The sequence below is a fragment of the Vicia villosa genome, linkage group LG1 (genome assembly GCF_029867415.1).
Source record: "Vicia villosa cultivar HV-30 ecotype Madison, WI linkage group LG1, Vvil1.0, whole genome shotgun sequence".
Taxonomy (NCBI): Eukaryota; Viridiplantae; Streptophyta; class Magnoliopsida; order Fabales; family Fabaceae; genus Vicia; species Vicia villosa.
The window spans coordinates 53173590-53245678 of NC_081180.1; the positions used below are offsets into that span (position 1 = coordinate 53173590).

The window sequence follows — 72089 nt, forward strand, 5'->3', positions numbered from 1 at the left end:
GAAATATAAATTTTGGACTTCCGTTGGAAGACCCTTGTAGCCCTCATAGGCAATATAAATATTGGACTTTCATTGGAAGATCCTTGTCGTCCTCAGAGGCAATATAAATGTTGGACTTCAATTGGAAGATCCTTTCCGCCCTTAAAGGCAATATAAATGCTAGACTTCCATGGGAAGATCCTTGCCGACTAAGGAGAAATACATCAATCTAAAAGTCTCGCCTGATGGACTAAACGTAAAGTCTTTCCTGAGGGACTCAACTTAAAATCTCACTTGAGGAACTCAACCTAAAGTCTCTACTTAGTAACTCAACTTAAAGTCTCGACTGAGAGACTCAATTTAAAGTATTGCCTAAGGAACTCAACTTAAAGTCTATTTATAGGGACTCAACGTAAAGTCTCGCCTGAGTAACTCCACTTAAAGTCTCACCATAGGGACTCAACTTTAAGTCTCGCCTTAGGGACTCAACTTATAGTCACTCCTTAGGGACTCAACTTAAAGTCTCGCTTGATGGACTCAACATAAAATATCACTTGAGGAACTCAACCTAAAGTCTCGCCTAGGGGATTCATGTAGATTTTTGCAGGGGTATGAATTTAAATCAATTTATCCTTTATAAAAAATTGTGCTTCAAATATTATGTACTGATATACTTACAAGGAATACACAGGAGGTGACACAAGATTCACCAAAGACAAGTAAATAACACCCATCCTTACATTACATGTCCACTAGTCACTAATTTGTTGCAATGTGCACCTTTTTATCATAAGATGTGCCTGTTTATCATAAGGTGCGCCCATCATATGAAAATGTCACCTTTTGAGTGAGTTACTCGCCCAATTACAAAAACATGGGAAATTACATATCCATACTCTAGAACAATATGAGAGGAAGTCAAGGAAGAGGGCCACGTTCTATAGAATAATAAAGGAAATAATTACATATTTCCGCCCTCTTGAGAGATGTAAATGTTGTTACTGCTTTCTTGGAGTCTAAGATTTAGGCCAAAGAGATTCCTATAAATACCTCAACCCTGAGATTGAGATGACATTCAATCCACTCATAAAACATAGTAAACAAAGATTCTCACTTCCCCTACATGAGCTTGCTCTAACACCCCAATCCTAAAAGCCTCTAACAGTTCTACAAAACTAGGGGTTGTCGCTCATTGTACTTTTAACAAATGCATAAATTTTCAACACCTCAATAGGATTGATGCTGAACAAAATAAAATATTTTGGTCATATAATCAAATGGTTTAAGATGAAATAATGCACCTCTACATCAACACCTATTGACGAAATTCTAAAACTAGAGAAAGGAGACAAAGAATAAAAGGTGGACTCCACAAGTAGATTGTTGGTTCTTTGAGATATCTATGCAACAATAGGTCAAACATTTATTTTTTTTGTTGGTTTCGTGAGCAGGTTTATGTATGATCCTAGGAGAACACATACCATTGCAACAAGAAAAGTATTGAGATTTTTAAGAGGCATAGTGGACTATGGAAATATGTTTTTGAAATATGCAAAGAACTATGAAGCTTTAATACTCAGATGAAGACTGGTGTGTTGATAAAGTTGATAAGAGAAGCACCACATGATACTAATTTAAGTTCCTTTATTCACCATTTTTTTATGCTCAAGGAAACAACCAGTTGTGGCTCTTTCATCATGCGAGTCAAAGTACATAACCTGATCCTATGTTGCATATCATACCATATGGATGTAACTAGTTCTAAAGGATTTGAAAATTGAAGTCAATAAGTCAATCAAGAAACAAATTGATAACAAGTCAGCCATCAATTTAGTAAAGAATCCAATTTTGCTTTGTAGGAGCAAACATATTAAGATAAGGATCTACTTGTTGATAGAGAAATTTATTCAAGGAAAGCTAGAGGTTCCAAACTACTCTACCTCTGCACCTGTTGCATATGTGTAACCAAAGGGTTGAAGACATACAAATTTTTGGTTTTAAGGAATGCATTAGATACATTCTTTATAGAACGAGTGATTATAGAATTGAATTCAGGGAACATGTTATTAGTAAATTCAACCCTAGGTTGATTAGAAGTTAGTTAAGATGGTGGTTAGGTAGTTATACCTAAGTTTCTCATTAGTTAACTAACAAGAAGTAAATCATTATTATTAATTATTTTTCCTAGTTCTGCTAGGGTTTGGTCTTTCTTCTCCTACTGAGAAGTCTTGTTCTTGTCCTGGTCTTTTTGGTCCGATCTATCGGTTTTTCTACTAGAATGGAAGATCCTAATGTTATTAATTTGTCTCTACACGAAGATGATGAGGAGGGAGGTTTTTGCTTTGATGTGTAGGATGAGGGTGGAGGAGCGTGTGATTTAAGGTTATGTCTGGTAGGGAGATTCCTGTGCGACAAACCGATCTATGTTATGTCTATGAAAAAAAGAGTGGCTGATATGTGGCGCCCAGTCAAAGGGGTGACAATCAAGAAAGCTTCTGAAGGTTTATTTTTATTCCAGTTCTCACACAGATTAGATATGGAAGCAGCGATAAAAGGAGGGTCGTGGACGTTCGGAAGTCACTTGCTTATCATCGAGAAAGTCCAAATTGGTGTACGACAAGAGAATATTCCCCTGTTTCATGTCGAATTTTGGGTTCAGGTTCATAATCTCCCAGCGGGATTGATGCTGGAAAGAGTGGGTAAAACTATCGCAAATTTCATCGGTACATTTGTGGAGTACGATAAGAACAACAATTCAAGTTTCTGGAGACAATACACGCGTCTGAGAGTTAAGGTGGATGTACGACAACCTCTAAAGAAGAATACTAGAGTGAAGAATAAAGGCGGTGAGTGGTGCACAATTGGCTTCAAGTATGAAAATTTGGGACTTTTCTGTTTCGTCTGTGGTATTTTGGGTCGTTCAAGCAGAGATGTGAAGTCCGATTCGCTATGGAGGAAGATACCGGAGTTAGGGGTTGGTCGAATGAACTTAGGGTGGAAAATAGGAGGTTTGTCAATGGTTCAAATTCTAAATGGCTGAAGGAAGAAAGTGATGGCAGGGAGTTTGTGAAGCAGAACGTGGGTGCACATGGGGCGCGTGAATCACACGCGCAGGAGGAAGCAAGTGCTTTTCGTTCTCCACCTGAAGGGGCCACTCATGATTTGGCCATTATTGCTGATACAGATCCTGGTTTCCATAACAGCCGCCAAAATTTAAACCACAATCAAATCATTCCTTCATCACCCATTATTAGCCATAAAGTGCCTTCAAATAGTCATTATGCCATTAGTGAAGGAATCTTCGGTGACATTAAAACACCCCAATCATCAGCCTTCAATGTTTTATCCCCCACTTTCTCCAATCCTGCCTTAAACATGCCCACGTGGCCGACAAATCCTGGCCCACCTCTCTCCCCTAATCCAACCGGCCCACATGTGATAATTCCTCCAATTAAAACCCAACATACCCCACATCCCATGCACGGATCACATATCACGTTTCTCACCCAGACCCAACCCACCATGCAGCCAAACCGTGAAACTAATGCACAAACTCATAAATCAAACTCTTTAACCCCAAAACCACATAAATTCAAACCGAAAAATATCAGTTCCAAGCCTAATGCCAACAACCAGAATAAGCCCTCCAACCTCAGTAACTCAACCCGTGCGGCTATTCCCAATATTCTCCTTTCTCAACCTTCTCAACCTGTTACTGTGGCTGAACCGATTGGTGATGAACATCTCGAACGGAAAAGACGCCGAGAACAAGTTAATGATGGCAGTGTTGTGTCTGTTGAAGCAGTCCCACATTTTTTATCGGCAGATCCTAGTAGCCAGGACTGCCGGGACAAATGAAGATCCTTAGTTGGAATTGTCGGGGCCTGAGCAACCCGCGAGCAATTCCGAACTTGCGACAGCTTGCTCAAAAACACCACCCAAATATCCTTTTTCTGTCCGAAACTTTGGCGACAAATCATAAGCTTGAAAGTGTTCGGGTTTCGCTTAAATTCGATTCTTGTTTAACCGTTGATGTTGTCGGGAGAAGCGGAGGCTTGGCGGCGTTGTAGAAAGATTTTGTTAATTGTAATGTTGTGAATTTCTCTAGAAATTTTGTTAATTTGGTGGTTAAGGATGAAGTACATGAAGAGTGGAGACTTACTTGCTACTATGGTTATCCGGAAAGACATAGAAGACGAGAAGCGTGGGATATGCTTCGAGAACTGCGGGATATGTCGACGGCTCCTTGGTGTGTCATTGGTGATTTTAATGATCTCCTATCGCAACAAGATAAGGTCGGGATCCATCTTCATCCAAACTGGCTTTGTGCCGGTTTTCGTGACGTCGTCTCCGAATGTAATCTCCTGGATGTTCCGATGGAAGGGCATCCTTTCACATGGATTAAAAGCAGAGGTACACCACATGTTATCAAAGAACGGTTAGACCGAGCGCTTGTCACACAGAATTGGCTGGATATTTATCCTGCGGCAAAACTGAGTAATCTTTTGGCCTCGCACTCTGATCATAGCCCAATCCTTCTTCAGTGTGAACCTTATCGACGGCAACGATCCAAGCCTTACTACTTTAGATTTGAGAATTCTTAGCTTAAAGAGGAAGAGCTGCAAGGGGTGGTGATTAAAGGGTGGAATGCTGTGACAGAAGTGAATGTCCTCCATCGTATCAATAACTGTGCACTGGAACTCTCTAGGTGGAATAAAGGGAAGTATAAGCAGCAACACAGTAATTTATCTCTCTATTTGGCAGCCATGGAAGCCGCTAGATTGTAGCATGATGAGAACGCGGCGGTGAGATTTTTTGATGCTCAAAGGGAGTATAATAATATCCTTACCAAAGAGGAAAATTTCTGGAAGCAACGAGCCAAGATGCATTGGTTACGACACGGTGATTCGAACTCGAAGTTCTTCCACAGGTCTACTACTGTTCGGAATAAGTTCAAGAAAATCACAACGCTTCTGGATGAGACAGGGGCGGAGGTGAAAGGGCAGGAGGAGTTATGCCATGTTGCTAAGTCTTACTTTGAACAACTTTTTGAAATGAAACAGGGAGTGCATGATCCGGTCCTAAACTGTATTTCACCGGTTATATCGCAAGAGGACAATAGGAAGTTGCTGACTCAAATTACTAAAGCGGAACTCTTTGAAGCTCTGACCCAAATGCATCCGGATAAATCTCCTGGCCCCGATGGTTTTAATCCAGCTTTTTATCAACATTTTTGGGAGCTTTGTGGGGATGATATTTTTATGGCAGCTTCGACATGGTTGGAAAGGGGATTCTTTCCCTCTGAACTTAATGAAACCAACATATGTCTTATTCCTAAGTGTGCAAATCCGAGAGACATGAAGGAACTCTGACCCATATCTCTTTGTAATGTTGTTTATAAGTTGATTGCCAAATTGCTTGTAAATCGTCTGAAGATTGTTCTTAATAAGTGTGTCTCGGAGGAGCAGTCGGCGTTTGTTGAGGGGAGGTCGATCCTTGATAATGCTTTGGTGGCCCCGGAAATTATTCATTCTTTAAAAAGGAAGACGGCTGGTATTGCATTAAAGATCGATATTAGTAAAGCTTATGATAGAGTTGATTGGGGTTTTCTGCGTGGTGTTCTCCTTCGTATGGGTTTTGATGAGAATTGGATTCATTGGCTTATGATGTGTGTGTCATCGGTGCACTATTCTGTTCTTGTAAACTCCGATAGAATTGGACCCATTATTCCAGGACGAGGACTTAGACAAGGCGACCCTTTATCGCCGTACCTCTTTATTCTTGTATCTGAAGGTCTTTCGGCACTGATCAAAAGTGCAGTTGCACGAGGAGATATCCATGGCGCTCAAATATGCAGGGGGCACCTAGTGTGTCCCACTTGCTTTTTGCTGACGACTGTTTTTTGTTTTGCAGGGCAAATATTGTGGAAGCATCTAATCTTATGGAGATTCTTAACATTTACACCGAGGCAAATGGGCAGGAGATCAACCTAGCAAAATCTGAAGTGTTTTTCAGTCGTAATCTGAGTGGTCCCGCACAAGAAGACTTAGCCCAACTGATGGGGGTTAGGAGGGTTTTGGGAACAGGGAAGTATTTGGGGTTACCATCCATGATCGGCAGGAGTAAGAAGGCGGTGTTCTCTTTTATTAAGGATAGGATCTGGAAAAGAATCAATTCGTGGAGTGGTAGATCTTTATCTAAAGCTGGTAAAGAGGTTATGATTAAGTCTGTCCTACAGTCGATACCGGCTTACATTATGAGTGTTTATTTGATTCCGGATGGAGTGGTGAATGATATTGAAAAAATGCTGAATTCTTTTTGGTGGGGAGGTGGTGGTAATAACAAAGGCATAAGGTGGTTAGCTTGGGATCGTATGACTACTAAGAAAAGTGAAGGAGGATGGGGTTTAGAGATTTTAAATCCTTTAATATGGCTATGGTAGCGAAACAAGGATGGAGCATTTTGTCGAAACCAAATTCTCTTGTAGCAAGAATTTTCAAAGCAAGGTACTTCCCTCACTCTTCCTATCTTAATTCTCTTATTGGTAATAATCCAAGTTTTGTGTGACGAAGTTTGTGGAAGGCAAAGGCCGTTATTAAGCAGGGTTGTAGGTGGTCTATTGGTGATGGTAGTAACATTAAGGTTATGTATGATCCGTGGCTCCGAGAGAGAGGAAGATGTTATCTCCATGGTCCACAATTGCAAAGTACTTGTGAACTATCAGTTAAAGATCTCTTGTTACCCAATCTGAAGAAATGGAATGTGGATTTGATTAGCCATATTTTTTACTCTGAAGGAGCGACGAGTATTCTATGAGTGCCCCTTATAAAGGATGTGAAGGAGGATAGGCTGATTTGGAACGAGGAGCAAAATGGGGAATATAGTGTGAAATCGGGGTATAAAATTTGGAATGGTCTTCATAGTAACACTCAGTTTCATAATACCGAAGGGAGATGGAAGAGTATTTGGAGTATCTCTGCACCACCAAGAGCTAAACATTTGCTTTGGCGGATTTGTAAAGAATGTCTACCGACGCGTACAAAGCTTCAACAACGTCATGTTCAATGTCCGTCTGTTTGTCCTTGGTGTGAGGGTGAGGATGAAGATGATTGGCATATTTTTTTCGCATGCGTCTCAATTACTCAGAGTTGGCGGGCAGCAGGTTTGTCATCTATTATAGATCCTCGGTTGCCTAATTTCAATGATGCTAAGTCCCTCATCTTTGATGTTTGTAGTCGGGAGGATCGAAGGGATGCGGGCCGATTTGCTGTTTTGCTTGAGACCCTTTGGCGGAGTAGGAATAATAAGGTTTGGCAAGATATCAGGGATGATGCGTTGAGGATTGGTATCCAAGCTTATCATAATTGGTATGATTGGTTCTTAGCTAGAGAAGAGCATAATTTGGCGGCGGGTAATAATTTACCTATAAGTTGGATTCCGCCTTCAGTTAATCACTTGAAATGTAATGTTGATGCAGGTTTCAATAATGTGTGTGGTACAACAAATAGAGGGTGGTGTTTTAGAGACCACTTTGGAAGGTTTATATCTGCAGGGGTGTCCTGGGATGTGTGTCTTCTCTAAGGCTATTTATGCTTCTCATGTTGGTTCCTCAGAATTTAGCGTTATTATTAAATCTATTCAGCATTTGTTAGTTTTATTTCCGAACATTGAGGTAAAGTTCATCAAACGCCAAGCGAATTCGGTTGCCCATACGTTAGCTAAGGCGGCCAATTCTTAGTCTCGGCGTAGCTTTTTCAGATATGTACCTCCTTGTATTGAACGTTATTTGATTAATGATATCAGTTAAGTTTGTCCTTGTAAAAAAAAAAATAACAAGAAGTAAGTTAATTAATAGTGTGATATTGTATAAATGATGCAACTCATTTTGTATGATTATTAAGTATAATTGAATGCAATTCATTACTTTTATTCCTCTGGATTCATCTCCTATTTCTTTTTTTCTTTTATTTCTTACTAAATAAAAAAGTTCTTACTCTAACAATTTTAAATTGTGGAAGCAATAGAGATTTAAACATCAATGAAAAAGTCCAAGCACACAAGGAATTGAACATAGGTGGAAACACTTTAACTCCTCTTAAAAGGATGAATGTGAAGGTCATGTAGTTGTTAAGGTGTGTGTTGTATTTGGAAAGAGGGGGTGAAATGAAAGAACTTATGATAATGGTTTCTTTTAGTTTAGGTGAAAAAATTGATGATTTTATTTTAAAGAAAAATGTTAACTTATCTCCTTAGGGATGATAAGTTAATGAACCGAATATGAATTTTTAATTTCTAAAATTGTGCATTGATTTTTTTTAAAGTTTTTTTTTTTTTAAACATACACTTTCTCAATTAACCGAGACATTTACTAAAAAAGATATTGAGTTTATTTATTTTGATGGATCATCGTGAATTAAAGTATTTTACATTTTTTTATATTAGGTCAAAAATTTATTTAAAAATCAAAGATTCATCCAAACAAGAGACATCATATATTTATTTAAATTTTAAAGTAATGGGTGTATGAGTCATCTCACTTGTAAAGTATTTAATCTTCACTTTTTTAAATAATATGACATTTTCACAATTCACATTTTTTCCAACAATCTCCTCCTCAAATGTGACTCCATCTGCTATGTTCTTCCTCAAACGAAAATTCTTTCATCCACATACTTGTATCGTAGTTGATAGACACCCTTGCCATGTTACAGGTACTTCAATCGGACACACCACCACCATGTCAAAAAGACTTTCAATATAAAAAGTTAATCTATTACTCAAACTATCGGCTCTAATACCACTGATTGATCATAATGAAAAAAAACATCTATATTGAATCAAAGACTTACTTAAAAGTAAAAGATTCGCCCTAATAAATGAGATAAAAATCATATATTTACTCAAAACCTTAAAACAACTCACTTATAAAGTATTCAATTTCCATTTTCACTTTTAACAATGTAAGACTTACAATATTCACATTTGTTTCTAAATAGATTTGAGGTCAAAGAAATGACTATTGAATTATGATAATCATACAAGACTTTTAAAGGAAAGAGTAGAAAGTTCTACTCAATAGGTCCATGACACCAGGTCAGTAGAGTTTTGAGGAACATATGCAAAAATGGTCCATATACATGCATCTAGTAATAGTTGCAAAACTCATATGGATAATAGAGAATGAACTAAAAGGGACAAGTTGGGAATAAAAAATAATGTAAGGTACAAGTAGTTAGCGTTGGATTTAGTCATATGATTCTACTTTTGGACTGTATATGATGTGCTTCATCCCATTTACATGACAAAAAGAAAAAGAAAAATTCCAACATGTGTTAGGGAATGTTTTTCTTACCTTTAAATTTTTCTAATGCTTCAAATCTTGATTTTGGCTAGCTTCTGTAATCAGATTCTCTTAAATGTTACGCAGTGAGTGAACAAATGTGGATGCTAAAGATTGTTTCTAAACACCATTGTTTAATTTGGAAAAGGTGATGGAATGGAATAATCTCATAATCGATCTCACTAGTGATTTGTCTAATCATGCACACATTGAATATTTGATGAGTCATTGCATGTTTGGATTTATTTTGGTTTTTTCTTTACCCACCTCCCTATGGGGTCACCCCAGCGAAAACTCCACTTTACCCCTGCTTCGGAAATGCATTTCCGAAATATTTTTTTCTAAATTTTTCCAGACTTCGGAAGTGCATTTCCTAAAAAATCCCAAAAATTGGGATTTTGATTAATTCGGAGATGCATCTCTGAAAAAAAAATCTAAAAATTCCAAAAATTAATTTTAGGATATTAATTAATTCATATATCATAAATTTGATATAATTTATGAGTAATGAATAATAATAATTATATATTTTGATATAATTTATGAGTTATGAATAATAATTATTATATATTTCTATTCTGATTCATATATTAAAATTTAAAATAATTTTAATTAAAAAAACTAAAATAATTTCACTTACAAAATGAGTTATAATTTTTTATTTATATATTTATATATTTATATAATTATTATGTATTTACAAAAAAAAATTAAAAAAATGAGTGTTTTAATTAATAATAATTATTATATATTTATATATTTCACTTACAAAATTAATAATTATTATTATATATTTATATATTTCTATTCTGATTCATAAATAAAAATGAGTTATAATTTTTTATTTAGTTTAAAAAAATTAAAAAAAGATTTTTTGTCTTAATTTTATTTAACGAATAAATTTTATATTTAATTCTATATAATTCAAAATTTACTTATTATAAAATGTTTTTGATTTATACAAGTTAAAAATAATTTTGAGCTTTAAAATTGTTTAGGAAATTTTGAATCACCTTGATTTTATTGATTCACCTTCATTTTATTGATTCACCTTGATTTTATACCTATTAATTATATTGGTTCACCTTGATTTTAATTTTTTAATAATTATTGAATTCTTTCGGAGGTGTATATCCGAAACATTCCAAGATCAATTTTGTCTTGGAATATTTCGGATAGGCATCTCCGAAGACACCCCCTCCCAAAAAAAGTGTTTTCGGAAATGCATCTCCGAAAACCCAAAAAAGGGGTGTTTTCGGAAATGCATCTCCGAAAACATCTTTTTTTCGTGTTTTCGGAAGTGCATTTCCCAAATAAGACAAATTTTGAAGAAAAAAGAAACGTTTCAGAAATGCATTTCCGAAGTGAGGGTATTTTGGGTTTTTTACCAGAGGTGAAAAAAAAAGAGGGAGGTAGGGAAAGAAATTTCCTTTATTTTTGAGAAGAGTGAAAAGTGATTATGAAGATTTTTGAGCCTAAAATGCCAACTTTGTTAGTTCATTCACCTAGAATTGTCTAAACATTTTTTCAGTGCTACTATAACTTGTCATTTCCTTTTAATTATTTTGAGAAATTTTTCTCTTTGTGAACTAGGATAACTAAGGGTATGACAGGTCAATAGAATATTGCAGATTATATTTTTTATTATTTATAATATTTTTATTGGGATGCTACTATTAATAGACATTGGGTTAAATATGCTCCAACCTTTACAGCTAAAGACCAAGAACTTATTTTGTGCTAACTTTTTTGTCTCTAGAGAATGAAAGAACAAAGACACAACACTAGTTGGAGAAAAAGTAGCAGCAAAAATGGATGATGTTGCTTAATTATAAAGGATGCATAGTTGATAGATAGTAGGTTTGAAGTTTGAACCTACAAGTTTTCACTTGTATGTATTAGCGGTGGCAAAACGGGTCGTGGCCCGTCGGGCCGGTCAGCGCACTTGTCATAAAATGGAGGATTGAGTTGAGATTTTAGATTCGCCGTTCGCCAAAGTCCGTCCCGCCAAAATCCGCTGCCCGCCAAACCCGCCCCGCCAAAGCTCGTCCCTCCTCCAAAACTCACTCTTTTTTTAATTAATTATAGTAATAGCAATTCTTGATATTTTATACATTTATTTATAAATATATGTAATTTTTTTTGAGTAAATTTGTTAAAATGTTGCTTTTACAAAAAATTATTTTAAAAAATAAGTGAAAAATTTAATTAAAAGGTAAAAAAAAAGTCTATTAATCTATTAAAAAATATATAAATAAAAATAGGCGGGTAAGTCCCCACCCGCCATCTTGGCGGAGCGGACATGACTTTTATGCCCATTTTACTTGGCGGGCATGCCCGCCCATTGTTTTAAAAAATAAGTGAAAAGTTTAATTAGAAGGTAAAAAAAGCCTATTAATCTATTAAAAAATATATAAATAAAAATAGGCGGATAAGTCCCACCCGCCAACCTGTCATCTTGGCGGAGCGGAGATGACTTTTATGTCCATTTTACTTGGCGGGCATGCCCGCCCCGCTTGTTTTTTTACGGGCATATGGCGGAGCGGGCGGGCGGTCCGTTTTGTCACCCCTAATCTGATTGTAATGTGTGTAAATTTTGTTATTCTTTTTTTAAAAAAACTGTTCAAGTATAAAATTAATATTCTTTTCGGGTCCGGTCCTGCACAAGTGCCGAACTTCAAATTTTGAGGGTCCAATTTTTCTTAATAATTAAATAAAAAATATTATAAATAAATAAAAATATTAAAAACATAAAATTTATATAAAAAAATGTATGATTTAAATAATACTTAAAAATTTAATGTTTAATTTAGTTAATATACAATTGTATTTTTGGTGTGTTATTTTTAATTATTAAAATTATTTTATTTTTAAAAAAATTGACCTATTTTTTAAATTAAAACAGGATCCCTAAATTGATTGGACCGATTCTGATTCTTATAATGTGAAGATGGAACAATTTTAATTATTTTAAAATTGCATATTATAATGTCGGTTTATTTCAGTAAGTTAATAGAAATTTGACTGTAAATACACGAGTTCAAATCTGCAATATCTTTAAAATTAGACAATATTTTATTTATTGATGTATATGATGAGTAGCTGAAGCTGTGGGTAGAAGAGTACATTAGGAAGACTCGTGGGCAATGAATCTGATTCCTATCTTCCTTTGAATATTTTGTGAGAATATGAGTTTGAGTGATGCCCTTTACTGCAGCATTAAGAAAACTCAAAATACAGAATATTTATATGAAAATGTGAAATGTTATACTAGCTATGTCGCATTAATTTTGATGGTCTGAAATGATATAGCAGCTATCTCACAAATTTGGACTCAATCCCTATTTATCTCAATTTTTCAACTTTAAATCATAAACATTTTATTAATTTATTGACAAAATAATCAAGGTCGATCCTGACTTTTTAGGGCAAGCAAATAAATAGACTCCTAAAAAAACAGACGTTTTATTCGCTTTTAAAATGAAAAAGATTTTTGGAGACAAAATAAAAAATATGAAGTCTTGGTTGTTTCGACCAATAAAAAGAATTTCAAAGCAGATAAATAGTCATCTATAAATCATTAAAAAATTTAAAATTGAAATATGATTAACTGAATTAAGAATGAGAATCTTTTAATTTGTTACGTGCTCCAATTTCTAGCCAACATCCACCATCTCAAAAAAATAACAGTGACATTTTCTCTTGCTTTAATTATGGAAAACCAAATTATATGACTAGAAAATATAGAAGCAGACATAAACTATGTCCTGACCTTAATACACATGTTTACCTTATCAAATTTATTTCTATAATAAAAATTATTTATTTGTAATATATAAATAGTCTCTAAAATTTATAGGAAAAATAAATTAAAATAAAATTATAAAGTTACTAAATTTGTTTTTTTAAAATGATAACTCCATTGCCATGTTTATTTACTGGATGTAGTTAGACTTTTTGAAAAATTAAAAATTTGTAAGCCAAGCCAACAGTTCTCGAATCCAGAACGCTCCAACCTAAAATAAAAAGCTAATCCGCTAGGGTACATGTAACACGTTGTTATATGATTTCTAAAGGTTATATATTTTATTGAATCAATATTATTATTTCACAAAATTGAGGTCCTCATTTCTTTTTGTTCTGATTCAGGCCGATCTCCCTGAAAAATAATAAAAGTGTACATATTAAAATAATATTTTTAAAAAAAGTAAAATATTTCTATATAAAAAATTAACAGGTGATTGACGGATCATTTAATTGTAAATTATTAAAAATTAATTATTATCTTTTGAAATATAATCTATTAATTAAATTAATTGAATTAAATTTTTTTTATTTTTAAAAGTATAAAATATGCGAAAATTGCTTGATTATTGTCTTAAAAAATTAGTCAAAAAAAAAACTAATAGTATGTCTAAAACTCTTTGTCTTCAATAGTACGTACTTCTCACCTTAATTAAACTTAATTTTCCATTTGGCAATTTAACTAGGTGCAGTTTTAGTATGTTTTACATATTGGAAAAAAATTGTATTTTAATTGATTATTTCAAAAAAAAATTTGATATTTGAGGATTTATACTTCAATAATATACCATTCTATTTTATTTTATGTCTAGAGATATTTAAAAAAATATATTGTTTCAATATGTTTTTCTTAACACCTGCACTTTTATTATTTTATCAAGTTTTTCGGATTGGTCCCTTTTTTGTAAAAAAAAGAAGGTGAAAGGTGGAAAAATAGGAGTGATTTGGTTAGCGACCGTTTGGTTTCTTTAGCTAACTAGGAACGGTATTTGCTTTAGAAACGAAATTTGGAATGTGAATAATATGGTATGGGGTATAAAATCTTTGTCTTGGAAATGGAGTTTTATAGGGGAAATTACTCATTCCATTTGTAGTTTTTACGAGTTTAACAAAGATCCTTTGTTATACCTTTCGTAATCTAATTGATTTGTAATTTCTCTCTTCGCAGGTTTTTTCCCGTTCTTGTGTAAAAAGGTTTCGAGAACCCTTAGTTCTCTTCTTTAATATATCCTTGCTTAAAAAAAAAAGATTAGAGGTCACACGCTAAAATTTGAACTTTCATAGAGTTGTATATGTGAATTTCTTGTAGTTATATATCAAAATAAAATAAAATGATTATGATTTAAAGTAGAGAGATAGTTGTAAATAAGAATTAAGAGATCTAAATCCACTATGTCATTGTAATTCTGATTTTGATTGATAAATAATTTAACAAGTATAGTAAATTTATCGTCAAATAATAATATTTATAATAAATTCGTCTACACAGTAATTGATTAATTGTAACACGACAATACTATCATATTGAAATTATTAAGTTGAATGTTTTCATAAAAGTTTGATTTTCAACGAAAAATAAAATAAAAAGATAAATGTTATTAGAGATCAAAAGGATCAGGCCTTTCTCGAATCCTTTATTTGTTACTGTTTGACAATTGTGTTTATTTCTTTGAATAGTTTTTCTAGTACGATAAATTAACAAAATAATTATACTCAAGTTCTTAATGTATAACTCTCTCTTTTGATAACAACTCCCTAATTTCTTAGGTGGATTCGAAATTAAAAGAGACTTTATCGCACGTTAATTTTTCTATCACCAATATAATTATTTAATTCTAAAGTAATTATTAATTTTGAACAGTAAATTAAGTCAGATTTCAAAATTATGATCATTAATCATTCAAAACTTAGATCAATTCATATTCGTAAATATACAAAAAGCATTATATAACTAAAGAATACTGGAATTGCAAATAATAAAATAGTATTCAACCAATTACATGGTTCAAACAAATCAAAATAAATTCATCTCAGAAGGTCTAATATAAAAAAACTTAGTCACTCATGATAAAATTATTCATAGCAACAAGTTTAGAAGAACGATACATAAATTTGGAGATGAAAAACCTTTAATCTCAACTCCTAAAATTCTTGCAGTCGTTAAATTGCTCTAGAAAATCTCTAACTCTCAAAAATTCTGCATTTTTTTTATAATGAGCAAAAAACGCGTTCAACTCGGACCATGATACAAAGCAATCGCGCTGGAATTTTTATATTAGCTAACTCTTTTTGTTAGCATTCATTTGTCGTTGGTCCAATCTAAATCAAAGTTACAAAATTTTAGATATGATGAAATTCTTGAACACACGTCTGTGATATAAAATATGTTGAAAACTTACAACTTTCTTCTATCTCAAGTATTATCAAATTTCATCTTCAAACCATATAATTTTATTTAAAATACTATTAAAAATATAAAAACAACTGATAAAATTATATGATGAGTGACTGTAATCATTAAAACATCTATAATAAAATTTGTATTCTATTCGGTGATTACATAAGCTAAAATTACAATTTTTATTACCTTTGATGTTTTTTTAAAAAACAAAAGTTGTATTAAAAAGTTTCCTTAGTGCACAAAATACACAAAGAAATAAGAAATTAAAAAAATATATGAAATTACAAGAAGAAAGCACTATACACACAACGTGAGAAGAAAATAATACAAAAAATATAAATTTGAAACGCGCGAAAATATTCTAAAGATAAAAATTATAGGAGAAATCAAAAACAAAATCAATATAGAATTTTTACAGTGTTTGGATGAAATAATTGAGAATTTTTAAAAAATTTAATATTCTAAGCAATTTAATGATTCAATTTAAATCTATTCGTTTTTAATTTTTTTTGTTTTGTTTGAATAGAGTATTAAAATGATTTATTGTTAATTTTTGGGTCATTTTCATAAATATTACAATTATGGGCTAAATTTAAAATATGAAAAATAGAGACTAATTTTCAATTTTTGAAAATTTGAAAAGATCAATTTTAAATTTGAAAACTATTAGGAATTTATTTGTAATTTTTAAAAAATTTAGGGGTGAATTTGAAATTTATAAAATATGAAGCCCATCTTGCAAAAATTGAAAAATTAGTAATGACCAATTTAACATTCAAATTGTATAGAGTGAAGAAGCAATTTTAAATTTATTTTTTTGGTATCATTTGAAATTCCTTAAATTTAACTTTGACTAAAATATTTTATAAACTTACATTATTTTAACAATTCCTCATATTTTTCATCTTAACAATAAATTTTGGTCATATCATTTTAAATTCTTTTAAAAAAATTAATTTTCAAATATTTCATCCAAATACTCTCTTAAAACTCTTAAACTTTTGTTTTAGTCCACGTCTATGACTTTTACCTCCTTCGGATGAAAAATTAGATTATTTCAATACTTTTAAATAGACCAAATACAAACCAATTACATGTGTAAAGACTTTCACGCATGACTTTTACTTGATGAACCAAGCCAATAAACTGACTGACATGTAAATATTAGTCATTATACTACACAGTTACACCAACCATCTTGTTATATCATACTACCATAGAAAGGACAATAAAAAATAGATATTTGTAGGATTAAGTAGTATGTTAAGTGTTATTTGTAGTACCTGGTTGCCTATTTGTGTTACAAGCAAGCCAGCCATAAATTGTCATTTACTAGCAACGGTCACGGCGTCTTATATATACTTCATGAATATATAGAAATTTCTTCCTCTTCACGCAAGAAGTAATAACCTAATGAGATTATATAAATTACTTTTTATTCACGCAAGAACACTAATGGATAACTTCTCTAATGCAGGATAGAAAGAGTTGCAGTGAGTTGATTTTGTATAAGAATTGAGTCCACCTTTTTTCTTCATCAAGTCCTTTTTTTTTTCCACCTGTAGTATGCAGCTCACTGGACCGCTTAATTTGATTCGGTGTCAATTCATACATCAAGTGATTTCAGCCCCCTCCTGATCGTAGTTGTGGGAGATCGTTTTGTGGTCTTTCCTATCAAGTCCATCGCCAATCACCGCTATACCAACTAATGATTGGTCCATGAGTCCTTCTTTTTTATGTGCTCTTTGGTGAAAAATCTCAGACAAAGGACTTAATTGTCATTACTTACCATAATGAGTATTCATGTTATTGGTGTGGTCCACAAATGGCAATTATTGCTCTAAGGGAACATGCTTGAAAATATTAATGTCATGTGATAACGATCATTAAACGCTTGTGTGTCGCCAACTTGCATAGGGAGGTCTTTGCCTCGCCAATCCTATCTATGTGGGATACTTCATTCTCGGTCATGGTCGGGTAATCCATCCTCGCAAGGTGAACTTTCTAGGAACGTAAACAACCACTAAGCATGAAGCCTAATGGGGCGAGATGTTTAAGGAGAAGGTCAATATGGGAAATCTGATCATTGTACATGGACCTATACTCTAAATTTGACCTTGCAATTTCTTAAGACGTACACAACCCCAACATGAGGCCCAACGGGACAAGATGCTTAAGGAAAAAGTTATTCAGGCAATCCGACCATTGTAATTTCCCGATATGCACACAACTCCCAAGCATGAGGCCCAACAGGGCGAGACGCTTAAGGAAAAAGTAATTTGGGTAATTCGCCCTTTTAATTTCCTTGAGATGTACACAACCCATGCCCCTTAAGCATGAGGCCTTAAGGGGCGAGATTCTTAAGGGAAAATTCACTCAGATAATTTGGGTAATCTGCCCTTGTAATTTCCTCATATGATAATTTAGACATGTTTGATAATGTTCTTTTCATCATGAACGTATAGTCTATTTTACGTGCTTATAGCTTATTTTACGTATGCTATTTCAAATAACATTTTATTTTATAGTTTAAAGTTTATCATTTTAAAAACTCACTTTATCTTTTATAATTTATTTTAATTTAATTTAAAAATAAGTATCTATTAAATGTCTTTTATATCATTGTACATTTATAATTTAGTTGAACCTCTAATTTTATCAAACACTTCAATTAGTTTATTAGCTACCAATCATCCATCATCAACTATAAACTATAAACTATCAATTATTATTTATCTAACATAAGTCATAAGTCATAAGAGATCGTCTAATTTATCAGTTAACCCCTAATTTTATTAACCCTTAAAGTTAAAATTATTGACACAAAATTTCAATATCTAAAATGGTGGCATACCCTTTTATTCATTTTAAATATATGTATTCTCTCATTTGGAAGTGTGTAAGAACATGCAAAGAGTACAACTTTGCTTTGCTTAAATTCCATTTCATTCACATGCTTCTAATTGGATTAAAGTTGGGATCAGTCTTTATCTATGAACTAAATTGATGAGAAATTAACCGTTTGAAGTTGGTAAAGAATAAGACATGGGGAAGGTAAAGTACAGCTAGCAAGAGCATGAGTAGTATGAAACTTTATCAAATTCTTTGCCTTATCATATGGAATTGTTTCCTACTTTACATAGATAGTACCACTCCGCTTTCAAGTTAAGGTAGGGACAATTGTGTGTGCATACAATTTATTAACACAATTCTTTTTGCCCCTCCTAAATTTACTTTATCAAAACTAGCTTCAAGACAAATAAATACCACATAATATACCTACCTCTTTATACTCTTGGTTACCGTGTTTGTATTATATTGACAATTACAGTGAGATAATTTTTCTTATAAAAATAAAACAATATCCATTTATCTAAATTAGTAGAACATTGACGACAATAATTAATATCAATAAAAGAACTCACAACATTCAATATAAAAACATAAAACGGAAAAATTAAAATATTTATAATATAATAAAATATAATAGAGAATATGAAAGTTATATTCCTTAAAGAAACGTCTTTAAATATGAAAATAAATAATATATAATCACATATGAAAAATTATATAAGAATAAAATTCCCTTAAAGAAACGTCTTTAAATATGAAAATAAATAATATATAATGTATGAAAAATTATATAAGAATAAAAGGTAAACGGCAAACAAACTATACTTGTAACTCTTTTTTAAGGACAAAATTATTTTTTTTTAAAATTATTTATAGATCTAAGAGACAAAACATTGCTAAACATGATCCTCATAACGTTTTCATGTTTTGCCATTTTGTTTGGAACAATTTTGAAGGTAGTCTGTCGCACTGATGAAATTCTTAGTTCTCAATCCCACACATAAAAATATCTTAGTGAAATTCACATGAGTATGTGTCTCTCCTATCCATATGTATACCAGAACATTGCATACATAAGTATTGAGCTTCTCTCTTATAGGTCAGTTAAGAAGTTCATAACATCTCTTTCTTCACAAATAGTCTCGCCAGTCTAAATATATATAAAAAAGACATTCCTAACGAGGTCACACTAATATTTGAAGCATGTAAACTCCTTACAACGAATTATGTGTTCCCCAAAGATAGGGGTAGCAAACGGACATGCACGCCCCGTAAAAGCTCGAAAAAATGGGTCGAGCATAGTTAAGGGTGTTGGACATGTGACTCTAAATATAAGAGAGGAGTTGAACTGTGTAGGTTTGAAAAACGTTAATTAATTTTTCTTTTTGGCAAAAATCAAAGTTTAAAATCATTTGTAAGATAAACAAAGAAATAAGGAGATGAGTAAAGAAATAAATGGAAAACTAGAGGTAAAAATAACTGAAAAGTAAATGAGATAAGGAAAAGAGAAAGACACCGAAAAATTATAGAGCTTTGGTCTAAATGAAGGTAATTTTGTCTTCTCCTCTAGAATTCATCTTAGTTTCCACTATCTTGAGACCTTTTAGTAGGATATGCTCACAAATCTCCTTTTATAAATATGTGAAGTTTTTTAATAGATATTTCAAACTAAACAACGAACAAAGTTTGATTAACTATCCTCCGAACCAAACAGAGATTTTGTACGGGCTGATCTCTGAACCAAGATAGAATTTTATACTGCTATCCTCTAAACTAAGATGGAGTTTTCTACTGGCTATCCTAAGAACCAAGATGGAGTTTTCTACTAGCTATCCTACGAACCGAGATGGAGTTTTCTACTGGCTATCCTACGAATCGAGATGGAGTTTTATATTGACTATCCTCTGAACTGAGATAGAGTTTTATATTGGTTATCCTCTTAACCAAACTTGGGTTTTACACGGGTTAACCTCCAAGCCGAACTAAAATTTTACATGGACTGATCTCAAACCAAGATGAGATTTTACACTGGTTGATCTCGAGTCAAGGTGAGATTTTACACGCGCTGATCTTGAACAATTGGAGCTTTTACACCGAGATGAGCTTGGGAACCTTTGTGGAGATTTTACTAGATAATATTCACAAACTAAATAAGAGCTTTTGTAACAAGCGAAACTAACGAACCAAACGGGGACTTCCTAAGACAATGATCAATCCAAACAAGAGTTTCTAACAGTTTAGATCGTAACCAAACAACTTCTTACAAAAAATAATTATTTTCAAGAGATAATACACTCTTAGGTAAATTACAAATATGCCCTTTATTGAGAACAAGAATCATCACTTAAGCACAAGAACACTCACAAAGCACTAAGACAAAATTCCAGTGAGGAAAAGACAGACTTATTGTAAAGGATAAGAGAGTGAGAAAGTAGGATCAAAGAGTGAGAAAGTAGGATCAAAGATTGTCTTATGCCTGGGAGACTAGGCCCATTTTCCCACCTATACCCAAAAGCATCCATACATGTCTTATGACAAATAGGACAGACCTCATCAATAGGAATTGGTTACATATGTTGGTCTACCCCATTAACAAGAATAATAAGAAGAAAATTCTGAGCACGTGTCGCTTGCAAACACCTAAAAACTACTTTATGTCTTGTGTTCATGAAAAAAATTCTTTCATGTCCTAAACACTTTTATTAAAAAATACACTTGGCAAAATATGTTGGCCATGAGGGGGGATGTCGTCCTTGTTAGTAAAACTGCTAAGGTAAAAATTTGTGATTAGACCACTAAGACCATCCAAAACTCTATCAAAATAAGATTTCATGTCACATATATGGTTCTAGTCATTACTTTGTGATTTGATATAAACTTATTGTCTTTGTTGTTTTTAGAGAGTAACACTTATGTGATAGTCTGTTTACCCTCTAGCACCATATTTTTCTCTCAATACCTTTTCTTGTCTATGATCTCTATTAACATCATGATTGTGTTTTTGAAGTAGAGATAGTTGATCAATCAAGTGAAAAAATTGACCAATCTCCAATCAATCACCAAGAACCTAGAAACCCATATTTTTTCCAACAATCTCGAGAGAACAAAAGTGTGTGTTCTTCATTCATCAACACTTATCTCCATGTTGATACCTTGTGATTAACCTCCTAGAATGTGGGTCTTGTGAGAATTAGTCGTGTGTGTGGGATTCTTCAGGTACTATTCATCATATTCAACCTTTGTAAAAAACTATTATTATGGACTAAAAATTGAGTGTGAGAGGTAGACTAAAGGTACATTAAAGGATATATGTTTTCTGTTGAAGCTATTTTTGTATCAGGTGGAAGAATCATTTCTAGGGCATGGATTATGATTGTGTGTTGTTCATAAAGAGATAAGAGTTTCTTTATACTCCATTGAAGATCTTGGTGAGACCATGTGAAAGTGGTCGTAGAAAAAGAATTGAGAGTTATCCAATTATTTGAGGCTAATGGCAATCACTCAAACAAGTCTTTATTAAAGTCGAGGAAAGAATGCTCCAGAAATAAAGCTTGTAGCAAATAAATGTGAACAACAAGCCATTGGATCAAGATTATTGAGGTTCTTATGCTATTTTTTTTGTTGTTGTTGCAAATATAGATTTTAACACAACTTCCACCTTATTTTTTTTACTCCATATCTATACAAATTATGATTGATTTCATAAAGAATAAGTATATATACCCTTCTTTAAATTTTTTACTTTTTGATGCAACTACCTTAATTCCCCTTTTTGTTTTCTTTTATATCATCTTTTATTTTCTATTCACTATATGAACCTTGATTTTTAAAAAATTATTCATCAACTAAATTATTATTAATTAGATAATTAATGTGGCCAATAAACAACTATGTTAAATTAATTAAAGAAACACCAAGTACTAACTAGTAAAGGACCCGTGCACTCGCACGGGTCATGCAAAGTCGATATAAATAATAAATAAATATATAATGATGGTTAATAAATATAAATAAAAGATACGCAAATTAAAAAGAAAAAACATTTGAAATTATAATTGTTATATAAATATTAATTTAATCTAGTTAGAAATATATACTTTAGTAGAAAAAATAATAAATCTACCATGAGTAATCATCTACCCGTGCGTTCGCACGGATTGCACAATGTTATAGATAATAAATAAATATAATATATGTGATTATATTTATTTGATTTGGTAACAGGTACCAAACTTTTTTGTCCAAATTTTGTTCATTGTCACTCATACCCCTATCTTATTATAAGTATTTAAAATGTTTTTCACTTATTTTAAATGAAAATTTCAATATATTTAATAGATTTATTTTTTCAAAAATATCAGTTATAGATTAATATGTACCTATAAAAAATAAAGAAAATAATTAAGTAGTCATCTATCAGTAGTAAATAAATCTAATATTGTGATGGTTAAAAATGTGAATAAAATATAGACAGACTAAGTAGCTTACGCAGATGACATAATGATATACTGCACGGGCAGGAAAAGTAATCTTTACTGGCTCAGAAATCTTTTTTCCCGTTATGCTAATTGTTCAGGGCAATGTGTTAGTCCTGATAAATCAAATTTTTTTTGCGGCGCAATGACTAAGTTCAGAAAAATCAGCCTTGCTCAATATATTGGATTTTCATCAGGTTCTATGCCTTTTACATATCTAGGTATCCCAATTTTTAAGGGCAAACCTAGGAGGTTTCATTTTCAATATTTGGTTGATCAAGAGCAGATTGGCCTCTTGGAAAGAGGTTTTATTGTCGAATGCAGGAAGAGCACAACTCATTAGATCGGTTATCCAGAGTATGATGGTCTATTCCATCACCACTTATTGTTGGCCTTCTTCGCTAATCAAGGAATTGGAAAGCTATTTCAGGAATTTTTTGTGGTCGGGAGACATCAACAAAAGGAAATTAGTTACGGTAGCGTGGCATAGAATTTGCAGATCGACACTTGAGGGAGGTTTAAACATCAGGTCGTTAACAACTTTAAATGAAGCGTCAAACCTGAAATTTGTTGGGAGATGATGACTTCAAACGAACTTGGGCGATAATTCTCAGAGCTCGAGTTTTACGAGGAAACATATGTATTAATCATCACATTTCTTCCACTTTATGGAGCGGAATCAAGGCTGAATTTCAGGTTATCAAAGAGAAATCCTCTATTTTGATTGATAACGATCGCAAGACTAGTTTCTAGTTCGATCTTTGGTGTGGGAATGCTACGCTGACTGACACTTTGCATATACCTGCAGCTTGGCATGATCTCTTAAAAGACGTAGTTTCTAATTTCATCCATAATCACTATTGGAACATTCCCCAACAGGTGACAGACTATTGCCCAAATATACTATCTATTATGAATAAAGTAGTGATCCCGATTGAGAACAGAGAGGACTGTTCGGTGTGGAAGTTGTCCGATACGGGAGATCTGTCATTAAAACAAGCCTACGATTTCAAATGCAAGACTAACATTCAGCTTTATTGGCCCAGGTATGTGTGGAGCAAGGATATTCCTCCTGCTAGATCTTTTCTATCCTAGAGATTTATGAACAATAAACTTCCTACGGATGAAAATCTTAAGTTGCGAGGCTGCGCCATGCCATCGATATGCAGCCTGTGCAGCCTCAAGGAAGAGACTACTTTCCATCTATTTTTTGAATGCTCTTTTGCAGTCAATATTTGTACGTGGTTGTCTACAGTTCTCGATGGCAGAATTTTTATCTCTCAGCCAACCGATATTTAGAAGCTATGCGATCAGAACTGGAGTCCGCAATGCAGGATAGTGGTTCAGGCACTCATTATCAATATCATTCATACCATTTGGAACTATAGAAACCTGCTAAGATTTCATAATACCTCAACATCTTGGAGAAATGCGATTACATACATCAAAGCAAATGTGACACTCGCCGACACTTAGACTACTCATACTTTTCGGAATTCTTTGGAGAATTTCCGGATTTTGAAATTGTTTGATATTCTAGTTCACCCTCCTCGTTCTCTTGTGACCAAAGAAATTTTTTGGGTTCCTCCACTTGAAAACTGGGTGAAGGCTAATACTGATAGAGAGGCCAATAACATCACTTCAGCTTGCGGTGGTATCTTTCGTAGTAGTACAAGTGATTTCATCGTCGGTTTCGTTGAAAATTTAGGACTTCATAATGCGTTTTACGCTGAAATTTCTGGAGCTATGCGAGCTATTGAAGTGGCGTAACAAAACCAATGACAATATTTATGGTTAGAAACAGACTCTTCTCTTGTGGTAAAGGCTTTCAAAAACCAAGCATCTATCCCTTGGCATCTTAGGAATAGATGGCATAACTGCCAGGCTTATACTAGACATATTCTTTTTTTGGTTACACATGTGTATAGAGAGGCCAATTCGTGTGCCGACTTGTTGGCAAATGAAGGAGTTTTGGTAGATGGTTACTAGTCCTTCATTACTATTCCGCAAAGTATCTCATCTAGCGTAATTTCCAACAAGTTAGGACGACCTAACTTTAGAATTACTTTTTTTTTAGTGAGGGTTTGGTTTAGGGGTGGCAAAACGGGCCGCCCGCCCCGCCCGCCGCCCGCCCTACCTTATGCCCGCCAAAAAATGAGCGGGGAGAGCATGCCCGCCAAGTAAAATGGGCATCAAAATCATGCCCGCCCCGCCAAGATGGCGGGTTGGCGGGCGGCGAGCTTACCCGTCTATTTTTATTTATATTTTTTTAATAGATTAATATGTTTTTTTACCTTTTAATTAAACTTTTCACTTATTTTTTAAAATAATTTTTTATAAAAGTAATTTTTTAACAAATTTACTCTAAAAAATATTACATATATTTATAAATAAATGTATAAAACAAATCATCAAGAATTACAATTACTAGAATTAACTAAAAAAAGAGTGAGTTTTGGAGGAGAAGCGGATTTTGGCGAGCGGCGGACTTTGGCGGGGCGGGTATGGCGGGCGGCGGGTTTTGGCGGGGCGGGCTTTGGCGAGCAGCGAGCCTAAAATCCCAACCAACCCGCCAAATTTAGGCGGGTGCGCGGGCTGCCCGGCGGGCCCCGACCCGTTTTGCCACCCCTAGTTTGGTTTGGCCCCCCCTCTTTTTGTAATCCTTTTTCTTTAATGATATTTAACTTTATATAAAAAAAATTAAGTAGCTTTGGCACGTCGAAAAATGTATATTTTAATAGAAAAATAAAGAAAATAATTAAGAAATCATTTACCCTTGCGTTCGCACGGTTCGTACAATGTTGTTATAAATAGTAAATTAATATAATATAGTGATGGTTAAAAATGTATATAAAATGTAAAAAGAATAACAAATTTTTGTTTTTATAGGAAATTATGTATTCATCAATCATAATTGTCTTAGTAGCAAATTTTTTAAATATAAATGTTAACATTTTATCATAAAAAAATTACTAACAAAAACAACGATACATAAATCTACCATGAGTAGTCATCTACCCGTGCGTTCGCACGAATTGCACAATGTTATAAATAATAAATAAATATAATATATGTGATTATATTTATTTGATTTGGTAACAAGTACCAAATGATCTAATTTTGTAAATATAAAAACAAATGTCATCATTAAAAATAAATATACTATCTTTCCCAAAATAAATATATTATAATTATTAAAAGTCTAGATATTTTAAATTATGGACTAGTATATATATATATATATATATATATATATATATATATATATATATATATATATATATATATATATATATATATATATATATATATATATATATATATATATATATATATATATATATATATATATATATATATATATATATATATATATATATATATATATATATATATATATATTGTTAAGACCAAATCAAAATATAAATTAAATATTAAAAAGTAATTTGATTAAAATAATTTGAATAAAGTAGTTTGAATAAAATAACTTATACTATATATTTTATTCGTCACAAACATTTGGGACTGTAATTAATGATGGTTAAAGAAAAAATTAAAATATTCAAAAGATTCAAATCAATTTGAATTAAGAAAATTAATGCGCAATAATCATATTATTTCACAATGTTAATTATGAGAAATTGTGATTTATTTTTCTATCCTTCCAAGAGATTTATATATTTTTCCATCCTACCTAAGAAGAGAGATTTATTTTAAATTGAAATAAATTATATGGGTTAAAAATGAATTTTAATTAAAATAATAAGGATAAAAAAGAAGAAAATAAGCTATAAGCTAGTAAAATAAGCTATAAGCTCGTGATCTTGTAAAAAAAAAACTATAAGCTATAAGCTCGTGATCTTGTCAAAAATGAAACTATAAGCTCGTGATGAAAAGACTGTTATCAAACGGGTCTAAATTATTACATAAGCTTATAAGACATAAGACATAAGCTATAAGCTTGAAAACTTGTGTTACCAAACATAGCCTTATTCTCTTTTTCTTTCCAATCCAACAAATTAGATGTGATTTGATTATTAGTTATAATAAATTATCATTTAATTATTAATTGTGATTCAACCAAAAATAAAATAATGCAATTCAATTATTTTTATGTTGGAGTGGTATTGAATTGGTTTTTTTTTTTATTCCAAGATTTTTATTTTTATATTAATATTTAAAAATTAACTTCAACTTAAAAAAATAAAGATTTAAATAATTTGTGACTAAATTATTTCACAATATTTATAAAACTTTTAATATAAAAATAAAAATTAAATACTGATTTAGAAATTTTAAGTTGAAACAAAATATATTTCATCAATTAAATTATTATTAATTAGATAATTAATGTGGCCAAAAAACAACTATGTTAAATTAATTAAAGAAACACCAAGTATGTCACAATAATGCAAAAAGTACAAACAATAATATAGAAGGTCGGTAATCTGATCCATAAGAAGAAGCTAGAGTGGTCCTTTATGTAACTTTCATTCATATCTCATTTTATCTAACAAAATAAATAAATAAATAAATAAAATTTCCACAACATATTGTTCTTCTTTTCTTCTTCACCCGTTTTCCCGTATCCTTTACTTTCCCATTCATAGTTTGTTGAGCCATTTTCTCCTTCCATCAAAATTACCTTCACCATTTCATCTCTCTCCCTCTCCATAATTTTCTTTCCTCTTCTTTTCTTTCTCTTGCAGATTTTTTCAACCAATCATCCATCTTCCTAACCCGATCGATTCTTCCTATGACATGATGGAAAATTCCTCTTTCTATTTCATGAATCAAGCTTTTTCTCTCTCTCGTTTTCCTTGTTCTAATTGTTGTTGTTGTAGAATTCCCAATTTCTAGGTTTCCATAATCGTTTCCGTGATCCCCAAATTTCAATTTGTGGGACAGTCGATTTTCTTTTCTGTTATTATTTGTGAATTAGGTTATTGTAAATTGTAATTGTTGATTTGATTCGGAAGTGAGTTATGCGTATTGAGGAATTGAAAGGAGGTGAGGTTGAAGAAGGTGGAGATTTCGGGAAATGGAGCTTTGTTGGTTCCGATACGAAGAGGGTTTTGGTTGGAGCAGGCGCTCGAGCGCTATTCTATCCCACGCTTGTTTATAATGTTGTTAGGAATAGGCTTCAGGCTGAGTTTCGATGGTGGGATAAGGTTGATGAGGTAGGGTTTCATATTGGGTGATATTGGGTTGATAATTTGCTATTTCTTTTGTGCTGGTATTTAATGGTGTCTCTTCATGCATGTTTTTATTTGATTATATGTGAAAATGGCTTCTATTGTTTGGGAATAAGGGTGTTCTGAATCTGATGCACTTAATTTTCAGTTTGTGTTGTTAGGTGCGGTTCCATTTCCTATCGATGTTCCTCGCTTGAAAGATCTTGGTGTTCGTGGGGTCATCACGTTGAATGAGTCATATGAGACTTTAGTTCCAACCACATTATATCATGTGAGTATTCCTAGTTTAGGATGTTTTAGTGTTTTGAGGGGTTGATTTTGATTCATTTTTATCACTTGCTTTCTAGGTTAATACTTTTGAATACTAGATTTATTTTATTTCCTAATAATGGGTGTAGTTATAATATGTTTTCTATCTCTCTACTGAGAATCAAGGACGCTCTTGTGCTTCAGGAAAAGTGATGGAAGGAAGGAGTAATACTTGTTTGTGCAGCTAATTAGGAATATTGAATTTCTCTAGTTCTTATGCATATTCTAGCTACCCAGGCATTGTGGCCTCGGTTGTTATAGCATCTTGGGTGTTTTCATGATAAATTTCATGTGTTCTTAAAATGTACTCAATGTCTTAATCTCTTGTTTAAATTTGGCAGGCTCATGGGATTGATCATCTGGTGATTCCTACTAGAGATTACTGTTTTGCTCCTCCACTAAATGACATATGCCGCGCTGTTGATTTCATACATAGTAAGTACTATGCAAGTTGGTTCATATGCATGTACTCTGAAACATGGGTACTTCTAATATTGTAAAGTACCGGGCACATGTACAGTACTCGGGGTACTTCATTTTTTCTCATTATTCAATTTCGAGTGAAAATTTTTGTTTTCTCAAATATCAATATAGTCTATTTGTGTATTTTAATTTCTTCATTGTTGTATCTTAACATTAATTTTGATTTTTTTAATCTTTTATAGTGATGTTTTGTTGTGAACTTAACAATTTAGTTCTCTAAGCATATATTTTATAGAAAACTCTTACATTTTATCAATGTACCCGTAACTTTTTTTTTAAAAAAAATGACGTATCCCGTACCCGTACCTATGCATCATAGTGCATGTAGAAGTTGTAAAATGCATCTCTATATGCACTTGTTTGTTATTGTTTTTGACGGTTTTCCCTGATTTGGTTCTATTGATGTAGAAAATGCATTGTCTGGACGTACTACATATGTCCACTGCAAAGCTGGACGGGGTCGCAGCACAACTATTGTTATTTGTTATCTGGTTAGTTCCCAATCATAGAAGAGAGTAGAAAAATCAGAGCATGAGAGGTTAGTGCTGTTATTTTCTTACATTGTGATCTTTTTGGTGTAGGTGCACCACAAATTGATGTCACCTGATGCTGCATATGAATACGTAAAGTCAATTCGGCCAAGGGTGCTTTTAGCTTCCTCTCAGTGGCAAGTAAGTGTGATGCTTGTATTTCTTTTTATCATTAGTATGTTTGTTGCTGAAAATGAACAAAATTTATATTTACTATGAATGGGATACTCTTTTTCTGAATGGGATCCCCAATTTTAAGAACCCATCAATATTACTATTTTCGAATCCATTTTTTATTACAATAAAAATAATGTGTTAACAAAACAATAACGAATTGTGAATGGTTAATCTTCATTCATTAATTTTTGAAATTCCAGGCTGTCCAGGATTACTACCGCCACCTTATTTTGAGGAGGGTTGTTGGATTTTCGCCTGCAGTTGATCTATTAGTAAAGGCTTCTGAGGTCGCAGCAGCTTCACAAGATCTTGTAAAATTTGATGACAATTCTGTAGTTGTGGTAACAGAGAAAGATCTTGAAGGATACGACCCAAATTGTCGATCAGTAACCATGTCAAGTGAAATATGGGCAGATTTGAGCGTTGTTTATCGTGTGCGAGTTGCTGGAGAGGCCGCATTTGCAAGAATGTCATGCCTTTGGCTGCGATATGGTACCGACGAGAAGATTTCTGCTGAAAAACTACGCAGAGAAAGCAGTTGCTCCATCAGAACGAATCACTTGGGAGGAATTAGTGTTGACATCCATGTGTACTGAAAAATTAGCCTAAGTTGTCTCTAAGTTTGACATGTTTCCCTTGTTATGCCCGATAATAATTCATGTATATGATAGGGCTGAATCAATAACTCGTGTTTTCCTCTGTATATCTCGCTACTTTGCTCATTTGAATGCAAATGATGAGTGTCATACGATACGAGTCAATCAATCCACATGCTTCCTTTATATTGTCCTAATAATGGCTTAGTTTTTCTGAGAAGTTGGTAGGTGAAAGTGTTTCCATTGCAAGATAGTTTTTTTATGGGTGCAATGCTTATGTCTGCTTCTAAAAACTTTGAGGAGAATTGCCTGAGCTCGCTCTTGTGAATGCAGGCATGTGCCAAGACAGTGTAAAATTTCAGTTTAAGCATGCAATTTGCACTTACAGAATAATAAATCCAATAAAATGATCCCTCACACTAAGGACTTGTTTGTATTGCCTTATTATATACTATCTTATAAAAACAATTTATACATTTTTTAATAAACTTATTTCCTAAGTTCTCTGAAATAGACATGGCAATAAAACCCAGACCCACGGGTACCCACCCGAACCCGTCCCGAAGTTGACGGAGAAAACCCGCTTTGACTGGGTTTGTGTTCGGGTTTGGGTTTTCCCCGATTAGAAAACATAGGGATGGGTCGGGTAATGGGGACACTAGTACCCACCCCGAACCCGTCCCCGAACCCGCCCGTTTATTTCAATATGAGATTATTTTATTTTGTTATTTATAATGTAATTTGATTTTTGAAAAAGTAAATATTTTTATTAAAAAAATTGATTTTACGAAATACATGGTGGCGGGGCGGGGATACCTGAACCCAACCCGAACCTGTTAAGGACGGGTTTAGGTTTTAATTCCCCATCCCCGTTTGGGTTTGGGGCGGGTAACGGGGACTGATTGGAGATTCGGGTTTGGGTTTGGGAGAGGTAAAAACCGTCCCCGACCCGCCCCGTTGCCATGCCTACTCTGAAATAACTCATCATGAAAATAACAGCTATTTTAGTATTGAAATAAGAATGGTTCATGTAAATTTATACATAAATATTTGTTATACATAAATATTTGTTTTGATAAATACTTGTGCTATAAGATGTCAATTAATTATTTATTCAAACAAGTTATTATACTGATGCTACTATAAACGTGTCAAGGTTAATTCAGTTATTCGTGTCAAGGTTAATACTAAAAATGTGTTGAGGGATCTCATAATTATTTTTGTTCAAGTCGTTACCTAAGATTTGGCATAACATATTATTCTTTAATTTTTCAATGACTTCTTTATAACTTATTTTGTCAATAACTTTATACTTAAATAAAAAGAGGGTCAATGAGTAGGCCTGTCAAATAAAGTTAAGCATATCTAAAATTTACTTATTAATTGAATCTATTTCAAGTTTGCACGAAAATCTTGAAAGGCATGTATATAAACACGTATGGAGTGGAAATTAAGAATGATAAAAAGTTAATTTTTAATTGTTGCAATTGCAAAACAAAACTTTTTAAAAAATATATAATATTAAAAATAATTTTTTCTTTGATGATCATGTGTAAAAATTTTAAAAGTGGAAAAAGGATCCCATTTTAAATTTTAAAAATGGCCTTAAAAATCAGTAATTAAGTTGAGATAAGTAAAATATTATGAAACCTGACAATGACATCCAAATGAGAGATAGTTAAAGATTTGATATAGTATTAATTTATTAATAAAAAACACGAATATTCTTGTAGAAATTACTTACCAAAACTAATAAGTTTCTGAATTTACAGTGTGAAGTTAGCAAACATGTCTCTCCTAATTATGATCAGATTAACTGCATATCAGATCAATTTTGTTTGAACCTTGAAAGCATTTACAGCTAAAGCCACACCATTTTGAAGCATATAACAAATAAGAGATTTACAACACAGACTACAATTGTGTTTGTAATTCAAAACATGTTTTCGGACCTCCAAATATATATTCCAGTTGAGAAAATTCATTACACTGTGCGAGCTAATACCGCAGAGATATAATTGAAGGAAGTTAAAAAAAGAATAAAAATTATTATTAATTAATAATAATAATCACAATTAAGTTAACAAGGGAAAAAATCATTCAGCAACTGGTTTTTCCTTTATAAACGAGACAACGCCATTCTGTGGATCTAGCAAATGGTGATTCGAATCTTCCTCTTCACTATCATCGGACACAGAATGGTCTTCAGATTCTGTTTCCTCTTCATCTGCAATAACACATGTTAGCCAAAAGTGTTTCTTTCCAATAAATCAGTCTGAAAGATAGAAGATTGTAAGACAATCTGTTGATATATAGCTGTCTTCATTCATGGCTTACCGGAATGTGGAATATGATCAGGTTGATGTCTGACAGCCTCAACCTGAAGGCTTTCGGGCAGAAGACAATTGCAAAAAGAACCTGAAATTTAAACCGCATTTGATCAGCTTAAAACTATACTAGTAGATGCAATCACAATACTCCTAGTCAGTTTGACATTGTTTGGGAGAACTTATGAAAACGGCGTATAATGTTTCTCACTTTACTCTCTATAGTGAATTGATGTGTTTAGAGGAGCCTTATCCTAAATGTAACACACAGAGACAAAGTGAGTCCTTACCAACACGGGCCAACCGATTTACCCATGCGGGGATAGGCTTTCCAGTTAACTCTTGGCAAACTTCATCCGTAAAATGGTTGCAATTCTTAGCAATCAGATGGTAACTGTCTCCATGATATTTCGCGGATAGACGCTCAATGAAAGAACGGAATTGTGAATAAGACATATCGGTGCTGCCTAACAATACTGATCGTCTGTAGATAAAGCCCGGACAACTTTTAGGTTCCACCTCAAATACTCCACTCGTCGGGTACTCATGAGCTCCAAAGCCATATTCCATGCCATGCACTATTCAAGAAAAGTTAAAACCATGAACGAAGTTAGTCGGAAGTTTGACAAACTGAAATACCCCGGGGTTTGACACTTTGCCTTTGGCAGTATTCATACTAATATAGCCAATTAGGGTATACGTGATTCCATTTTATAACCATAGCCATTCACATTTGTAAAACAAATGGAACCAATAATCATCAAAAACTCGAAATTTTGAAGGAGATAGTTAAATCAAATGCAGTAAATTCATCCAAATAAGAAACCTCAATGAATAGGCGGATGAACAACTATCTGATGACATATTCTCGCGCCATTATTCATAAACAGACCAATACATACATAAGTTTCATAAATACAAACCATAACAATGTTGTATTCAACGGTGAAACATTTCCCCACAATGTCATAAGGCAATTACATGCCAATAAATACAAAACACAATTCTCTTACCAAACCAAACACAATTAAAAAACTTGTCATGAACACGAGTACAAGGATGAAGCAGACAAACCTTCTATACCGGAATGAAAGACCCCGACACCAAACATGTAAAGATAATTATTGGCAGGCGTAAGATCATACACATTAAGGTATACCATAGTATTACTCTTTTTCTCGCTATCTGGCACCCTTTCCAAACTACCATTCCTTCGCAAAGACGGCATTGTGTAAGATTACCTCCTTTTCTTCTCCCCCAATTCTCTAATCCTCTAAACACACAACCCCATTCTTCTTCGCTTGGCCTAAAAACATCATACAAAACAATATCATCATTTTCAAAGAGCAAACAAACCCATTTACATAAACACAGTTTGCAGCTAAAGGGTGTATGAAAAATCCAAAATTTTCATCTGGGGTTAAAAACATCATACAAAAACTATCATTATTTTCAAAAAGAAAACAAACCCATTTACATATATATAGTTTACAGCTAAAGGGTATATGAAAAATCCAAAATTTGCATCTGGGGTTAAAAACATCATACAAAACAAAATCATCATTTTCAAAAAGCAAACAAACCCATTTACACAGACATTGTTTACAGCTAAAGGGTATATGAAAAATCCAAAATTTTCATCTGGGGTTAAAAACCAAAGCTTGATTGAAATGGTTGCAATTATTATGAAGGGGTTTTACTGAGAAAATGCAGGTGAGGTTGAAATTAAAATCAAAGTGAAATTACCTAATAATTATATGGATTAAATGGATATGAAAGACTTGAATAAAGTGAATTAGAAATTGAAAAAATAAAAAAGATGGATCATAGAAGAAGAAGCAATGGAAGAAAGAGAAACTTACGAAAGGAGAATGGGGAAGGAAGAAGAGGAAGGGAAAGGGGTTGGAGAGTAATTTGGGGTGGAAGTTGAAGAAGAAACGTAAGGTGGCTCGAATGCGTCCCACAAAGCCTAAAATCAGACAAACTCTTCTTTCGCAATATGCCTTTTGGGCGTTCCTCCGAGCCACACTTCTTTATCATTCTTTCTTACAATATTTTTAATATAGTTTATTTTTCCTTTCAATTTTTTATCCTTTATTATTAAAGTTTTATAATATTTTTACACCATTATTAATTAGTCATGGCTTTTTAATCACTAAACTCATATAAGTTATTTAAAAAAATTTATACTTGCAATGAATTAAAAATATTATTGTAACATTATGGAACGAAAATCGGTGTTTATCAATGATATAGGACTCTAGAATCGATGATTTTGATATCTGGTACGGTGGTGTAGGGTGAGCCTGCAAGGTTAATACTCCAATGTAAAAGTCAGTTTAGAGTCCAAGATGAGTATAGTAAGAAGTAGAGATCATAAAAGTCTACCTTGAATATAATGTGTGCTGACTTTATACATCGGATAATTTTGATTGGGCTTGTGTCTGGTTGGGCCCTTGCATTGAGCCTTTGGCCGTCCAGAACAATTGCCCCTAAGGTTTGGCGGGTGTGAATTAGTTGAAAATATTCAAAGTCATGGTCGGCCTCTAGCAATGGTGTCCAACCATTAAGAGAAGCGGAAAAGTCCTGAATCAGTTACAAAAGTAATGGAGAACAAGGGCATTAAATGATTCCTTACCATTGAAACATTTCGCCAGTTTTTCCAAACACGTGGCTTTAGGTTACCAACTTAGGGTATGATGCTTTCTCCTAGAGCGTTCGAGTATACTTGAGTTCGTTTACATTTTCTAGGTGAAATCCAGTCGTTGATATGTAACTTCTCGTTCCTACTAATCTAGTTCGTTGATTGTCGCCCTCTTCTATATATAAGGATTTTCGAGCTTTAGGAGAAATTTTTGCTATCCTCGAAAAATCAGTTTCCATTTGAGAGTGGCTTTCATTATCTTCTCCAAAAGTACTTCTAAGAGCGCTTGCTATTTGAACAAATCCTTATACTTCTTACTTGACTTCTACCTTTCCCGTCAGACTATACTTCTCTTAGGTACTCTTCTCACCTTAAGCTTTTTCATATCTTCAACATTTTCTTTACTATGGCTGATGTGAACGATAGTCCCATAATTTTGTCTATCAATTTTGAGAGTAGTGATTTCTCTCTTTTAGTTAGGACAAGTATATATTCTAGTTCAAATCCTCCCAACTTGGTCACTAATAAAATAACCCAAGAGGTTATATCAGTATCTGATGATTCTGATTCGGAGGAGATTTCTAGAGGTTCTCTAGATGAGGGAGCTTCCAATAGTGGGTCTTCTTTCGATTATCTTCTTTCTGACAAAAATGTAGGAGACGATCGCGTAGTTGATTAAATGCTCTCAACTTCGTCTACTTTACTGACTCCAGAGATGGAGACTGACATTTTGAATAGGAAGGATGCCAAAAACTTCGTTAATAATTACTGAAAAGCTAATTGTTGGGACCCAAGCGACATAGACATCTAAGATCATTTGGAGCATGGAGCCCAGCCAAATGGTTTCAGTTGGCTTAACCCATTTAGTATTTTAAAGGCTGATGAGTTATATATAGAGGAGTCACATTGGCGGAGTCGACTAATGCTAACAAATTCATTTGGGTGGACTCGGAGGTAATGGGAATTACTTCCGTTTTTAAGTGACCAGACGATTGTAAGTGCTGCTAAAATCATAGTCAGTTGTCCTTCTGTTTGGTCGGTTCTTCACGTGGAGTCAGGCAAGAGGATGTGCTACACTTTCGAGGGGTGCATCATTCCCTTTTATGAGTCTCTGTTCACCCAGATAAACTTTCCCCTCTCCAAATTTAAGGTGGATATGCTGAAGTTTCTGAAGGTTTCCCCATCTCAACTTCATCCTGGCGCTTGTGCTTGTATAAAGGTGTTCCAGTTCTGGAACGAGTATCGGTATTGGAAACCCTCTAGGTATAACATCAGGGATCAAGGACTCGTTGTGCTACATCAACATGTTCCCTTGTTTATCCCCTTTTTCCAAAAGCTAAGGTGACTTCTAGGAGCATTTATCTTGGTGAGCCACTGTAATCAGGAAACCCACTCCACATTTTATCCATCACTATTGAATGTCCCTGCCATTGTATAGATAAGTTTTGAAAATACTAGGCCTGAGTCCACTTCCATTGTGGACCTCACTCATTTGGTGTCCAACTAGATTCTCTTACTTCCCAAGAAATTATGATGGCAGAATATTTGGAGACTCTCTACTAGGGACTTGGCTGTGAAGAGAGGTATGGTCATACTGGAGTGAAAATTTCTTAGTAGAGGAAAAGTTCCATTGATACCTACGCTATAATGTGTGCAGTCGGTCGTTTGGACAGAAAAGAAATTTTTGGTGAGGGTGGACTCATACCCCATATTTCTTTTTTCTAACATTGGTGTTTATACTTATAGATAAAATGGATTCTTTGGAAAATCTATGGTATTACTGTGGAGCGGGCAACTGAAGGCGTTAAAATTGCTCCTCTAAACCGATATATCACTCCTCTTCCCACTAATATTTCTGCATTTACTGATGCTAAAGCTTTCCTAACCACTCTTATACTTTATCATCCTTCACCTGCCAATACCGATGTGGTTGTTAAGGATTAGCCTTGGTCCCCTACCATTCAAGCAAAGAGGGATCGAGGTCAAGATCAAGGTCTTCTCTTGGAAGAAGATTCACCTAAATAAGCTCATCTGTCCAAGAGGGTGCTCCAGGTTCGAACAACCCTCTTCTCAAGCTTCCAACCATCTTACAGGTTTATATTCCTCACACTCCATAGGAAGTTGTTATTGTTGTGTCTGAAGAAGATTTGGTATACTTTCATAATCTTCCTGAGACTAAGGAATACCTGAAAAGGGAAGTGTTAGGCTATGGAATAGAAATGGTGAAAGCTTTAGGAGGAAATGTTTTCCTTTTAAAACAAGGTCATTCGATCATAGGCTCTTTAGAAGGAGGCAAAAATCATCACTCTTCTTCTGTTTTAACTGCTAGGATTGCTGACCTCGAGTCATCCCTAAATACAAAAAGGAAGCATCAAACGAAAATAACTACTACTGCTAAGGAGACAAAGTCCTGTGCCGACAAGGCTTTCAAATCTCCTCTTGAGGGAAAGGAATCCCACACTAAATATTGTGAATTTCATGATAAGCATGTGGCTGAACTAATGAAGAAAGTCAACGAGTCCCTCCAATAAACTTTGAAAACGTGTACTGGGTCTTTGATCAGAAGTTGACTAAGAGGAGAAGCTTCACCTAGTCGTCTTTATTCCCCTCTTATAATTAATCCCATTCAAGGTTGTTAGGGATGAGGCTTTGGTGGACAAACTTAGTGCGACATCTCAGGGTAGAGAGGCATGACTTTTTCCGTTATTTTTTATTTCATATGTGTAATGTCCACTACCAATTGTGTCTTTATAAAAGTAATAGTTTTATGTAGATTTACCTTTTTGTTTGATGCCTCTATGTATAATTATGTGCATGGTATGATTTGTTTGATTTTATTTTTGACTTCCTGCTTCGTTATTTGAGTTGTAGGAGTTATGACTTCTAGGCATCAAGCCAACTGGTGGTTTCTACTCCTACAATACTCTAATTGAATTACCATATCTAGATCTTTGAATTTGTTCGCTGCCTGTTTGTTAATGGCATTTGGTGTGCTCGCAGACCTTAGAGGTTTCGATCAGTGCGATTGGAATGACAACTAAGTTTAGTTGGGGAGAGTTGATTTTTTTTCTCCAGCATCACTAGGAACCGTCCCCAGGAAAAGTTAGGGTTCCTATCCTTTCCCCAAGTTTGTACTGGTTTGGAGCTAGCATCTTCGGGCTTCGCCGCCTACAATATTGGAGTGGCTATGTCCTAAGAGGGGGTGCGATAGCTATGCTCTAAGCGTGTTCACCAAGTGAGGGATCTGCGTGAGAAGCACAATTTAGAGTCTCCTGTTGAGGATTATAATAACATTTTCATTCGTAATATTTCTCATAATTAGCAATTTATTTACGAAAATTTCAAATAACCTCAAAGATTATTTATCTTTCCGAAAGAACTGCAAGGAAAGCGTGTGCAACCCTTCTCTGATCCCCTTTTCAATTGACTACATAATTCAAAATCGTTGGCATGAAAACATTTATTGATCGATTTTCCTCTATAATATTATGTGTTTTTATAGGTTGTAGATGTTATCCTCGTTTCTTGATGACCGACGCCAGCTACCATATTTAAGTTTGTTGCTTTCGCGTATCCAAGCTTGAGGGGTACTATAGTGCAGACGAATCTTTGTGGTTGGTCTACTTGCTTGTGAACGGTGTCTGCATTCTATCGTGTTTGAATGTACACACTAGTTTGCCTATGGGTGAGTTCTCAAGATCGACACTTACATATGGTCAGTTAAGTTATTTATCCCCTTAATCGTGTTAGGCAATGAATTAGATTTTTTCAAAGGTGATGCACTCAGGCTAGAGTAATCTATATGCGTGTACGTGACATGATAGTGTCATTTAATGTCACTCACTTTGGGGTAAACGTTGGTTTCTAACAGTTCCTCGATGTAGGTTGCTTCCTTTTTTGTTGTGGGAAGTGTTGTTCGTAGGTGTTGACATTGATTGAAGGCATTCCACAATGGAGTCAATGTAGGGCATTTCTCTTAGAAAAACAACAAAGAGATTCGTGTTAATCCCATGGATATATAATCGACACCATATTTACTTGTCCTAGGTCAGAATCATCATCGAGCTAACTAACCTCTAAATCCTTGTAAATCTTTGTGCTTCGGGTTACACCAATATCATCAGTGACATGCATGCTGCATTTGCTGAGAGATGACATAGTGAGACGTCATCTTTCCACCTCTTCATTGGTGAGATGACTATTACACTAGATGATGTAGCATGCATCATACACCTTTTTATTAGAGGAAGATTTCTTGATCATTCTAAGATCACCAGGACTGAGGTCATTGATATGATGGTGACCTTTTTGGGAGCTGAATATGATGATGCCTTTAAGCTATGCAGAAGCACCCGGGGTGCACATGCCAAGTTTTCCTATTTGACGAAATTGTATGAAAAAAACTTGGAGACATCTGAACACCCAAACACCAATTATTTATGGGTTTCTTACCTTAGGGAGTGTGCCATGAGGTGCTACTTCTCATTCTTGGCTAGCACGTTCATGTTTGTGGACAAAAAATGCTAACTACGTGGATGTGGCCTACCTAAAATATTTTATCGACTTGGGGTTCATTCGCAGTGGAATTAGGGGACATCGTGCTTGGTTTACTTGCACCATAACCTGAACAAAACTTGCAAATGGACGACAAAGCAGATGATAGACTCATGCATCATGCTTACAGTATTTTCCAAATTCCACTAAGTTATTACAAACTAATTTTTCTTTTTACACTTGTTACTGATACATTTTTTTCTTATTGGTTTTCAGGAATAGATCCTAGCTCACTATCAGCGCATCCACGGGTTTGCACATTCCCCGACTTATACTCATGTTTTGCCATATGCTTGCTGGTTTGTCCCTAGTAGAGGGAATGATCATATTGTTGTCGTACCGTGTGTATATTGACCGCTCTCAACATGACGACCAAATGGAGGCCATACGGTGCTCACCGAGATAGAGTTTCATTCGACCATATTTCCTTATACTTTGGATGGTTGGCATGTGGGACCAATATCATATGCATGTATCTACCCGAGTGGTGCAAGCAGCAGCTTAGGTACGTGCAGATCATTCCCAAGTCACCCTTCAAGGTTGCTTTTATTCGTACAGTTCGCAAAGACTTGGATGACATTCTGGTGAATTTTGAGAATCATCTAGTAGAGCTATGTTGAGGGTTACATGACATGGTTCTATAAAGTGTCACACCCTTACATGACACATGACGCTCCTGGGCTTCCACCTAGGCCTGCTCATAAGGAGCTCTTGGAGAATCAGCAAGCATTGGATGACCATGTTGTTGATGTGTTGCTGCTCAGTCAGAATAATATGCGGCTTACACGTCAGGGCATCAAGTTCGAAGTGTTTGCGAGAGGTGGAGATGAAACGGCCGCCCCAGGACAATCCTTTCTTTCTGAGGCACGGAGTACCGTGGCTTAGCGTAGGCAGAGGAGGAACCATGGTATCAGTATTACGAATATATAATAGAGTATTTGATTGTATTTTGTTTAATTTTAATCAACTTTGAGAACAATGGTTGTACTAATATATTAAGTTTCTATAATATTTGGTTTTATTAAAGCTTTACGTGGTTCCATAATATTCGTTTTTATTAATCGTTGAAATAAATAACGATATTTTTAATGTAATTGAAATTAGTTTGAAATGAAAACACCACAATACTTGAAAACTGATTCTAAAAAAATTACACAGGCAAAAATTCAGAGATGCATCTTCAAACCAATTTCCTTAAGAGACGTGGTGATTTCGGAAAGACATCTCCGAATTTTTCCTAAGAGTAAATTCGGAGATGCATCTCCGAACTAAATTTTGACAAAAAATGATATTTGGTGTGTTCGTAGATGCATCATCGAATACTCAAATGCATTTTCGAATTTTCAGAAATGCATCCCAAACACTAAGGTTGGAATAAGAAATTGTCTAATTGATTCAATGAATGTCGCAACAAAGAATAAACATTTTCTCTAGTGTCATCTCTCATCCACTTAGAACAATCAACAATAGCCGTTTTCTCTAACATAGCATGTTAATCTTCAAATATACATGCTGATTTGATTTGGTTAATTGTTTCAATAAATTTAACAAAGGAAGCCAATCAACATACTCTATACATATAGTTCTACATTCCAAACACAAATTAGGAACAAAATGTAATGTTCCCTGGTGTTCAATTACAACTCTTTATTAATATTAACACTTATACACATTAGCAAACAAAACTGCACTTAATAATATGTTACAAATTACTCTACCGGATATCTGTACTAGTAGTGTAGTGGTTAGCTCAGTTTTCAGCTTTCAGAGTCTTATTTTCCAACACAGTTTGCATCATCATTGTCAATGACATTGTAGTATAGAGAAGAAATCTTGCCATCAAAATTGGAAACTACTTGATGAGTTGATAGGCCGCAGTAACGTTTCCCGAGACGCGCTATAAAGATATCGACAATCTTCTTGAACATGGAATCTTCTTGTATTAGTGGTTGCTCTACAAACTCAACCAGTGGCATCCATTTTGCTGCTTCAATTTCATGATCATCCACAGTGATGCTAGATGACAGTGGTTTTAGCATGCAGATGAAGAACAAATCTGATTTCTCAAAGGCCACATTGTGTACATGCCTATAATTTATCATCATAAAGTTCATCAGAATTAAAAACTATAATGTGTAGCATTCTATGACCATACTAGATTCTATTTAGGTAATTAGATCATCTGTCACAAAATATGTCAGATATTTGACATGTGTCAGTATCTGACACTAATATGACGCTGATACATGTGATTACATATTTAAGTTTCTTGATGACGTGATTGGTGTTGTTACCTGAATGCTATGACTTCAATAAAATCTGTATCAATCTGCACAACATCCAAAGAAAGTCATCATTTTAAGCAATTGAAACTTGTAATTGCAACCTCATGCATAAGTTAAAAAAACACAAGAAGAATAGTTTCTCAAAGTTACATGAAACTTACACCAGTTTCTTCCTTCACTTCTCTTACAGCTCCGGTATAAATTTCCTCTGCCTGAGATAATTCACACAAGTGATTATATTCAAGTTGCAACATAATTACATTACATGAAAGAATGTACAACTCCAACACATAGTTATAATCCGGAAACTTGCAGTCAGATAGCTAGACACAATTGGCCGAACTGTGTGATCAAATATCAAGTGTTCTCAGTTTGCGATTTTCAGGAAAATCAAGTGAAGCATACATACCTCATGAATGAAACCGGTTGGTATTTTCCAAAGGCCAAGAGTTGCAGGAGAACAATGCTTCTCTTGCACCACAAGTACCTTTACAAATTCATCACAAGAAATTACACAAACTTTAGAACTTGCTAAATCAAATGCAGAAAAGTTTATAAAGAGAAGAAAAAAAAATCATACTTCATTGTTGTCATTGATGACAAATCCACCAATTCCTACTTGATGCGAAGCATTTGCCGGAAGCATGCAAGGTCCTTCTGGAATCCAGTAAGTTAACATCACATATCCCGGTTGTGCATGATGGTATTCAAACCCTTCCTGATACCAAAATCAGTTACCACAGAATCTGTTTTTTTTAAGTCATTCTAAACAACTTATGGAGATATCATATGCTGTTATCTTAAGTTCTCAAATAAGCCGATCCAAACAGTCTCGTAATCTAGTAGCACCGACATTTCTAAAAAAAAGGCGTGTCCGTCTCTTAGTCCATGTCGGACACCGCCGACACTGATACTTGTCATTACGTTTAATTTAATCATTTTTCAAATAATCATCAGTGTGGTGTCGTGTTTGGGGTGTCCGTGCTTCATAGCTAGGAATACATTCAGGAAGTTAAATTACCTTGACAGCAATTGGAACAAGATCAGATTTCTCTAAGGGCAATTTAAGCCAAATCCCCTTCTTTCCCTACAAAACCTCATAATGTAAAATTTTCAATAATCTAGAAAGTGCTTTAAAAAGATAATCATACACAAGAATTGATGAATTTACCAATTTTTTCCAGTGAGAAAGAGACAAACAAAGCATAGATGCAAAAGCATATGAATTTTGTGGCAACCTATTTGGATCAATGACAACCCCTCCATACTCATCATCAAAAGCACCAAGTATAAGATTTCTATAATACAAGCTTGAAGTTGAGCCATTAACACTATTTGAACTTGTAGTTAATGCGGCAAAATCATCTGAACCAACTGAATAAACAACACCTTTATCTGTCAAATAAGACTCATCTGAAGCACTATAACTCTTGAGAAACAACCCTGAAATTCAAGATGAAAAAAACCAAACCACCCATGTCTTTAAACTTCATACAAAAAACACAGACAAAAAAAAAACAAAGAATCTAATTAGGTTGTTAGTGTTACCTCTGCTGCACTTGAATTGGTTAGAGTATCTAACTCCAAATTTGTGCCTAGAATTGGAGAACAAAGTGGAAGAAGATTTTGCAATCTCAAATGTGGACATAGAATTGTAAGAGAAAGATTTGAGCTCCATCTTTATCACTGTTCAGAATCCAAATCTCACCAATTATACAAACGGACACTGTCCAATGAGAATATAAAACATAGTAGAATCTTCGCTAAAATCAAGGAAACCAACCTTAGCATATATCGAAACTATTAACTAAAGAAACATCATGGTCATGGTCATGTGATTCATCAGCTTCTTAGTGTAGTACATGTGTTTTACATATAGTAAAATAATAGTATGATTTTTTGAGTTAAGAAGGTTTAGAATGTAAATAGATAGGCACAAAGAAATGAAATTATAGGTGATAATGCTATGTGGATGACACGTAGGGAGAATTATTATATAAAATCAGGAGTAAATGGCAAAGTTTGGGTTGTAGGAAATTATCTTTAAGCTTGTGGTTCATAATGGACGATTGGTGAACATGAGAAAATATCATCAAGAAGATACTTGAAGAAAAATGCCAAAGTGGAAAGTTGTTCAATTATGACATGTATGTATGTGTATAAATAAAATGAAGAAAACGAGGGAACTTATGTGTCCCAGCTAGTTAATAATTAATAAAATATTGAGTTTTTTACTTTTCTTAAGGGTGTGTTTGGTTTAGAAGAGAAGTTGTGAAGAGAGAAATGGGTGAGAGAGAGTGAGAGAAGAGAGAAAAATGTGAGAAATAGAGTAGATTTAAATGATTGTTTTGTATAATAGAAAGAGAAGAGAAATAGAAAAGAGAGAAGTAGAATAACTTTTTAAATTGACAATAATGACCTTATAAAAAAATTTATTAAGGTTATTTTTATTTTATTTATTTAAATCAAATAATTAATTTCACTATATTACCTTACTATTTTTTCAATACACTGCATACTATTTTAATATCTATTCAATATCAAATTAAATATTTTATTTTGATATTTATTACTAATTGATTAATTCATAAATAATTTAATTTAAAAACTCTTCATTTATAAATGTTTTTCTCTTATCTTGTGTTTCCAGTACCATTTCCTAGCTTTCCAACCTCACGTCAAAGCACATAAATAACTATTCATCAATATTGAAAAAACAAGGACATATATGAAAAAGAACTAAAAACAAGTTTCTCCTCTCACTTTCTTCCCTCATTTGAAGAGAAATAAAAAGGTGGTAGGACCCACCAAAAACTAATCTCTCTTCACTATTTCTTTTATGTGCCAAACAGGAGAAGTGGCTATTTCTCCGGCATCTCTCTCCCCTATCTCTCTCGTTGCTTACTCTCTTAAACCAAACACATCCTAAAGGTATCTTTTTAAGGATTGTTTCTCGGTAAATTTACAATGTCCACTAGTTAAGTTAGGGATCAAGTCCATAACCATAAACTTAGGGAGTCTTAGTCAGATTGCACCAATTGAATTTATGACTCACTACTACTTTTTTGATACTACTAACTATAACTTTTATGCATATAAAAATGGTTAGTTTATTACAACTAGTTACCACTCAAACCTTATCCAAATGTGATACACGAGGGAACATGTTCACAACAAGAAGGATATACCCTTCATCAAAATTTGTGAAATTTTTGGTGTGGAGTGCGTGGAACCAATTATAAGGACAAATGCGATCAGCGTTTGCACTTAACAATTTTTTTCACATGTAGTATCTAATCTTGTATATAGGACAAATGTGATTAACATTTGCACTTAATTTTTTAAGGGTAAGAATTAGATGTCCAAATTATGCTATACAACGTGTAAGTATAATATGGTCAAAAATTTAAAAATTTAGACACAATATTTCCAATTTTGAGTTATCACCTTATCTCGTATTGTCTATGTAATTTTGTAACATACTTTAGTGCAAGTTTATTTCATATTAAAATAATTTAAAAAATAATATATATACAATATAAATTTATATGTTACCATAAATGCATAAATTAAATTCAATTATAAAACTAAAAATATATAAAATTATTATAGTAAAATGTCTTATAAACTCGTAACAAATAATTTAAATTATTTCACAATGATATATTAAAGCTCCACGATCAAAAAACAAAAGCTAATTTATACGATAATTAAAAATATCATCCTTAAAGTTAATCTCATTCTCCATTCAAAAAAGTTTAAGTCATTCTTCATCTAAAAAAAATCAAACCATTCAAGAAAACAAGTATTAATTAATTTCTTTAAAAATCAATCCTTCTAAATTTCAAAAATTAATCGAAGGTGGAGGATTGCATGAACTAACAACTATTGCATTCATTTTGGTATTGATAGGCTGTAAAAAATGTATTGAATGATTTTTCAAATTTTTTGCCTTTTTTTTATTGTGTTAATGGACATAGGGGAAAGTAGTCATAACACTATCACTCAGCGTTGTGTACAATATTATTCAATATTATCAATATTAGTACGGGTTTACAGGGCTAAAATCGATAAACTTGCCAATTTTACCCAAAAATAATATTGCAAGCGAGTTATCACGAAATCAAAATCTCATTTCATAATAGCATACAATATTAATAGGGAATTCAGAAGGCGCCAGAAGTGTTAATGGATTAAATGTCCATGATTCAAGAGACCTTGACGTAACGTGTCCACCCAAAACCTTAAGCCATTAGGGGTATGAGTATTTTCTCTTATATATCAAACATTTCTTCTATTTTTAGTCGTTGTGTGACTTTGATCACTCACACTTGGAACCCTACAATCTCCTTTACAAGTGTGATTCACCCACATCACTAACCTTGATCCACACTATGACTCACTTCTGCTCCCCCACCGAGTCAACCAGAACTCTGACACCACTTGTTGGGAAGTTTGGGGAGCGCCATAAGTGTTAATGGGTTAAACGTAAACCTTAAGGCAATGAGGGTAAGGACTAGTTCAACATTTCCTATATTCTAGTTGATGTGAGACTTCAACACTTTCACAATTGAAAAAGGACCCATTTCCGGTCCCCCGCCGAGCCAACCAACACCGAACCAACAAACTCTAATGCCACTTGTTGGGGGAGTTTGGGGAGTGCCAGAAGTGTTAATGGGCTAAATGTCCATGATCAAAGAGACCTTGACGCCACATGTCCATAAAAAATCTTAAGTCATTAGGAGTATGTGTCCTTTCTCTTATATATCCAACATTTCCTCCATTTATAATTGATGTGGAACTTTTATCACTCACACTTAGAACCCAACATATATTATGTTATGTAACCCATCATTAACAACCTTGTTTAGATATGACAAGTTGTTATATAATTATTTTTAAATTTATATTTGACTTTTTTGAAGTTTAAATGTGACTTTTAGTCCATTTAAAGATCTATGTTATAATTTAAAGGATTAATACATTTTTTCATCATGTATCTTGTATTTGGGGTTTATTGTGGTTTCAGAATTTTAAAAATAACCATTCAAGTCCCTCAACTTTTCAAAAAGTATCACATTAGTCATTTTCTTATAATATTTTAGCCAAAGTCAATGAGATAGTCTATGTAGCACTTATGTGGAAGCCAACGTGTATGTCGACTGGATGCCAAATTTTAGTGACCAATTTTGTTGGTACCTAAATTTGTCTTAAAAGCCATTTCTTTGAGGCATTTCATCAATCACATTTCTCGCATTGCTTTTTTCTAAATTTCAATAAAATCTTTTTACTTTTTAAAACGGTTACGTTATAGGTTAAGAATAATATTATAGAAGAATGAAGAAGATGAAGAGGGATACAAAACAGAAATAAAATAATTAACAGAAATTAAAGAGATGAAGACTTTACAGAAAATGCACTAAAGATTTATATAGGTTCGGCCTAACCACTTGACCTACTCTTGTCTCCAAGAGTTTCCTCTTAAGAGTTCCACTAAGATAAGATTTGAACTTTTGCAAGATCATCCCACGAATCTTCAACAATTAAACAGAGCTTTTAACACCGGTTGAGCTCAAGAACCTTCACCCAAGCTTTTTTTAGATTTAGTTTGCAACCTTTAAGTCTTATACAAATTACAATTTCGAAGAGAATCTCACTCTTAAATAAATCTAATAAAGCACAACACCAATTGTAACAAATCTCTTACAAGGGCTTTATGGTGTTTCGGTACTACAAAAATCTTCGTAAAAAATAAAAACAAAGCATAGAGAGTAAAAGAGAGATGAAAGGGTTTCTAATCAAAATTTTAGCTCATAATAGAAATAATCTATGGGTCAATTTATTGATTTAATTAATTATTTAACCCTTGCCGATAATCGATTAAACCACCTATAAAAATGGCAACTCTAATCCCAAAAAAAAACTCTAAAATTGCTAGATGGTTTAATCAACTAAAAGATTTTCTAATCGATTAAGAGGTTAGTTATCTTGCTTTAAATGATAGGACTAAGTTCTTAATCGATTAGGCAATGTAAAAACTTTCTCAATTAATTACAAATACCTCCTAATCAATTTCACACAAGCCTTAATAGGTTCTCAATAGATTTCATGAAATCGAAGAAGGTTTAAAATACTTGTATGTGTATGTGTGATTACCATGGTACGTCAAAACATACTCTTGACCTTCATATTTTAAATGAGCACTCTAAGATATAAAGACTAGGATTAGAAGGAACTTCACATTTTCACAACTTTATGTTTTCAAGTTTCCTTGCTAGGTACAACCATGACTTAGCCCTTCAAGTGGAACTTGAATCTTCTAAGTAATGAGACTTAAGATATCTTCTTGATCAGGTGTCATCATGAAAAGATTTATTTGGACAGTTGAAATTAACTCCCCCTGTCACAAAGAACTTTTAACATCCACAGGCCGTTTGACCTATTGTTGAAGCGGTAAAGCGGCAAGCAACAAAAGATTTGGAAATATTTATCCGGGAATTTATCGTGTCCACAGGGACTAGTGCATTAAACTGCCGTTCAACAGTTTTCATAGTTATGAGTTTGGATTGAATTGGTAAAAAGTAAATGTGAGAATTAAACATATGAACAAGAAAGAATACATTCTTTGGAGAGGAGAAACTTATTAAGCATGCATATAATCTACTTATCACAAACTTAAACCTATCGACCAATTATACTCAACCTACAATACTCATCAATATCATCAAGCATCGCTCGCACCCTAAGTCATTTCTAACTCAAAGTAGAGAGAACTACTATATCATCTTGGCAACGATCTCTCAGTCAACCTCAATAACACAGCAGACATCCATATCATTTGTACTGACGATCTCTCAACCGACACAACTAACACGGAAGCATTAAGCTTCGACACCTATAAAGATTATTAGCTCTAAATCTATCTCTAAAATCTAGAAACTAATAGATATCCATCCCTAATCAAGATTTGTGAGGTATGTCTATAACAACCCAAATCCAAACATAAATGCAAAAAGATTAAGGAAGACATCAATAATGATTTGTAAAGCAAATATATTATACAACACCATAATCAATACATATGCATATGTTCAAAGCAAATATACAAACATACCCAAGAAAATAGAGTATACAAAGAGAAGAGAAGAAGAATCAAACATTTCTTGGTTTGTCAATACCAATCGATGAGAAATTCGACCTCCGATCATCAAGATGCAACCCCATTTGATGTTTCTAAGCCTCCCTCTACCAAAAAATGAAGGTTGATGGAGTTGGGAACAAATACCCCAAAACCATAATCTAAAAAATGTGTTTTTGCCCCTTTTAACGCACTTCTGTCCTGCCAGATTCGCCCGGCGGAATAATGGCTTCGCCCGGCGGAACACACCAGTACAGCAAAAAGTTCTGCATTGTTTCGGCCATAACTCGAGAACCGTAACTCCGATTTGCGCCCGGTTCGAAGCGTTGGAAAGCTTATTCCATGCTCTATCCAATAATGAATGAATATAAACTAAATTGATGATTTATGTTTATTTGATTTTGAGATTTATTCGACGATTTGTTGGTTCCGTCGCTCAAAATTGCGCGTTTTGAAGCCGTGTCTTCGACACTTTATTGCCTATGCTCCAGAAGCGACTCGATATCTACAAATGAATAGAAAACTATCAAATGGTATATAAATGAATAAAAACTCAATTAAATCCTATTTATGCATATTTATACAAAAAGCGGGGAATTATTCAGAGAATATAATACAAAAGAATCGATAAGTGCCACAAAACAATAGTAAAAATAACGAATTTCTGGCACTCAACACTCTCCCCAACTTTATACTTGTTTGTCCTCAAACAAGAAACAAACAACTCAAAGAAACGAAAGCGATCAACTAAAGAATCACGAATCGACGAGTTTTGAAAAACGGAAACAAATGTATGGCTCAAATGAAAAATGATACACACAAAGTAAACACTTACCACTAAACTACAACGATAATATAAACATGAAATAAATGCTAAATACAAAGAATATGCCAAACATTCTAAAACAACACTAGTTCAAAAATGAATCACACCTAGCACACAATCATCGGTAGATGAAAACACAAAAAGTAGGGTATTTTCACTCATCCACAATCTTGCAAACAAAAGACTAAATTATGCAGTCATCCAAAAATTATGTTAAAAACACAAATGCAAGAATCACAAGGACTTTACAAGGTTGTAATGTGGCTTGGTTAACAAACAAGTGATAATTCCTAAAGCTAATCGAAACAAAAACTTGCCTAAACCTAAGGGAGTAATTACTTCCACAAAGTTTCAAACAATGGAATTTCAATCAAACTTTCTACTTCATCACAAGTTTCTCAAACCAATCACATAACTTATTAGCACAATTATTCCATACTCTCTTTCATTTTTGTTTTTCATGGTTTTTTCACTTTTTTCTTTCTTTTTCTTTTCACTTCTTTTTCACATTTTTTCTTTCTTTTTCTTTTCTTTTTCACAACCTCATAAACAATCAACCACAAATGCACAATCATTCTCTCCCTAACTTAAATTCAACCATAATATCAAAGTGTGAATACTCCCTACTTTCTAAGGCAAGGCAAAAATTCAAACCAAAAACCATGGGTGAGGGTTCAAGAAAACAAAGAAATCAACATCTATACAAAACTAAGAACCAAACACTCATAGACAAGCATTTAGCAAAAACAACATGGACATTGACAAAAAGCTCAAAGGGGTTACTAATGATCACACACTCACAAGGTGAATTGATAATTTGGCCAAGGTAGTTGTGCTCAAAATGAAACAAAAATGCCTTGATCACTTTCTTACATTTATACAATCAACACGAACAAAATATTTAACATAATAAAATCCAGTTAAAACAAGAGTTGTGGTCTCCAGCATATGTGAACAATGGAAAGCTACCTCACAAAAAGGATAGAAACTAAAGTGATTCACAAATGAACAAGTATACAAAAGAATGAATCACATAGAAATTGTAAAAAGCCTAAGTATCATGAATATGCTAAAGTCTAGAAAGCGATAAACACATACCTTGAACGTGTACAAAACTTTAACAAAATCATTACCATACACTCGCAAGTCGAAACGATCAAACTTGGAAAATCACCTCAAATTCCTCAAGCTACTCAAAACAAGCTCAAAGACAAACACACAACTATTAATATACACAAACTAAAAGACCGTATGAAATTGTCTAAACAAATTTAAAAGTGAAGATTTGAAATTTAAGAACTGGTCTGATCTAAATTTGTTTAGACAATTGCATCGCACTATCTAAACTAAACAAAAACTAAAAAGAACAAACATGCTTGTTTTACGTCGTAAGCTCGACGCCTGTTATTTAAGAACGTTCCTTGAAGTTACTTCCGCCCGGCTATTCCTAACCACACACAAGCAAACGTGAAAGGAAACAAACAATACTATAACAAATTTACAAGTATAGAAAACATGTGCAAGTATAGAAAACATATACAAGTATCAATATAAACAAGTGAGAATATATAATATGTGCGATATATACAAAACTCAACACTATAAAAACTATTGCAATGCAAATTCAATAAAACACCAATCCCCGGCAACGGCGCCATTTTGTTGAAGCGGTAAAGCGGCAAGCAACAAAAGATTTGGAAATATTTATCCCTGAATTTATCGTGTCCACAGGGACTAGTGCATTAAACTGCCGTTCAACAGTTTTCATAGTTATGAGTTTGGATTGAATTGGTAAAAAGTAAATGTGAGAATTAAACATATGAACAAGAAAGAATACATTCTTTGGAGAGGAGAAACTTATTAAGCATGCATATAATCTACTTATCACAAACTTAAACCTATCGACCAATTATACTCAACCTACAATACTCATCAATATCATCAAGCATCGCTCGCACCCTAAGTCATTTCTAACTCAAAGTAGAGAGAACTACTATATCATCTTGGCAACGATCTCTCAGTCAACCTCAATAACACAGCAGACATCCATATCATTTGTACCGTCGATCTCTCAACCGACACAACTAACACGGAAGCATTAAGCTTCGACACCCATAAAGATTATTAGCTCTAAATCTATCTCTAAAATCTAGAAACTAATAGATATCCATCCCTAATCAAGATTTGTGAGGTATATGTCTATAACAACCCAAATCCAAACATAAATGCAAAAAGATTAAGGAAGACATCAATAATGATTTGTAAAGCAAATATATTATACAACACCATAATCAATACATATACATATGTTCAAAGCAAATATACAAACATACCCAAGAAAATAGAGTATACAAAGAGAAGAGAAGAAGAAGAAGAATCAAACATTTTTTGGTTTGTCAATACCAATCGATGAGAAATTCGACCTCCGATCATCAAGATGCAACCCCATTTGATGTTTCTAAGCCTCCCTCTACCAAAAAATGAAGGTTGATGGAGTTGGGAACAAATACCCCAAAACCATAACCTAAAAAATGTGTTTTTGCCCCTTTTAACGCACTTCTGTCCTGCCAGATTCGCCCGGCGGAATAATGGCTTCGCCCGGCGGAACACACCAGTACAACAAAAAGTTCTGCATTGTTTCGGCCATAACTCGAGAACCGTAACTCCGATTTGCGCCCGGTTCGAAGCGTTGGAAAGCTTATTCCATGCTCTATCCAATAATGAATGAATATAAACTAAATTGATGATTTATGTTTATTTGATTTTGAGATTTATTCGACGATTCGTTGGTTCCGTCGCTCAAAATTGCGCGTTTTGAAGTCGTGTCTTCGACACTTTATTGCCTATGCTCCAAAAGCGACTCGATATCTACAAATGAATAGAAAACTATCAAATGGTATATAAATGAATAAAAACTCAATTAAATCCTATTTATACATCTTTATACAAAAAGCGGGGAATTATTCAGAGAATATAATACAAAAGAATCGATAAGTGCCACAAAACAATAGTAAAAATAACGAATTTCTGGCACTCAACACCTATATAGTTGTTATCTTCAAGGCTGTTGTTTCATCATCAAAACTAACAAACGGTCATACCTGCAAGCACATAGATTCACAATTTCTTTGACCATTGTTGAGTTATTTTCCCATGTGTTTCATATACGATTCCTTTTCCTAGTTTTGTTGTGTGATTAAGTGAGAAAAGAGAGAATTTGTGGTTCCGAATTTGATTTGGGAAAGAAAGTGTGTTTTGGATTTTTTTTCTTGTTCTGAGTTTGATATGGTGTTTTAGTATTCTTGAGTTTATCAAACAAGATGTTTCCATCGCTAAACCAGTCAAAAAGTTGAATGTTACACACCATTTGCCACATCAGCAAAATTTGATGTCGTTATTGATATTTGGATGGAAAATGAAAAAATGTAATATATTTTTGAAAATTTTAGGGAACAACATGGTATTTTTTTAAAGTTATAAGACCAAAATAAATCCCGGGTACAAAATTCTGAAGGGATAAAAGGTATTTAATCTATTTTAAATTAGTAATATAATATATATTTAAATAAATTGTATTCTTAAAATTAAATTTGCATATTCATAAATTACTACTAAGCGAGAACTAGAACACCATCTATTTTGATATTAAGGAAGAACTACTTTAAAATCAAACTATTTTAAGAGATTCAACTATTCAACATCTTTTTTCTTGTTCATTTTTTATTTATAATACAGTCTATTTTAAAGAAAGTGTATTCATAAAATTACTACTAAGAGAGAACTAGAATATTTTGTAAAATGACTATATTATAAAGAGGGAAATGCTAACCAGTGTCCTCAGGGCAATGGTTAAGACTTTAAAAATAGTAAATTTATTTCGGTAATATGCGTATTTAATGCCTCAAAAATTGAAATATTAAATTTTCTATAAAATATTTTCTTTTTATGGAATGCTTAACCATTGCCCTGAGGGCACTGGTTAGCAAGACCATAATAAAGATTAACGTTACACAATAGAAACTAAAACTCTATAACTGGGTTCGTGTCACATATTTTGTTCACTGAGTCTCTGATGTGCTGAATATTGATAAGGTGGGTATTGACAAATTTATGCCTAAATGTCTAAAAAATGAAATCCCCTTTTATGAGATCTAATCCATTTATCTATACTAATCAATAATTTTTGCAAGATTGACTCATGGTTATGTTTAGGAAGAAACTACCTTGTATGGGGTATAAATCCTTTTATATGTCTTTTAGTTACCTATCCAAAACATTTTGAGCATGTCTTCTCTTATTCATATCTTCTCTTTTACTTTGAACATGCCTCTTCATGATTTCTACGATCTATCAGTTGCTCTCTCTTGAAGTTTTTTTCTTCTTGAAATATATATTTTTTTAAAATCTTAAAATTCGGCCTTGCGATCGACTAGTCCAAGGGAACCAATCCCTCCGTCTATTTGCGAGGATCCCGTTTAAAGTCACAACAAACTTCTGTATGGATTGTCCCAACACATGAATTGTTTGCATCTAACTGGATTCGAACTTGAGGCCTTGAGAGAAGCACACTCTTAAAATCCAAACCTCAACCACTAAGCAACCTATGGGGTTTCGAATATTTGAAATTTAAGTATAACAAAGACTCGCCTCTTAAATTTTAATTGACAAATACATATTTTCCATTTTATATTTTTATCACTAATTTAAAGATTTAACAAATCCTTTGAACTTTTTGGGAAACAAATCGTATTGTTTTAAACATTTATTATTTTTAATAGGGAGCAAGATGACGACTAGGGCTGTTATTGGAGCTGAAGAATCGAAATCCACCCAGGAATCGGTCCATTGGAACCAGACCATTGGATCGGCCGAAATGCATGTTGGTCTAGTAATGGATATAATTTTAATCTGTATCCAGAACAAAGAACCGGACAATTTATCCAACGGGTACCCGGTAAGCATTCATATATATTCTTTAGTTTTTTCATTTCCTCATTTTTCCTCTCTCTTTTCAGTCTCTCTCTCTCTCTTTCTCTTTCTCTCTCTCCCTCTCTCTCTCTCTCTCTCTCTCTCTCTCTCTCTCTCTCTCTCTCTCTCTCTCTCTCTCTCTCTCTCTCTCTCTCTCTCTCTCTCTCTCTCTCGTCTCTTGTGCCATCTCTGTCTCCTAGGGTTTCTTCTTCCTCCCAAATTCCGATCAAGCCACAGTGGTTCCTTGCACGAGTGTTTGAATCATTTCTGTTAGTGTGATTTGTTCAAGACTTCAGGCCTACTAGTACTACAATCGTGTAATGTTTCCAAACTCTTTTATTTCTTCTTTCTGTTCTAATATTGTTTACAATGTTTGCATGTTTGATATGTTGAATACTTCTTTACCTGGTATCAATTTTGACATAAAATGTTTGGATTTTGGAATCGTTCTTGACCCTGTTTGAATGAAGTTACACAATTTTGACCTAAATTCTTTGAGTATTTGATTTGTTCTTTATATTGCTTGATTTTTGATAAAAAATGTTTGAGTATTTGATTTTGTTGCTAAGTTTTGTTCTTCATTAGGGTTCGGACTTAGGGTTTTGAATTGAGGTTGTAATTGTATTTATGTTACTCAATTTTGTTCATATTTCGTTTTACATTATTGTTTGATTGATATTTTTTCTTTTTGCCATGTCTTTTCAAGATTCTTCATTGACTCTAACCATGAATGATCTTATTGATATTAACATGTTGCTTGATGGGAGTAGGGAAGAGAAAACAACAGACGGAGGAAATTTAGAGATTGGTGAGATGATTGATTTGGAACATCCAGTTACACTTCCAACTGGCAATACTACTCAAAATACAACTACTACTCAAAATACTTCTACCACATAAAATACAACTACTGATGATGATGGTGCAACCCCTCCAGTTGACCCAGATCAGAGTTCTCAAAGCCAGAGAAATGCATTTGCTAAAGCTCCTCGTCCAAGGAAATCTGTTGTTCATACTGAAATGGTTCTTATAGAAATGCCTGATGGTACCAAGAAGTGGAAATGCAGATGGTGTGGTAAGCTTTACAATTATGATGTGAAATGGAAAAGTACTTCCAATGGTAAGAAACATTTAGAAAATTGCATTCAGAGAAAGTTTAGGCTGAAAGGTAATACTGACAAACATGTTGCACAATCTAGGTTAAATTTAGGTGTTGATAGTACTCCTAGTTTGGAAAGTTGGACATATAATCATGCTAGGGTTAGAGAGGTTACAACTCATATGATTCTAGGTTATGAATTTATTTTTTTGTTATGGAAGGTGTTATCTTTAATGAGTTTCTTAGAGAAATTTATCCATGGTGCAAAAAGATTACTAGACAATAGGTTATGTATGATTGTGAGACATTATATGAGGCTGAGAGAGTTAAGATGAAAAAGTCTATGTCTTTGATTAACAGGATCGGTCTTACAATTGAGTTGTGGTGGTCTGGAGAGCAGAGGATAGATTATATAACTGTGACTGGTCATTTCATTGATTCAAAATGGCAGCTTCACAAAAGAGTTTTATCTTTTTAGAACGTGCCACTACCATATTTAGGTGAGGTTTTGTGTCGGGAATTGATTAAGGTCTTGGGTGTTTGGGGCATAAGGGATAAGGTTGTTTCAATTTCAGTTGATAATGCTAGTGCCAATGATAATTGCATTGTTAGGTTGAAGAGAGATTATTCTGGTAGAAAAAATCTACCATTGAATGGTAAAGTATTTCATATGAGATGTTGTGCACACATCTTAAATTTGTTTGTTCAGGATGGTCTTGATATGATTAAGGTGACTGTTGATAAGATTAGAAATGGGGTCAAATACTTGCTGAATTGTTAATATGACGACTTCTGTTGCCATGTTGTGCCTTGTGATTCAACCTTGGCCTATGATGAATTCTGTTGTCTTATTGTGAATCTGAGGCCAATTCAATTATCTAACATTGTGAGTTGTGACTCAATTGTGCCTATGATTAATTATGTCGCCTAGTGAGTTGTGATTTAATTGTGCCTATGATGAATTATGAAAATATGCTAGATATGAATATGATTATAGCATTCTCTGAGGCCAATTCTGTTACCTCCTTCTGATCTGACTTTAGTTGTGTCTAGGGCCAATTCTGTTACCTCATAGTGTCTTTTGTTGCCTATGATGAAATCAAATTCTGAGGCCAAACAATGTTGAAAATAAATTATGCAAATAGGTATAGATGAATTTAAGTTGGTTGACAACTCGACTTGTTCAAATATGTATAAAATGATCTTCATCAAATGGGTATATCCCTTCTTGTATCCAAATCCTACCCAAGCCACTGCCTGTGAACAAGAGTTGGCAACCAACTTAAAATCTCTCTTCCAATTGTATCAAGATACCTATGGTACCAATGATGAGAATGTCTGTGTATCTAGTTCTGGGTTGGGAAGAAGAAACAAAAGCCCTAAACACATATCATCTTCTTATTGGATATGATATGCATTTATGGCTCTCGTTGTTTAGGGTAATCTTGTTGGCTCTCTTGTTTAGAGCTTTTTTGTTAGGATTCTGTTTGTGTTAGTTTATACTAGAGAAACTGAATGCTACAAGCTAAGCTATATGTATCAGAGAAACAAATTCCTCTATGTTTGAAAACAAAATCGAGTTGAAAATGACTTATTTTTAGATTAAAAAAAATACAGGAAGACACATCTTTTAATGAAATAAAAATATAATATGAAGTTGTTGGGATTCGAAGCATATACATTATATTAGTTTACTCATTGGTTTTCAACAAAAGCCGACAAAATAGATTTTATATTTAAAAAAGACATGGCGCGTCCAAAAATTATACCTCGATTTTTTCGATATGTGAGCAGAAATTGTTTTCATAAAAAATAATTTTTTTTAGTAGTGATAGTTCTCACTGCCAATTTGTCATTTTGTTGTTTTTATGGGCTCTTCCGACATCTTTTGTGTTGAGTCTTCCATACTAGAATTTAATCTTCATTCTCCTTTGCATTATTTAAACAAAGAAAAATAATAAAAATGAATAGAAATAAAATCACACAATAACTAAATTAACAATAGAATTAAGTCATAAATCTAAATATGAACTAGATTTATCAAATTTCCCCAAACTTAAAATATCATTATTTGTCCTTGAACAAATTTTTATACATGAAGTATTAGGATATAACATTCACAAAATTGGAAAATAAAGTATTTTAAGTACACATGTAAGTATTTAAAAATTTCAAAATTTAAAAAATCATCAATCTATGTAAGTCTTTAAATCTCCTCTAAATCACGGCCTCGTCAATGGTGAGAGACCTTAATAGGTCTTACGTAAGCAATATTGTATTTTTATTTTTACAATTTTAACAACTAGTGGTGGTTTTAAACCGCTACAACTTTGTTTCTGTTTATTTTTTGTGATAGTTTCAAGTGACAGTTTCAAGTGATGACTGTTTGAAACCGTCGCTAAATGGTTGAACAGTTAAAAAAAACATGCTGAATTTCACGTGAGACCTATCACATACTCTCACGGTAGACAAAGTCCTAAATCACAGGTTTCAATTAAATCACGAGTAATGACAAAGCTTGGCTTGTTGGAAATTACCTGTAAACTTGTGGTTCATAATGCCGATTGGTGAACAAATATCATCCAAAAGATACTCAAAGAAAAATGCCAAATTGAAAAGTTGTTCAATTATGATATGTATCTATATAAATAAAATGAAGAAAACAAAGGAACATTGAGAGAACACTGAGTCATGTATCCAAGCTAGTTAGTAATCAATAAATATTTGTACTAAATAATTAACAATAATGAAGATATTATTATTTGTTCCTTTATTGAAAAATTATTGAGACAATATTGAGTTTTTTTGGCAAGTTGAACAAAAAAATTGTTGAATTGTCAAATCAATTTGGGTAACCATTTATTTGATAAAACAAACACTTTTTTTTTTAAAGAGTAACCGGTTTGATTATCAATGAACTAATTTGCCTAGCTTTACTTTTCTTAAAGGCAATCCTCCTAATCTCCTAACAAATCTATAACACAATTAAAGGTTGTTACTGGGTAAATTTACACAATTAGGCGGTTAGGGATAAAGTCATTAACCACAATCTTAAAGGGTTTTAGTCAAACTGCACCAACATAATTTAGGAGTAGTATATTTATTTTAGACGACTGCTTCTTTATTATTGTTTGGGATCGAAACCACAATAATTTTTGTATTGTTGTGTTGGATATTTGATGCAGTGCTGCAAATCTTCAGTATGATGGAGCACGGAATGAACCTACAATACTAGCACTCAAATGTTCAAAATAGATAATAAATCCAAAAAAAAAGTATAACGAAGAATGAAAAGAATGTGTACCTCAAGTTTTTACGTATGTAAAAAATATTTATATCCTAGATCCAATTGTTCATTGGGCTTTTTGTTGAAGCGGTAAAGCAGCAAGCAAAAAGTAATACGATATTTATTATCGGGTGATATAGGTTATATCGTATCGTAGTCTACAGAGTTTGGTAGAGAAAAAATGCCGTTCAACTATCTCACATTCTAAGTTTCATGATTGGGTTACGAAAATTAAATGCGGAAAAAGTAAATAAAAGCAAATAAACAATCTATTGTAGCTTAAGAGAATTCATTCTGGAATCGTATTTCTACTCAACCCGTCGAATACTTAAATCTGAAAATCTTATCGCAACACACTCACAATACGCATCAAAATCACCAGACATCTCGCCAGACGCAACGTCAATGTCCATTTCTGCAACACCGACAAAAGCTCAACTGTACGATTTACATCAGCGATTTCTCCACCGACACAAACAACACGGAGGCATTAAACTTATACCCATTACGATTATTAGCCCCAAATCTATTTCTACAATTTTGGAACTAATAGTTATCATTCCTAATCAAGATCTATGATGTCTATTTCTACAACAATACAAATCCAGAGCATTTAAGCAAAAAGATCAAGAACAACAACAATGATGATTTGTAAAGCAAATATACAAACGATCCCAAGATCAACAAATGTACATACAAGAGAGGAAAAATATACATACAAACCCCACCATTGAATTGGGTCACAGGGAAGAAGAGGAACAAATGGAAACTTCTCGTGTTATCGGCACAATCGGAGACCACCCGCACTCAATCGACATGATGAACCACCCAATAGTGTTGCTTGAACCTCTAAACTAAAAAGAATGGACCAGAGCTCAACTTTGTCAAAGAAAAGATGATAAAACCTAACAAAATCTGATTTTATCTATTTATACAAAAACTGAAAACGCAGAGCACGCTAAGCGTGATGTCCTTTAATTTTCTTAAACCGCCAGAGCACGCTAAGCGCCCTAAAACCCGCGCTAAGCGCATTTCCTTCTGCCAAACCAAGCTCTTCAGCTTCCAAACCGCGCTAAGCGCGGTACAGCGCGCTTAGCGGGCTACACCAGAACAACAATTTTTATTTCTACAAAACGCGTTCGCAGCCGTGTCTTCGACACTTTATTCCTCGAGGCTCCGAAATCGCAACAAAACCTACAAAAATACAACAAAACTATCAAACGGTACATATTTACACGAAAAACGTAACAAAAATCAAAGTATACAAAATTACGCGAAAACGGGGAATTACTCAAACGATGTTAATAAAAGGTATAAATAAGTGGCACTATTTACATACACAAAACAACAACATTTTGGTACTTATCACTTTCTTTGGAGAAGTAAGTGGGTCTCTTTTTATTAAACATTTGGCCGATTCAGAAGAGTTTCCTTCAAGACTTGTCGTTAAGTATTGAGCGGGAATCTTTAAATGTCTGTGCCGGCCTTATACTGTCAAGTTTCCCGTGGATGAGGATTGACGTGTTTGACCGATAGGCAGTTAGGAATAGACACATTAAATGCCTTATCGTCACTAGGATGCTTCACGTGAATCTTATAACATGTGGCCCTAGGGTGCTTAAGTGCACTTGAGTGGTATGCTATTTCTGAGGTGTGATTTGACCGTTGTTTTTTGTATTCTCATTTTCTTTTCATATGGATCGTTGCTTGCTTTGATCACCATTTCTTATATAAAGGCTACATAACCTTTTAAATGAACTTTCGATCTTATTACTAGTTGAAGCATACTTGGCTTCTAAGAAACCACCTTTCTTCTTTTGGCAATTCCTGATTATAGTGCCCCATTTCTCTGTCAAAGCAGCGTGTTCTTTGAGTGTTTCTCAAACTTTCCCTCTCTTCTGCTTGTCCTTATCCTGTTGACTCACATTCATTTCCAGGAACCACTTCCTACCTTTGACCTCTAGTTTGTAGTTTATATGTTATTATCTTTGCAGGAATGATTAACCTACTCTTAGCTGGGAATTTCGATGGATAAAGGAAAAATTATTGAAGAGAACACATTTCAAAGAGTGAAATGAAGTCTAACTTTTGAAGGCTATTCGAGGTGTAAATTGTTTGAAGTGATTTTATCTTGATAGACACCATCGTCAGAGGAATTATTTGATTGAGACCATCAGAGATTCCACCGAATGTCGCTTGACATTAGATGTTGTTCTTAAGAGTTTGACTTTGACATCTTAATCTCCCAAGCAATACAACTTGGTCATCCTTTAGATGAAGATTTCACATTATAGTGTTATCATCATCAAAACCAATAGGTGAATTGATTGTTGCATACATCAATGTCTACAAGCACATAGATCCACAATTAGCGTCGAATAAACACTACTATTAGCATAAAGCCTAGAGGCGTTATCCCCGACACTGATGATTAGCTGATGCTAACATGCCTCTAGCATCCGCTTTTAGTCTGTTAACAAGTATTTTTGTCAAAGCCTCTGAACCACTTATAGCGTGAATAAACTTTGATATCTTATTAGAATTATTGTTGAACCTAATTCGTCTGTACAAAACCAATTTTTTAAATAAGAATTTCTTTAATATATTGAGACGATTTTTTTTTCTATTATGGGATTCTTTAACATATAAATTTCTCTCTTTTTTATTTTGTCATCTATAGATATTCTCGTTGACTTCTATTTTAGTGCGTTGTATTTATTTTGGACGGATGAATGTATAGACTTCCTTATTGTTTATTTTTGTGAACACCGAGTGGGTTTTTGAAGTCATGGTTAATAGTTTTTTATTAGAGAAGCCAATATGTCGGTGTTGAAAATACCTCAAGGTAATGTGAATCACTACAAAAAATGCTCTACAGCGACGTGAAAGCCATGCCGCAACGTTGAAAATCACGTCACAAACAAAATATAGCGACGTGGGCTCCTATGTCGCAGGAGCACGTGTGGCAAAGTAATAGCGACGTGGAAAACACGTCAGAAGGTTGCGACGTGATTCCCACGTCACAATAAATTTATATGAGGAACATGTCCCTGCACGCAGAGCAGGTGTGGCAGACTGAGAAATTGACTTTATTAGCGACGTTGATTTCACGTCGCTACCTTTAATGTTTTTTTTTTTAAAAAAAATTAAATAACACAGGTATGTAATATTAAATACATTAATGAGATTGTTAAATTTTTAGCAAACTAATTTATAATAAAATTAATTGAGAAATTTTAATATCTCCATCAAACTCAAAAATTAATATTAATAAAATTAATAATAAAAAATTTAGCTAGGAAAAACGGATAGTGTTTGTTTGGGCGTCTGAATTAGAATGATCTGAATCTCTCACACACACACACACACATATATATATATATATATATATATATATATATATATATATATATATATATATATGAATTTTTAATAATAATTATTATTTGTATATAAATTTGAAAAAAAATAATTAAAAACTTAACGTAGTACAATTTAATTTGCCAGTTGTCGCCTCAATTTATTGAACCTGGCACCCTCTGCTATTACTTTTGTGTCTGTAAAAGAAATTTAAAATTTTCGATAAAAATTATCGAATATGTCGAAAGATCCAATAGCTCATATTCGACAAAAAAATTTTTTTTTTTACACTATTGCAAATTTTCAATAAATTATAACATATTTTAGAATTTTAGACAGTGTTAACAAAATATCTTTGCTAAAATTCATACCGACATTTTAATAATGAATTACCAAAAATTTGGTATGTTATCGAAAACTTTGAATAATTTAATGGAAATTTCATTCTTGCTACCATCCAAATATATTCATGGATATTTTTTACATTATAAAAATAGTGGGATTCAGATTCAATTTTTAAGATGGCAAGTGGCATGTTAAATTCTCTTTCAATACCTTTTATCAAGGTCGACCTTGGGGATAGGCCACCAAGACTACTGTGTAAGGCCTCAATTTTATTTTTTATTTTCTGTGGCAGATTTTAAATATTTAGTTTGTGAACATAAAAAAACAACAATTTTTTTACAATGTGTGTAATAATAACATTCATTTGTGATATATATTATATTTTTTAAGTCCTTTCAAAGACTTGATATCTCAGATTTAAAAAAATCAAGTTTAGACAAAGCTTTTTCCATTATGATTTTTTTCAAAAAGTGATGAGAAAAATGCTTAGATGAATTTTATTATCAATAGGAGAGAAAACTCAATTACAGTGCTAAATAAATCATTTTATATTTTAAAAAGTCCAAAATTAAAATATATTATTTTATCAAAATATTAATATTTTGTTAAAAAAATTGTTTTAAATTTTACCTCAGACCTCGAAATCAGTTAGGCTGGCCCTGCCTCTTATGTGTCTCGAGGTATTAGTTTATAAAAATAATTTTTCATAAAAATATAAATAAATTCTTCATTTGACTAATAATTAACTTAGAGCTTCATTGAAATTTTATATTAATGATTCATAATTTTGAAAAATGGGTAAAGAATTTTTAATAGCATATTAATACAAAGAATTCACGAATATAAAACACATAAATAGTACAAGAAATGTTAAAAACTAGACAGAAAACAGAAGAAAATAAAAAAAACCGCCAAAAAGAAAAAAAAAAAAAAGAAGCTAGAGACAATATCAAAAAACACCAAAAACAAAACAAAGGCATCACTATGATTAGAACAAACCACCTTAAAGATCTGTTTTGTTCAAATGAGGAGAAGAGTAGGAGAGGAATTTTAATAGAGGGAATGGAGGTGAGGGATTTTTTTTTAATTAAATAAGTGTTTGGTTCAAAATAAGAGAGGAGAGGGGAATGGAGGGGTTTTAATTAAAATATTTGGTTCAAGAAGGGAGGGGAGGAGTTTTATTAATAAATTACATTTTTATCTTTATGATCTTATAAAAGTCATATAATATTCAAATATGAAAAATTTATACATAATATTTTGATAATAAATTTTTTAATATTGAGGGACTAAAACGCTATAATTTACCATGACGTTAATAAACTGAGTACACTTGATTCAGATTATAACTCTCCGGCACAAATGAAACTATATATTAATAACAATTTTTAAATCGTGATGAATCATCTAACCAAACAAACACATAAAATAAGTTATAATTTAAATTAATAATTTAAATTTTTTGATAAACTGAATAAACAAAAAATTAAATAAAGTGAATGATTTAAACCTTGATATAAAAGAAAATATAATAGGATAAATAACAAAATTAGAAGAAAACATGAAAATAAATAAATATTAAAAAAATTAAAAAAAATAATGAAATATTATGATTTATATATATTAAGTAAAAAAAATGAAAATTATTTAAAGGTAGATAATAGTTATAATAAGTCGATGAAATCAATCGAGAAAAATCGCAAAAAATAAAAGTAGGAACACGAAAGAAAATTATGATTTTAAAATAATAAAATAAAACAGATAATATTTTAGTAAATATTATTAATTTATTAAATATCAAAATCACCTTCCCTCTCCTCCCCTATGAATCTCTCCGATTCGGGAGACGCAAAAAATGTGATTTGGAGAGATTTTGCAACTCTCCCATCCCCTCTTCTCCCCTCCTAAAAATTGAATCAAACACATTTTATTATAAATATTTCCTCCCCTCCTCTCCCCTCCATCTACCTCGAACCAAACACACTCAAATGGAGAGATTAGTGAGGGGAGGTAAATACAAACACGTGCAAACAAAATAAAGGATGCAATTAGCCATACAATATACCCTTATAATTAAAGGCATCAGATCGGATCGCGCTCCCTGTCAAGCAAGGAAAAGGTAAAATTTAGAGTATGAGCGTGAACTCACTTCTAAGTCAACCTAATAATCAATTTTACCAAGTGATTACCCAAAAAAATTCCTGGCAAAAAGTGATTTTATTACGCATTTTCCAAATAATCGAGATCACTAAATTCCATATCAAAAGAAGGCTTAAACGAGTCTTCTTTCCCTTACCAAAACCCTGAAAAATTCTCAAAACCCTTAAAATCGAGCGCATGAGAGGTAAATGCATCCTCATCCAACTCTAAACCTTGTACCAGATAAAGGAGGTCGTCTCACACAAAACAAATAGATGATCCCCTAACTCAATTTGTCCTAGATACACCGCACACCCCAAATTGCCAAAAGAACCAATAAGATGCTTAATGAGATTCCGCTTAGTCAACAATCTATCTTATATGTGTTGCCTAGAAAAGACCATCAATTTGGAAGATGCCCAACTCTTCCCAATCCTAGCCAAACCTTAAATAACCTGAACTGATATACTCTTAACACCAACCACTAGAGCGGTAAGCCTAAAATAGATAGACCTCACCAAAAAGCCTCTAAAATGATCTGATAACCATGACTAGACATTAAGGAGGTCATGCTTAACCACCTCAACAATAGAAATAATAATTTTTGCCATAAGCTCTTCTTCCCAAACCAAAAGGTACCTCCACTACATAAAATTCCAAGCCCAAACATCCCCTATCTGAGCCCCTATTTATCCTAGCAAGAGAGATTTTTGTTGGGATATAAAAAGCAACCTCTCAAAAGAGACACACACAAAATTAAAATCAAATCAACGTTGTGTCAAAACCTAGTTCTCAACCCGTCCTCAATCACCTTCATGCACGAAGCAGCAAACCAATGTGACGACTGGTCAAAACTATGGCCTAGGTTACAAACCCCTATCCGCCAAGGAGAGGCCTTCCACGGGCTCTCCTCCCTAACACCTACTTGAGGGCCATAGCTAACAAAGATGATACCCTTCCACACGATAAGCCTATCCTCATGAAACTTCCACCTTTGCTTACTAAATAGAGTCAGAATAATGAACCTCAAATCCTTAACACTTATACCACCCTCCCTCTTGGGCTTACATATATCCCTTACTTATCCCAAACAACCTTTACAGCCTCCCCTCCCCCTCCCCCCCACCCCCCCCCCCACCCCCACACACACATATTTTTTGAATCCTAATAAAAACATCCTTTGCAATCTAACAAGCCTTCTCCTATCTAAAATCAACATCTTTAGAAAGAGAAAAAAAAACATATAAAACATGCATAATCGAATTCAGCAAGACAACTCTCTCACCTAGACTCGTAAATTGATTCCTCCATGAGACAAACCTCTTAGACATAGTCTTGATAAGGACATCCAAATTCTCCATTATCTTGGGGTTTGCAGCAACTGCAAGCCCCAAGTACTTGAAGGGGGAGAATGTTCGCCTCACATTGTAAGAAGCCTTTAATCTCTTGAGAAAATTTCAAATCTCACGTTAACTGGATATAGAGTATTATAATTTATATTGAGGGACACTCTTTACTTATCCGGATAGCCGGATAGGAGCTCATTGTTTCCAAGTTTCAATGAAATTTTATACCAATTGAAAATTATTAACTACACCGACTTCCTTATTTGATTGCCAGGCAGCCAACAATAGAATAGGAAATTGAATAGTACATTCAAAGTATAATAAACAAATTAAGTCAAGCAACTCAGACTACATGCGTGCACGTAGATTAATTCGAAAGAGCCACGTAACATTGTTAACTTAAATATTTGTACTTTGAATTTGAACTAGTCATGTAGACATGGCAATAAAACCCAGACCCACGGGTACCCACCCGAACCCGCCCCGAAGTTGACGGGGAAAACCCATTTTGACTGGGTTTGGGTTCGGGTTTGGGTTTTCCCCGATTAGAAAACATGGGGATGGGTCGGATAATGGGGACACTAGTACCCACCCTGAACCCGTCCCCGAACCCGCCCCGTTTATTTCAATATGTACATTATTATTTATATTTCATAATTTATATTATTAAATATGTGGCTAATGTTTTAATAATTTGATTTGTATTTATTATTTTAAATATTTGAAATATATGTATGAAATTTTTTGAGATTGTTTTATTTTGTTATTTATTATTTATAATGTAATTTGATTTTTGAAAAAGTGAATATTTTTATTTTAAAAATTGATTTTACGAAATACATGGTGGCAGGGCGGGGATACCCAAACCCAACCCGAACCCGTTAAGGACGGGTTTGGGTTTTAATTCCCCATCCCCGTTTGGGTTTGGGGCGGGTAATGGGGATTGATTGGAGATTCGGGTTTGGGTTTGGGGGAGGTAAAAACCGTCCCCGACCCGCCCCGTTGCCATGCCATGTTATCATTTAATAATCTTTAAATATATATATATATATATATATATATATATATATATATATATATATATATATATATATATATATATTTAAAAAAATTGATCTTTATGATTCTATATGCGGGCATGCATGCATGCATTATTTATCTTTAATTAGTACTAGTAATATAAGAACCCGTGACTTTTAGGCTATGTTTGGGAGTTTGGAGGAGAGGGGAGGGGAAGACTTCCAAAAACAAAATTTTAAAAAAATGTAGGAAAATATTTGACATTTTGTGAAAAAATGAATTTGTTTAGAATGATAAAAGAGTTATATTATCATTACAAAATTTTTAATTTTCAAAATATATAGTATAACAACCTAAAAGATATTTGGAAAATTTATGTAAGCCCTTCAAAACCCTCCTTCAATACAATTTTTGAGTTCCCCCATTTTATGGGGTTTTTGGTGTTATGAATAAACTCAAACCCTTCAAAATCCTCCTACCCAAAATCTTTTTATCCTTTTCACCAAATTCCTCCTATTTTTCAAAGTCCTCCCCTCCCTTCCCCTCCAAACTCCCAAACATAGTCTTACAGTAAAAATAAATTTTCAGATTAGTTTATATTTAATTTATATTACATCATCATGCTATCATAATTTTCTTTATTTTATTTCTAAATCAAGACAGTATTTATATAAAGAAAAATGGAACCATGACTTTGACCAACCAAGGCTGATGTCAATAAATTCATTGTGTACATGGAGAATGAGAGACTTCACAAATTATATGCAGTATATGTATATCGTATGTTTTGACACTTCACCTGGCTTAGTATTATACAACAGCATTCCCAAAGGCACTCTGAAAACTAAGGGCAGTTTAGAGCATCCACATCCAAGCTACCCAACTTAGTAGCCTAAATGGACCCCACCTAATATAATATATTATTTCACATTTTTCAATCACTTAAACCACTCAACTACATTTTTCAAATATCCATACCACTCATCTAAAAATTTTAAAATAGGTCCCACTAAACTTACAATATATTATAAATTTATATTTTACCTTAATATATAAATATATAAATATATAAATATATAAATATATATATATATATATATATATATATATATATATATATATATATATATATATATATAAAATAATTATATCAAAATGTATTAAAAAGAAAATAACATATAATAAAAAATTTAAACTATCCAAAAATAAATAAATAAAGGCAAAATAAAAATACATTGAAAATTTGGTAAACGTTAATGCAAACTACTAGTAGAAAATATACTAAACATGCAGAAAATATATTAAACACTTAAAATAATTATTAGTTATGGTTATTCTCATGTCCAAAACGTTCCCATATATGTTCTATCAAGTTTTGTTGAAGGTGTCGATGAGTTTCCTTGTCACGAACATGATGTCTTCTGCGTAAAAACTCCTGAAAATCATTATTAGAATCATCTGGTGGTGCAGTCGGGTCATTGCCTAAATGCTCATAAGAATAATCAAAATTGCCACCATATGTGGCACGTTCATCTTCAACAATCATGTTGTGGAGTATGATGCATGTATCCATTATGCGCTTCAGTGCATCCAAGTGCCAAGGTCGAGCTGGGTTACGTATGATTGCAAATCGGGATTGGAGAACTCCAAATGCTCGTTCAATATCCTTTCTTGCACCTTCTTGATGTTGGGCAAATAATTTTCTCTTATCCCCTTGTGGCATTGAGATACTTTTCACAAATGTTGACCATTCAGGATAAATGCCATCTGATAGATAATAACCCATGTTGTATTCAGTGCCATTAATTGAATAATGGACCTCGGGAGCTCGCCCTTGCATAACATCGTTGAAGACATCAGATTGGTTCAACACATTGATATCGTTATTTGAACCAGCTACCCCAAAGAATGCATGCCAGATCCATAGGTCTTGTGAAGCGATTGCTTCAAGCATAACAGTTGGCTTACCATGATCACCTCGGACATACTGCCCTTTCAAAGAAACGGGACAATTTTTCCATTCCCAATGCATGCAATCAATGCTCCCCAACATACCTGGAAAGCCACGTGCCTCCCCCATTTGTAGCAGATATTCGACATCTTTAACAGTTGGCTTTCGCAGATATTGTGGCCCAAATACACTAATAACACCTCTTGTAAACTTATCAACACATTTTAGTGTTGTTGTTTCACCAATTCTCAAATAGTCATCTACACTATCAGCAGATGATCCATATGCCAGCATACGAATAACTGCAGTGCACTTTTGCAGTGGTGAAAGACTTGATCTACCAGTTGCATCAACCTTAAGCCGAAAATACTCATCATGTTCACCAAGAGCTTCAACGATACGAAGGAATACATGTTTATGCATTCGATATCTTCGACGAAATTGCTCATCTGTGTACACTGGTGCTTCTGAAAAATAATCATTGAATAAACGCTCATGTCCTTCTTCACGGTTCCGCTCTACATTTCTTCTTCGGCGTCTAGGTCTGCTAGAACTTGCACCTTCTTTTTGGGCTTCACTTTCAAAGTAAAGTCTCACAAGTTCTTCATCCATACCATCATTCATATAATCCATGAACATTTTTGCAATGTGGGAAGGGTTGGAAGGATCCATGTGAAGAGAATTGTAATATTGAATTAAGAGGAAGATAAGTTGGAAAAGAGTGTGAAGCTTATTACTCATGTGAAGAGTATTTATAGGGCTACGAGTAACGGCTAGTTTGAATAACGGCTAGTTTGAATAACGGCTAGTTTGAATAACGGCTAGTTTGAATAATACTAACTTGGAATAACGGCTACAAATTGAATAATAAAAATACATAGGAATCTAAAAATAACGGCTACAAATTGAATAATAAAAATACATAGGAATCTAAAAATAACTAGTGATATACTAAAAACTAATTAAGCCCATATTCTCTTCTAATCACGTCACATAATAACTCGTGAGCTTGCAATTGTCTTGAATCCATGTATGATGTATCTTTTGAAAGTATTTGCAAATCATTGATCTTCAATCTTACCATATCTCTCTCAGCCTTATGTTTCTCTGCATCGATTCTTTTCTTCTCTATCTCAACTTTTTCACTCTCAATACGTGCATAATCACGTGCAAATTGTGACATCAACTCATTTTTCTTTTGGAAGTCCTCTTGCAAAGTATTAAATTTGACATCGGATGTTGATCTTTCCACTAGCTTTTCTTTCTCCTTTCTTTTTGCTGCCTTTTGACCGATTGGTCTACGTAACGAAGAAGGTGATGGTGAATTGTCTTCGTTGCTTGTTGGTGTTGGAGGGTTAGAAGATGAAGAATATGCTCCAGAAGCCGAATTCTTTGTTCTTTTTGCAGAAGGTTCTGATGAACCTGCAAGCCATTTGGGTTCATCTTTCAATAATCTCCATGCACTCTCAAATGTAAATTTTTCACGCTCATCTTGGTAATAAATGTCATATGCAGCTGAAATGATGTTGCTCTCGGAGCTCCCACTTTTTTTTAAATTCATGGCTTGCTTGTAGCACCCAACAAATTTATTAATAGAGGGGTTAATCTTTTTGTGCCATCGACCTTTTAATGTCAATGGTTTCCTCTCTTGAAAAATCTTGCCGCGATGTTTATTATAAGCTTCACCAATTCTCTTCCAAAAGCTGTCTCCTTTTTGATCAACCCCAACAATTGGATCCTTTGAAACGTTGAGCCATGACTGAATGAGAAGCTCATCCTCCTTTGGTTGAAATCTTGTTTTCGGTATATTTACAACCGATGTGGTTCCAACATCTTCATCAAGGTTGATAGTTTTCAAACTATCTTGAGTGCAAAATTGTGGTATTTCAGACTCTTGATCATTTGATTGCACACCACTAGTACCAATACCAACTTCACGAGGCATAATGGGATTAGTTGTTTGGGATGAAAATTGTTGATATTGATATGGAGAATGTGATGTATGATATGGAGAGTGGGATGTATGATATGGATAATTTCCAAATTGTGGATTATTTTGATGATTTGGAATAAGAGGAGGGATGCCACCATTTTGGATAAAATTGAACCAAGAATTATGGTGGTTGGGATTCATTAAAAAAAATGTTGAAATAAAATTTTTGTAATAAATTTTGAAGTGTAATTTTAAAAAAATTTATTGAAATATATATAGGAAAAAAATTTACCGTTAAAAAAAGAGCTGTTATAAAAGAGCTGTTGTAAAAAAATTGACTATCATGTTTGTTTGAAAAAATAGCTGTTATACATTATAATTATTAATACTACACATATTTTATTGTATTTATTGTTTCAAAACTATTCAAAAATTGTTTTACTACGGTTCCAAGCAAAGCACTCTTTGCAAACTTTTACCACTCATGCACAGTATGTATTCTGAATTTACTGACACAGCATGCATTGAACTTTGTGAAGCACTCCCCGATGTGGGTGCTCTTAGTAGATGAAGACAAATAATTTAGATATCACGATGATCTCTGCTCGTGTTGTGTGGTTATTGGAAGGCAACAAGGTTACGCACGTGAATTCAGTTCCCCTATTGACCAAGTTTGTAGAGAGTACTACGTTGCATGAGATGGATGATCAAACAGAGAATAGTCAA

The 72089-nt window shown here is 33.4% G+C and overlaps 6 protein-coding genes across 7 annotated transcripts; 2 read left to right on the top strand and 4 right to left on the bottom strand.

Moving 5' to 3' along the window:
* The first annotated feature begins 4862 nt into the window (after window positions 1-4862).
* On the top strand, window positions 4863-24622 carry LOC131637728 (uncharacterized). The gene is made up of 8 exons (XM_058908335.1): window positions 4863-5321; window positions 5415-5746; window positions 5893-6417; window positions 6552-6621; window positions 6811-7456; window positions 23661-23898; window positions 24081-24199; window positions 24393-24622. Exons 1-8 carry the CDS (start codon window positions 4863-4865, stop codon window positions 24620-24622), a joined length of 2619 nt encoding a protein of 872 aa, XP_058764318.1.
* A 2767-nt stretch (window positions 24623-27389) lies between these two features.
* LOC131638008 (phosphatidylglycerophosphate phosphatase PTPMT1-like) lies at window positions 27390-30328 on the top strand. Its single transcript, XM_058908567.1, has 6 exons — window positions 27390-28032; window positions 28196-28318; window positions 28698-28791; window positions 29248-29330; window positions 29421-29510; window positions 29747-30328. Exons 1-6 carry the CDS (start codon window positions 27838-27840, stop codon window positions 30140-30142), a joined length of 981 nt encoding a protein of 326 aa, XP_058764550.1. The 5' UTR covers window positions 27390-27837; the 3' UTR covers window positions 30143-30328.
* Window positions 30329-32170: 1842 nt separating this feature from the next.
* Window positions 32171-34486, bottom strand: LOC131638011 (deSI-like protein At4g17486). Its single transcript, XM_058908570.1, has 5 exons — window positions 34332-34486; window positions 33544-33775; window positions 32760-33047; window positions 32480-32560; window positions 32171-32369 (listed from the first exon to the last, which is right to left on the bottom strand). Exons 2-5 carry the CDS (start codon window positions 33695-33697, stop codon window positions 32239-32241), a joined length of 654 nt encoding a protein of 217 aa, XP_058764553.1. The 5' UTR covers window positions 33698-33775; window positions 34332-34486; the 3' UTR covers window positions 32171-32238.
* Window positions 34487-41140: 6654 nt separating this feature from the next.
* LOC131606379 (nudix hydrolase 8-like) lies at window positions 41141-44032 on the bottom strand. 2 transcript variants are annotated; one of them, XM_058878623.1, is made up of 9 exons: window positions 43736-44032; window positions 43501-43638; window positions 43124-43395; window positions 42974-43039; window positions 42533-42670; window positions 42362-42439; window positions 42114-42164; window positions 41962-41996; window positions 41141-41755 (listed from the first exon to the last, which is right to left on the bottom strand). In XM_058878623.1, exons 2-9 carry the CDS (start codon window positions 43628-43630, stop codon window positions 41440-41442), a joined length of 1086 nt encoding a protein of 361 aa, XP_058734606.1. In that variant the 5' UTR covers window positions 43631-43638; window positions 43736-44032; the 3' UTR covers window positions 41141-41439. The 2 variants fall into 2 exon arrangements, with proteins under 2 accessions (XP_058734606.1, XP_058734600.1); XM_058878617.1 differs by having other exon boundaries at window positions 43501-44031.
* Window positions 44033-68752: 24720 nt separating this feature from the next.
* LOC131606399 (uncharacterized) lies at window positions 68753-70220 on the bottom strand. The gene has a single exon (XM_058878632.1). The coding sequence runs from the start codon at window positions 70169-70171 to the stop codon at window positions 68801-68803; it is 1371 nt and encodes a 456-aa protein (XP_058734615.1). The 5' UTR covers window positions 70172-70220; the 3' UTR covers window positions 68753-68800.
* A 168-nt stretch (window positions 70221-70388) lies between these two features.
* LOC131606409 (uncharacterized) lies at window positions 70389-71564 on the bottom strand. The gene has a single exon (XM_058878643.1). It carries the CDS (start codon window positions 71562-71564, stop codon window positions 70389-70391), a length of 1176 nt encoding a protein of 391 aa, XP_058734626.1.
* Between the last annotated feature and the right edge of the window lie 525 nt (window positions 71565-72089).

What these genes read in the sequence shown, in the direction of transcription:
- LOC131637728 (XM_058908335.1), top strand. Translation starts at nt 4,863, where the DNA reads ATGCATTGGTTACGACACGGTGATTCGAACTCGAAGTTCTTCCACAGG. An exon ending in AATCCTTTAATATGGCTATG is followed by an intron (nt 6,418 to 6,551) that starts GTAGCGAAACAA and finishes TGTGTGACGAAG; the next exon opens with TTTGTGGAAGGCAAAGGCCG. An exon ending in GAAATGTAATGTTGATGCAG is followed by an intron (nt 7,457 to 23,660) that starts GTTTCAATAATG and finishes ATATACCTGCAG; the next exon opens with CTTGGCATGATCTCTTAAAA.
- LOC131638008 (XM_058908567.1), top strand. Translation starts at nt 27,838, where the DNA reads ATGCGTATTGAGGAATTGAAAGGAGGTGAGGTTGAAGAAGGTGGAGAT. An exon ending in TTCCAACCACATTATATCAT is followed by an intron (nt 28,319 to 28,697) that starts GTGAGTATTCCT and finishes TAAATTTGGCAG; the next exon opens with GCTCATGGGATTGATCATCT. An exon ending in CGCTGTTGATTTCATACATA is followed by an intron (nt 28,792 to 29,247) that starts GTAAGTACTATG and finishes CTATTGATGTAG; the next exon opens with AAAATGCATTGTCTGGACGT.
- LOC131638011 (XM_058908570.1), bottom strand. Translation starts at nt 33,697, where the DNA reads ATGCCGTCTTTGCGAAGGAATGGTAGTTTGGAAAGGGTGCCAGATAGC. An exon ending in CTTTCATTCCGGTATAGAAG is followed by an intron (nt 33,048 to 33,543) that starts GTTTGTCTGCTT and finishes TTTCTTGAATAG; the next exon opens with TGCATGGCATGGAATATGGC. An exon ending in AAATCGGTTGGCCCGTGTTG is followed by an intron (nt 32,561 to 32,759) that starts GTAAGGACTCAC and finishes TTTAAATTTCAG; the next exon opens with GTTCTTTTTGCAATTGTCTT.
- LOC131606379 (XM_058878623.1), bottom strand. Translation starts at nt 43,630, where the DNA reads ATGGAGCTCAAATCTTTCTCTTACAATTCTATGTCCACATTTGAGATT. An exon ending in CAACCGGTTTCATTCATGAG is followed by an intron (nt 42,165 to 42,361) that starts GTATGTATGCTT and finishes GAATTATCTCAG; the next exon opens with GCAGAGGAAATTTATACCGG. An exon ending in AAGTGAAGGAAGAAACTGGT is followed by an intron (nt 41,997 to 42,113) that starts GTAAGTTTCATG and finishes GATGTTGTGCAG; the next exon opens with ATTGATACAGATTTTATTGA.
- LOC131606399 (XM_058878632.1), bottom strand. Translation starts at nt 70,171, where the DNA reads ATGAGTAATAAGCTTCACACTCTTTTCCAACTTATCTTCCTCTTAATT.
- LOC131606409 (XM_058878643.1), bottom strand. Translation starts at nt 71,564, where the DNA reads ATGAATCCCAACCACCATAATTCTTGGTTCAATTTTATCCAAAATGGT.